A 60948-nucleotide genomic window follows, 5' to 3' on the forward strand; every position below is an offset into this window, starting at 1 on the left:
AGTTCAGTACCCGGACCCTTCTTCTACGCAGCCATGATGCTGTAATTGATGCAGTATGTGGTTTGGCATTGTCATGTTGGAAAATGCAAGGTCTTCCCTGAAAGAGACGTCGTCTGGATGGGAGCATATGTTGCTCTAGAACCTGGATATACCTTTCAGCATTGATGGTGTCTTTCCAGATGTGTAAGCTGCCCATGCCACACGCACTAATGCAACCTCATACCATCAGAGATGCAGGCTTCTGAACTGAGCGCTGATAACAACTTGGGTCGTCCTTCTCCTCTTTAGTTCAAATGACACAGCGTCCCTGATTTCCATAAAGAACTTCAAATTTTGATTCGTCTGACCACAGAACAGTTTTCCACTTTGCCACAGTCCATTTTAAATGAGCCTTGGCCCAGAGAAGACGTCTGCGCTTCTGGATCATGTTTAGATACGGCTTCTTCTTTGAACTATAGAGTTTTAGCTGGCAACGGCGGATGGCACGGTGAATTGTGTTCACAGATAATGTTCTCTGGAAATATTCCTGAGCCCATTTTGTGATTTCCAATACAGAAGCATGCCTGTATGTGATGCAGTGCCGTCTAAGGGCCCGAAGATCACGGGCACCCAGTATGGTTTTCCGGCCTCGACCCTTACGCACAGAGATTCTTCCAGATTCTCTGAATCTTTTGATGATATTATGCACTGTAGATGATGATATGTTCAAACTCTTTGCAATTTTACACTGTCGAACTCCTTTCTGATATTGCTCCACTATTTGTCGGCGCAGAATTAGGGGGATTGGTGATCCTCTTCCCATCTTTACTTCTGAGAGCTGCTGCCACTCCAAGATGCTCTTTTTATACCCAGTCATGTTAATGACCTATTGACAATTGGCCTAATGAGTTGCAATTTGGTCCTCCAGCTGTTCCTTTTTTGTACCTTTAACTTTTCCAGCCTCTTATTGCCCGTCCCAACTTTTTTGAGATGTGTTGCTGTCATGAAATTTCAAATGAGCCAATATTTGGCATGAAATTTCAAAATGTCTCACTTTCGACATTTGATATGTTGTCTATGTTCTATTGTGAATACAATATCAGTTTTTGAGATTTGTAAATTATTGCATTCCATTTTTATTTACAATTTGTACTTTGTCCCAACTTTTTTGGAATCGGGGTTGTAGGTCACACCAAGATGGCGACGCCACCAAGAAAACACCGTGACTCTGGAGAGTTTTGAGTCACAGGGATTTGTGTAATTTGTGGTTGACATTCGCGAATAGATCCATGAAACAAATATATAGATGAATACTTACTTATATCTTTTCTCTGTTACTACTTTTGTGCTCTCGTTTCTTTCTCTGTAAGATCAAAACAATAGGCGTGTAACTCCATACCCGTGACTGTGGAGCCGAGCCCATGCACTCTAAGGCTAAGATAGCTAAGCGCTAGCTAGAATGATTTAGTTATCTGTCCAGAAATATGACACGTCATCTAACCTTGCTCTATCTTGCAGTTGCACTCACTAGGCAGCTTTCCTTTTCTTTTCCGCTGGAGGGAGAGCCGAGTCCGGAGTCTCTCAATTTCTCCAGATTCTCTGAATCTTTTAATGATATTATGGACCATAGATGATGTGATCCACAAATTCTTTGCAATTTTACATTGAGGAACGTTATTCTTAAATTGTTGCATTGTTTGCCCACGCAGTCTTTCACAGAGCGGTGAACACCGCCCCATCTTTACTTCTGAGAGACTCCGCCTCTCTGGGATGCTCTTTTTATACCCGATCATGTTACTGACCTGTTGCCAATTAAACAAATTTGTGGGGGGTTTTAGCATTACACAATTTTTTCAGTCTTTTGTTGCCCTGTCCCAACTTTTTTGAAATGTGTTGTTGACCTCAAATTCAAAATGAACACATTTTTCAATAAACAATAAAAATTTCTCAGTTTCAACATTTCATATGTTGTCTTTGTACTATTTTCAATGAAATATAGAGCTTCCATGATTTGCAAATCTTCGCATTCTGTTTTTATTTATGTTTTACACAGCGTCCCAACTTTTTTGGAATTGGGGTTGTAGAATATTCTACCCAGAATTCAACTTTGCACTCAGAACCTTTAATATCTGTTGGGGATATTTACTCAGACGTGATGTGATGTTATTTTTAAAGATCTGAAGGACTTTAAAGTATTTCAGTGATTCAGAACATTATACTGAATCGAGTCACTGAATCGTAAATAAATGAATCAAACCAATTCATCATGGATTTGCTGCCAGACCAAAGATTCATAAAAACATGCTTTTGATTGGTGTTAGATTAGTGCACTGATATCACCCCATGTTAGTCTTAATCTCACAAATCACACGATTGCTAATTGCTAGCCATCTGAACGCCATTCCAACGGAAACTGAAATGATTTCTATTTTATTGATTCAGTACTGTTTATTTAATATTTCACTGCTTAGTGATAAGCACAGCTACGCAGAGTGTGTTTGGGTGAATGTGATTGACGTTAGCGTTAAAACCAAGAAACTGAGGAAAGTCTGCGATAAAACTGTCGTGCAGGATGGAAACTGTACGTTATAGTGTGTGTATATATGTGTGTGTGTGTCGTATAAAGAATATCACAATCCTTTATTCACACTAAAGAGCAACGACGAGGAACAAGTTCAGATTTGATCAACTCGACAGAAATGAGTTATGATGCTCTAATACAATCATCTCGAATGATTCCTTGGACTAATCCCATGGTGTCTGGGGTCCGCAGTTTCTTCAGTTCCCCCTTAACTTTAGTTCATGCAAAAATGTTTCCATCGTGTTGTGTCATATATGACTTCCTGTTACATGTGTGTAGAGAAATTATGATGAAAAATAAAGCTTGGAAGGAAGTAGATGGTCACACACACACACACACACACACACACACACACACACACGAACATTGGTGTCTTGGGTGAATATATGTAGCTAGTCCAGTTAGCTAGTTTTGCTAAATCTAATCTAAAAACAAAGCCGAAGGTGTAACGCATCAAGCACGCAGGAGTTTCTTCACTAACTAGTTTGCTGTAGATATAAAACCGGTGGACAGGCCACACCCAAAAACAACAATAACAATCACGACATGATCTCAGGAAACAAACACGCAGCGATGGGAGAGGATTCTCCTCGCTAATGTGAACAGAACAGAATCTCCCCAATCTGAGATTCTTAAACAGAACCCTACAACGATGAGTTTCTCATTTCCAAGAGCCTTAATTACACAAATTTTTCACATGTTAACAAGGAAAACTTTTCCCACCGTGATCTCAAATAACAAACGTAAAAGCAAACCTCTGTGCAAGTGCCGTGTTTCAGAAAGCCAAGTGATCCGATCTCTCGCCTGAACCGCTTCACTACTTCAGCTCCAATGTTCTCAGTAGATCAGACTAACGTCGGATGGCGGTGTGTATGAAACGATCCGGCGGTCACTCGGCCTGTCGGTGGTGGTGACGCCCTGCAGATGAGCTGAAGTGCAGCGATACGACGCATTCCCTGACTGAGACATAGCCAATACTTCAATTACACATACAGCAGCTTTACACACTGCTTAGCGTCTGCTCTTAGAGTTTACTGCAGGAAACAACACGCGCACGCACACACACACAGCGCAGCTTTCCTGGAGTGTTCTTAATGCATCATTTCTAATTCCTGACCACCTTAATCACGATGTATTAATAAAATAAACCTTTAAACAAATCCATTTCACACACAGACGAGCAGGACAATGTGATCCATCGCCCTCATCCTCAAACACTGCTCACAAACAAATCACTGCTTTACTTTTTTTTTAATTTGATTTGATTTATTTGGCAATAATACAGTACATAAAAATGATAAACGTATACAAAAAATGATCCAAAATAAACGAATATTTAAAAAAAAACATAAAATACATAATACTGTAGATATTGCTAGGGATAACACAAAAAAGTTAAAAACTTATTTCCATTGTGGTCCCCATAATATGTGACATAAAAGAGAGATATAAACCTAATACTAATAAAAATATACAAAAATTAATAAAAAAATAAAATCATTATTCTCAAAAGAAGTCATAACACATAAATAAATGTGATAAAATAATAACATTAAAGTTTAATATTTCGAGGCATGATAACGTTTCAGTGATTCAGTGAACTGAATCATTCTTGATTCACAAAAAAATATCTAATCGATTCTCTTTCAGTCTGAAGAGTCACAAAAATTGCTTTTGATTCAAAACAAAATTCAAAGAATCATAAATTGAAGTAATTCTCTCAGGCCATTGATTCTTTTTTTTTTTTTAAATCACTTTTGGTTCAAAATGAATCTGAATCCTGAATCGAATTAACTCATTTTCAGCTTAAAGGATTCACCAAAAAAAAATCACATTTGGTTCAAAATAAAAATCACATCAATGAAAGACAAACTGAATTGATTCACTGTCAGAAGAAAGATTCACAAAAGAAAAATCACTTTCAGTTCAAAACAAAACTCACTGAATCATTAACTGAATCAATTCACTGTCTGTCCAAATATTAACAAAAAAAAAAAAATCAGTGAACATGAAGATGAATCAATTCGCTGTTAGATCAATGATTTTTTTAAAGTGCTTTCAGTTAGAATAAAAAAAATAGTCAATCATGAATCAAATCAATTTTCTTTTAGGCCAAAGATTCATACTGAGAGAGGAAAAGAATCACGAGACTCAAATGACTTGTTTAATTAATAAGTGCGGGACGCATGAAGGTTGACACTGGACAGATGTGATTGGCTGAAAGGCAGAGGTTTACGATGTGGACTGCTGTGTTGTGCAGTAACACACGACTATAAGCAGGAGAGTAACACACACACCAGATTTTTAGAAAATTTCTATTCATTAATCTATGAAGTCGTATCCTTCTCTTAAAGGTGCAGTCTATCATGTTACACGTTAACCGACGCCCCTGTTGTTAACGATCCCTCCAAAGCCACACCCTCTAAAAAACAAAGGACTGTTAGCACAGGAGGCGGAGCTTTATGAATTGACTTGCAAGTAGAGACGCCTCTGTGTCCTGATTGGTTGGATGTTAGCGAGCCGTGTGTGTGTGTGTGTGTGTGTGTGTGTGTTTTGTTTCTCCTCAGTTGGGCCTCTGATGATCAGAAAGAGTCACAAAAAGAGTTTTTGGTTCAAACTGAAAAACAGTAAAATAGAAAAAGAATCAGTTTAAAAGAAAATCTTTAATTGAATCAATTTGTCGTCAGGACAAAGATTCAGAAACAAATCTTTTTTGATCTAATGAGTGATATATTTTATTAATGTGAGAAAGAACTTTAACACACACACACACACACACACACACACACGCACACAGAGTGTCCTAGATTTACTGATAGCAGATTTAAATCAGTGTTTTGAAAATGTATATAACTCTAATGATAATAAAATACTTCCTGTGCAAGATATTTGAGGTAATGGATTATTACACACGACAGAAAATCATCGAGGATTAACGTTCACCACATCATCATCATCATCCCTGAGCTACCTGAACCATCTTCATGCCCTACTTGTGCACGCCACACTCCGGTATTCCTCACACCCTTAAAGGTCAGAGGCAATGGTTGGAGGTGAAACGTAGAATATCAACTTTATTGTCTAGAAGAACGACCCAAAAAGCAATTTCAATCTTCCGAGTGTTTAATTTGCACCCTAAAATTGAATAAAACGGTTAAAATATACTGTTTTGCCCAATTTCCGAAGGTTTCTTTACATCTCACTGATGCGCACTTTCACCCCCAGGGGACCGTCGTCATGACATCATTTAAGCCAAACAGACCAGGAGCAGCTCTGTGTTTACCTGCGAACCGAGCACACGTGTACGGACTTTGGTCGTGAGAGGTTGTGTAAAATGTCTGAAAGCGAGAGCGATTTTGAAGTAGGAACTCTCCAAATTAAATATCGAGAGGTGAAAATCTGTATGACCCTATGGCCGTTGTGAAGCAATCGGTGAATGTGGCTCACTGGTTTGACCGTGCAGCCTCGGAATCGGACAGCGACTCGGCCGACTCTGATCGCGGCGACCCCGGACCTCAACAAGACTCGCGCCCAAACGATTTATCCTGGTAGTTATGATAAATTCCTACTTTCATCGTAATACTAAATAAGAGCCCTTTTGAAGAATAATTAAACCGCCCTCCCTAGTGGATATAAGGAACGATTACTGGACAGTGCGCCGGTAGCCCACATTAGCCTGCCATCCGCGGCATTATACTATTTATAGCCGACTCTAAGTGAGGAAATATCCCTTTGTCTCATTTCCACAGCGATTGTACAGGATCCCTCAGGATTCTTGACTTGTCAATTGTAAGCAAAAGTAAAAATGTTTACCTCCAATCTTCTCCTTTTTGCTTGAGCGTTGCTGCTCCGTTTCTTCTTTGACTGATTGATTTTGTTTCACATGCACAATCCACTCTCTCCGCCTCTTCTCCTCTTCCGGAAAAAGCCAATCCACTCTCTCCGCCTCTTCTCCTCTTCCGGAAAAAGCCAACCCTCTTTGCCTCTTCTCCTTTTTCAGAAAAAGCCAACCCTCTCGCTCCGCCTCTTCTCTTCTTTCGGAAAAAGCCAACCCTCTCGCTCCGCCTCTTCTCCTCTCTCAGTAAAAGGTAAAAGCTTCTTCCTGAACGGGTCCCGTTGTTACAGTTCACTGCACAACAATAAGGCATGGGGGTTTTCTTTGGAAATTCCTGAACGCACGTCTGCACTCAAGCTGAACGGCAATGTGAGTAAACGGAAGTGGACTCAACTCAAGCGGTTTGTTTGTCTTGAATGACGTTACGCGCCGAGTGGTCACGAAAATCGCCGAACAGAAATTCGCTGCGATCTGCGCTAACTTATTTTAATTATTACTTATAAACAATACTTCTTGGGACCAGAAGAAAATTACAGAGGATTTTTTAACATATAAAATTTCAAATGTGCATAAAATTAAAACCGTTGCCTATGAGCTTTCAACCCTGACTCTCTTGAGGCGCACTTGGTATCACTGAGGGATGCGACGATACCATACCAGTTCTGTGATAAATTACATCACAATCCACTTCTCCAATATATTGGGTATATTATTATCACGACATTTCCACACTATGGATGCAGCTGATGATGTTTCTCATTTAACTGAATTTGTTTTGCTGGCCACACACTCCCTCCATGTGATCTTGTGGACAGTGTGATAATGTTGTGGTCCAGCTGTAGCTCTGGGGGAGGGGGGTAAGTGAATTCTGGGGGAGTAAGTGGCCTCTGGGGGAGGGGCATAAGTGAGCTCTGTGGGAGGGGGGGGGTAAGTGAGCTCTGGGGGAGGGGGGGTAAGTGAGCTCTGGGGGAGGGAGGGTAAGTGAGCTCTGGGGGAGAGGGCATAAGTGAGCTCTGGGGGAGGGGGCATAAGTGAGCTCTGGGGGAGGGGGCATAAGTGAGCTCTGGGGGAGGGGGGGTGAGTGAGCTCTGGGAGAGTGAGCTCTGGGGGAGGGGGCATAAGTGAGCTCTGGGGAGGGGGGTAAGTGAGCTCTGGGGGAGGGGGCATAAGTGAGCTCTGGGGGAGGGGGGTAAGTGAGCTCTGGGGGAGGGGGGTATAAGTGAGCTCTGGGGGAGGGGGGTAAGTGAGTTCTGGGGGAGGGGGGTAAGTGAGCTCTGGGGGAGGGGGGTAAGTGAGCTCTGGGGGAGGGGGCATAAGTGAGCTCTGGGGGAGGGGGCATAAGTGAGCTCTGGGGGAGGGGGCATAAGTGAGCTCTGGGGGAGGGGGGTGAGTGAGCTCTGGGAGAGTAAGTGAGCTCTGGGGGAGGGGGCATAAGTGAGCTCTGGGGGAGGGGCATAAGTGAGCTCTGGGGGAGGGGGCATAAGTGAGCTCTGGGGGAGGGGGCATAAGTGAGCTCTGGGGGAGGGGGCATAAGTGAGCTCTGGGGGAGGGGGCATAAGTGAGCTCTGGGGGAGGGGGGTGAGTGAGCTCTGGGAGAGTAAGTGAGCTCTGGGGGAGGGGGCATAAGTGAGCTCTGGGGGAGGGGGCATAAGTGAGCTCTGGGGGAGGGGGCATAAGTGAGCTCTGGGGGAGGGGGCATAAGTGAGCTCTGGGGGAGGGGGCATAAGTGAGCTCTGGGGGAGGGGGCATAAGTGAGCTCTGGGGGAGGGGGGTAAGTGAGCTCTGGGGGAGGGGGGTGAGTGAGCTCTGGGAGAGGGGGGTGAGTGAGCTCTGGGAGAGTAAGTGAGCTCTGGGGGAGGGGGCATAAGTGAGCTCTGGGGGAGGGGGCATAAGTGAGCTCTGGGGGAGGGGGTAAGTAGGCTCTGGGGGGGTAAGTGAGCTCTGGGGGAGGGGGGGTAAGTGAGCTCTGGGGGAGGGGGGGTAAGTGAGCTCTGGGGGAGGGGGGGTAAGTGAGCTCTGGGGGAGGGGGCGTAAGTGAGCTCTGGGGGAGGGGGCGTAAGTGAGCTCTGGGGGAGGGGGCGTAAGTGAGCTCTGGGGGAGGGGGCATAAGTGAGCTCTGGGGGAGGGGGCATAAGTGAGCTCTGGGGGAGGGGGCGTAAGTGAGCTCTGGGGGAGGGGGCGTAAGTGAGCTCTGGGGGAGGGGGTGTAAGTGAGCTCTGGGGGAGGGGGGTAAGTGAGCTCTGGGGAGGGGGCGTAAGTGAGCTCTGGGGAGGGGGCGTAAGTGAGCTCTGTGGGAGGGGCATAAGTGAGCTCTGTGGGAGGGGCATAAGTGAGCTCTAGGGGAGGGGGGTAAGTGAGCTCTGGGGGAGGGGCATAAGTGAGCTCTGGGGGAGGGGGGTAAGTGAGCTCTGGGGAGGGGGTAAGTGAGCTCTGGGGGAGGGGGGTAAGTGAGCTCTGGGGAGGGGGTAAGTGAGCTCTGGGGGAGGGGGGTAAGTGAGCTCTGGGGGAGGGGGGTAAGTGAGCTCTGGGGGAGGGGGGTAAGTGAGCTCTGGGGGAGGGGGGTAAGTGAGCTCTGGGGGGGGCAGTGAGGCAGGTTGAGGATGAAGCAGGAGGAGGAAGAGGAGGCTGACATCCTCCCCAACCTCCAAACCAAGCAGCAGGCTGTAGTCAGAACAGGACAAAAATAAAACAGCAGCACAGCTCGAGCATGCTGATGAGAGGTTCTGGGGCAGGTGATGATCACGTGATGGGCTGAAGGCCTTTCTAACATTCCGGAAGTGCAGAGTGTACAGCGGCAGGGTCGGGTTACAAAACGCGAAGCCAACCTCTAAATCTCCTTCCTCAGGGTACAGTAACGGTACACACACACAAACGGATTTGTTTAAAGGAGCCGCCACTCAAGGTGATCCAGAAACCTTATGATACCCCACACACACACAGAGCATGATACACACAAGCCTTAATTTAGACTGGTAAATCTGTCACATGTAGAATTACTCTGCCTTTTATTTCTATTTACAGCAAGCGCATTGCGTGCATGTGCATCTCATCCATCCATCCATCCATCCATCCATCCTCCTTTAGCTGTTAAACCAAAGTGATGAAACAGATGTTTGGGAATAAGCGTGGTGCGGTAAGTTACTACTCACGTGCATGCGCCTGGATGTTTTAACGGTGCCGGGTGCACGAGCCTGCTGAAAATAATCCAGGAAAAGAAAACCAGGGGGATAAAAATATATATATTCCCAAAGTCTATCTGAAAATCCTCTAAGAGCTGTGAGTTTTATTGGAACACAGAGGAAGGAGCTGATGGAGAAGGGGTTTCTCACAGCTGCAGTGTTCCTGTTCCGCTCTGCATTTGTCCTCTATGAGACTGGAAAGCATGGCACACACACACACACACACACACAGAGAGAGAGAGAGAGAGAGAGTCTGACAGCCTGCTGCATGCATCCGAGTCTGAGTGCGCAAAGAAAAGTGCATGAAGGATGAAGAGAGAAGAAAAGAGAGAAAGAGGGATCGATGAGGAAGCAGCACCACTGCTGAGTGAGGAGGACATCATGAGGAGAAACTTCTCTCCACATCACCTTCTCCATCACTTCACCTTTACACCCCACAAACAGATTTGTGTAGTTTTTGCTTTCAGTGCAGCGAAAATAAAAGAGAATAATATGTGCGTCCTGCACGCACACACACATACATATATATATATATATATATATATATATATATGTGTATGTGTGTGTGTGCGATATATATATATATATATATATATATATATATATATATATATATATATATATATACCGTATATATAGACATAAGATGAGATGCACTGTTTCAAGATGCAAGAGCTCCTTGGGCTTGAACTCCAGTGTGTGTGTGTGCGCGCTCTCAAACACAAGGTTCCGCCAGTCTCTAGACTAAAATACTGCAGTGAAGCATCAAACTGATTCACACACACAGACTCCAAACCCTCTGCTCTCCTCACTGCGTGCTTTTCCTCCTTCAGTGTCCTGTTCATGAGGATTATTATTATTACTATTATTAAACACTCCAGGACCTGTGTGAGAGTCCTGTGCACTCCAGTACCACACCTTTCCCCTGCTCTCCTCCTGGAGGGTGAGTGAGTGGGTGTCGGGTGGCGCCCCGGATTCTACCGGCAATAAAAGTCGGGGGGGCAGTGAGCACATGACGCTTTTTGGTGCTGTTTCATTGCATAACGGTGCCATGAATCAGATGTAATGGGGTGAAGTGATGAGCCTTAAACCTCACGCGCCCTGCACCGGGTTCGTTCTTCCTCCGGAAGTGTGTGTTCTCATGTTTTCACGCGCCAAACTTTAGGTCCCGCACCAGCCTCTGCGTCTCTTCCACTGCCATTAATAAATACATTTATACAGAACATCTACACCAGGGGTGCACCCTCCTCATCCTCACACACACACACACACACACCTCCAGAGCCGCAGCGGGATGCAGTGTGTGTGTGTGTGTGTGTTCTGTTCTATCCGCGTCTCTGCGCGCAAACCCGCCGCATGACAACACACACACACACACACACACACACAGAGAGAGAGAGAGAGAGAGACTGCTCTGCGGCAGAGGCGTCCGGGCAACGCGTGCACGCACACACACACACACACCTACATGCATGCAGACACACACTCCAATCCCGTGACACACAAACACACACTCGCTGTGTGCTGAACAGCGCGCGCACTCACCTCTCTCTCTCCCGCAGATGCGCTCAGGTGTGTTGGTGCTAAAGCTGCCCAGAGAACCCGGGAGGAACTGCGGATGTCGCCATATTGGTGGTGCTGCTCTCCTCCTCCTCCTCCCCAGTGCGCGCGGACAACCTGCATAATTGATGACTCTCAGCAAAATTCTTAGGGATCGTCTGCAAATGACCACACACACTTCCACACGGACCCTCCTGCTCCCTCAGCTTCTCCCAGAGGTTCTGTAGAGAGCTCTTCTGGTTCTCCAGCACCTCTGTTAAGTCTGAAGCACCACAGGCTGGAGCCAGGACCCAGGTCTGACTGAGGGTCTGCACTGCAGAAATGTCTCATCACCGATCGGTTTTAACCTCCAGCATGTTCATGTTCTTCTTACCTTCTTCATGAAACTGCTCTGAAATTTATGAATATTAATGAACATTGGATTTCAGCCTCCAAAACATGTCTTATAATAACATAGTAATACCTTAGACAGGACCACTTCTGAACATTTCGGGGGGTTAGTAGCTCCACCCACTCATTCACCTGATTAATCAGATTCATGCATATGTCATAATGAACAGAATTAGTGCTTCATCATCACCAGGTTACTGTTTATCAAAGCTACTAGTAACAACTTTAACATGTGTTAGCTGAATTCCGCACTCAGAACTCGGGAAAAACACGACGTCTGAAAGCAGGGAAGTGCAACAGAACATTCCTTCATCTCCAGATCAGAACTGCAGGTCAGGAACTCGATCAGAACCCAACTTGACCTGAAGTCACGAGAACGTAGCGGTGCTCAGGCAGTCAGCGGTAAACACAATTTCCGCTGTATCATTTTCTGCTTGATGAAACTGGATTTGTTTTCTTTTCTGTTGCGAGAAGGTGTTTCAGCAACTTCGTAAGTTTACACTTGTAACATAATTCTGTTCGTTTCAGACCAAATTTACTCAAACTTAGATCAGACCATTGGAACAGAGTTTTATGAGCAAACATGAACACAACATTGTACACTGTTTCTCATCACTAATCACAAGTAATTCACATAAATGTTCATATGTTTATGTAAATAACTCTATAACCTGATCTGTGCATCCAAGTGTGGCAGCAGGGGCGTGGCCAAGTGTCAGTTTGTGAATGGAGGGCGGGGTCAGGGAAGGTGAGTGGCAAAGTCAGTACACCTGTTGTTGTCAATTAACATTGTGTCTGTGTGTTTTGCAGTGAGGATGGAAGGTAGAAAAGGAGGGAGAGAGCGACGAGGGAGGATCTCTCCCAACCAGAACACATGTGTGTGCACGCATGTGTCTCTGTGTGTGAGCAGCAAGCAAGTTTAGTGAAGCTGAAAAGCAACAAAATACAAAAAAAAAAGCTGTGCATGAACATCATCTCCCGTCTGCCACACTTCAGTATTCCACCCACATCAGGGACTTACTACAGTGGTGCCCAAACCCAGGATACTGAAGGAACCACACATGGAATCCTTCCCATTTAAGGACCTGATCCATGCCCTCGCTACCGCCCAACAGAACCAGCACCAAGCGCTGACCACCCTCCAAAAGGAGCAGGAACAACACTTCGAAGCCTTGCTGCTGGCCCAGCAGGAAGATCGCCAGGCATTCCGGCACCTGCTCGCATCGGCAGGATCCTCGACCGCCACTGCAGCAGACCCTCCCAACGTCACCCTCACTAAGATGGGATCACACAACAATCCAATCCGGAAGCCTTTATAGCACTCTTCAAGCAAGTATCCGAAGCATGGGGGTGGCCAGTCGAGCAGCACGCGGTGCGCCTACTACTGCTACTGACTGGAGAAGTGCAGCTCGCCACGCAGCAGCTCCCTGCCAACCGCCGGCTTGTCTATGCAGACCTGAAATGAGCCATCCTGCAGCATGTTGGCCGCTCCCCAGAACAACATCGCCAGAACTTCCAGACACTGACATTGGAGGAGGTCGGCTGGCTGTTTGCATTCGGCCAACAGCTCTGGGACACCTGCCGGTGGTGACTGAGGATGGGCGACCGCAACGCCGAGGGGATCATCGACCTAGTGACACTGGAGCAGTTTATCGCGCAACTTCCAGAAGAAACGGCAGAGTGGGTCCAGTGTCACCACCTGGCATCACTGGATCAAGCCATTGAGTTGGCGGAGGACCATTTGGCGGCGGTTCTGGTGGCAGGCACATATGCTGCTTCTTCTCTCTTTCTCTCTCCTTCTCCTCCCCCCCGCCTCTTCCCGTCCCTGCCCCATTCTTCCATCGTGGAGGCAGGGGCTGGCTCCCCCCTTCTGTGTCTGTGTCTTCTCCCCCCGAGGTGAGTGACGCCCATAACGCCAGTGCAGAGGTGAAGCCTGGGCCAGTATGCTGGTGCTGTGGGGAGCCCAGGTATCTCCAGAGTCAGTGTTCTGCGATGGAGGTGGGAGCTATGGTCTGGATCACTTATGCACCAGAGACCGCCCTCGATCGGGCTGGAGCATATCGTACACCAGTGAGTGTCCAAAGGGATACATATCGCATGTTGGTGGATTCTGGCTGTAATCAAATCTCAATCCACCAAAGCCTGGTGCAAGGTGAGGCACTGGGGAGAGCACAAGTGGTGAAGGTTGTGTGTGTGCATGGGGATGTTCACAAATTCTCCATTAGTGTCCATCCACATTCTATTTCAGGGAGAAAAGCATAGCATAAAGGTGGCAGTTAACCTGCGTCTCATCCACCCACTGATTCCGGGGACTGATTGGCAGGGGTTTAGAGGCTTAATGGAGCAGATAGTAGGGGGTGGGTCCTGCGATAATATGTCACAGGGGGATCCTGGTGTGGCATTGACTGGGGGAGCTGTCACAGAGCCACCTATGTCAGCACCATGTCAGGGTACTATGAGGAGTGAGGAGCAGCTCGCCCCTCCTCCTCTCGGGGATTCCCTTGAGGATTTCCCGTTAGAGCAGTCATGAGACGAAACTCTACATCATGTGTTTGACCAAGTGAGAGTAATCGATGGTCAATCTCTCCAGCCAAATGTGACACCCTCCTTCCCGTACTTCGCTATTATTAAGGATAGGCTATACTGAGTTACACAGGACACTCAAACCAGCAAACAGTTAACCCAATTGTTAATCCCAAAGAGCCACAGGGAACTCATATTCCACGCAGCTCACTTTAATCCGATGGCTGGACATTTAGGACAAGATAAAACACTAGCCCGAATAATGGCCCAGTTCTATTGGTCAAGGATTCGCGGGGATATCCATTGGTGGTGTGCAGCATGCCGTGAATGCCAACTAATAAATCCTGCGACCACCCCAAAAGCACCTTTGCACCCTCTCCCTCGAATCGAGACCCCCTTTGAAAGAATTGGCATGGATCTCATTGGACCATTAGATCGGTCAGCATGGGGATATTGCTTTATTTTAGTTCTGGTGGACTATGCAACGCAATATCCAGAAGTGGTGCCTCTCCACAATGTTTCAGCACGCAGTATTGCAGAGACCCTCTTCCGTGTTATCTCCCGAGTCGGGATTCCCAAAGAAATCCTGACTGACCAAGGCACTACATTTATGTCACATACACAGTGCGAACTGTATGGGTTATTAGGAATTAAATCCATCCGCACCACTGTTTATCACCCACAAACAGATGGCTTAGTGGTACAATTCAATCAAACACTTAAAAATTTAATTCAAAAGTTTGTAAGCAAGGATGCACGTAATTGGGACAAATGGCTCGAGCCCCTGTTATTTGCAGTATGAGAGGTCCCGCAAGCCTCCACGGGATTTTCACCATTTGAATTAATATATGGGAATAAGCCTCGTGGCATTTTGGATGTGCTGTGGGAAAATTAGGAGGAGGGACCTTCAATGAGTAAAAACAAAGTTCAGTATGTTCTCAATCTGCGTGCAAAGCTCCACACCTGGGAGGTAAAGTGTTCATATTATTGCCCACTTCGAGCTCCAAATTAATTGCCAAGTGGCAAGGGCCCTTTGAGGTCACACGGTGAATCGGGGAAGTCGACTATGAGTTGAAGCAGGGGAGGGGCACTGCAAATATACCACCTCAACCTGCAAAAACACTGGAACGAGGGGGTCCCTGTGGCATTGGTATTGATAGTTTTGGAGAAGGCAAAGCTGGGGCCAGAGGTAAAAAAAGTAACTATTCAAACCGCTCTGGTCCCCTGTGGAGACCACTTCTCACCGGCCCAACTCACAAAGGTTGCCAGGTTGCAAAAGGAATTTTCCGACATGTTCTCACCCCTTCCGGGCCACACCCACCTCATAGAACATCGCAATGAAATGCCCCCGGAGTGGTGGTGCATAGCCACCCCTACCGCTTGCCCGAACACAACAAAACAGTGGGTCAAGACGAACTCAAGGCCATGCTCGAAACGGGCATAATCGAGGAGTCCCACAGTGACTGGAGCAGCCCGGTGGTCCTGGTTCCCAAGACCGACAGGTCGGTCCGGTTCTGTGTGGACTACAGAAAAGTCAACGCGGTGTCTAAATTTGACGTGTACCCAATGCCTCGCATTGATGAGTTGCCCGATCGATGAGGTGCTGCTCACTTTTATTCGACACTGGATTTCACAAAGGGATATTGGCAGATCCCCTTGACTCCTCTATCCCAAGAGAAAATGGCCTTTTCCCACACTGTTTGGCTTACACCAATTTGTCACGCTTCCTTTTGGGTTATTTGGAGCTCCCACCACCTTCCAGCAGCTCATGGACAAGATCCTCCGCCCCCACGCTGCCTATGCGGTGGACTACCTTGACGACATCATCATATATAGCAATGATTGGCCATGGCAGCTAGAACACCTTAGAGCCATCCTAGAGTTGCTGAGGAGTGCGGGTCTCACAGCTAACCTGAAAAAGTGTGTGATTGGGTGGGTGGAAGTATGGTATCTGGGTTTCCACTTGGGTCACAGGCAGGTGCATCCCCAAATTGACAAGACTGCAGTGATTGCGGCCTGCGCAAGACCAAAACAGGGGTGAGACAGTTCCTGGGGCTGGCTGGCTATGATCGCAGGTTCATACCTATTATTTGGACGTCACCAGCCCGCTGACAGATCTCACTAAAAAGGGAGCACCAGATCCGGTCCAGTGGACAGAGCAGTGCCAACAGGCCTTCACTAAGGTAAAAACTGCACTGTGTGGGGCCCACTCTTACACTCCCCTGACTTCTCTCTCCCTTTTATTTTACGGACGGATGCATCAGACAGAGGGCTGGGGGCCGTTCTGTCCCAGAAGGTGGAGGGTGAGGAACGTCCAGTGCAGTACATCAGTCGCAAGCTCTCGATGCGTGAAAGTAAGTACAGCACCATCAAGAAGGAGTGCCTGGCCATCAAGTGGGCAGTCCTCACCCTCCAATACTACCTGCTGGGGCAGCCTTTCACCCTCTGTTCAGACTACACGCCCCTCCAGTGGCTCCACCGCATGAAGGATGCCAATGCATGGATCACCTGTTGGTATCTCACCCTCCAGCTGTTTAAATTCGAGATGGTCCACAGGCCGGGGGCGCAGATGGTGGTGGCGGACTTCCTGTCCCATCGGGGGGAGGGAGTCCACTGCAGGCTGGATGGCTCCCCGGCCTGAGTCAGGCGGTGGGGGTATGTGGCAGCAGGGACGTGGCTAAGCGTTGGTTTGTGAATGGAGGGCGGGTCAGGAAAGGTGAGTAGCAAAGTCAGTACACCCGTTGTTGTCAATTAATGTTGTGTCTGTGTGTTTTGCAGTGAGGATGGAAGGTAGAAAAGGAGGGAGAGAGCGACGAGAGAGGATCTCTCCCAACCAGAACACGTGTGTGTGTGTGTGTGTGTGTGTGTGTGTGTGTGTGTGTGTGTGTGTGAGCAACAAACAAGTTTAGTGAAGCTGAAAAGCGGCAAAATACAAAAAAATTAAGCTGTGCGTGAACATCATCTCCCGCCTGCCGTGCTGCAGTATTCCACCCACATCAGGGACTTACTACACCGAGTTTTTCCAACCTGAAGCTCTTTTAGATCAGAACGCTGGAAAATTGACTGGAAATTGTGTGACTTGTAAAGTAATGACTTACAGCATAAAACTTCATATGTTCAATACTAATAAGATAGCTAGTTAGCCACTAACTTTTTTACCATTTCAATAAGTGAGAATAAGAAAGCAGACAAATTGAGTCAATCCAATTCATTAGCATTAATTTATTACTTGTATTTTGGAGTTGGTTCTTCTCTGAAATTTTTCCACCTCAGGTTTCATTGTTGCTGTGTCTTTGGGATGTTTGCTAATTTACTTACGCAAATTGTACTTTCTGTTCTGTTGACACTACACAGGGGCGCCCTGAACTGCCTGAGACCTAAAACATTTTGCCACATGATAGAAAAGTGTGTTTTTAATTTGCGCTAGCAGCGCTGGTGGAAACTGTTACTCTCACTCATGATCTTTCTACTTTTATTATTATTATTATTATTATTATTATTATTATTATTATTATACTATTATTATTCAGTCTTCAACCAATCATCACCAAATTTCACATGAAGAATACCTCTGGGCTGAATTACGTTGCTATGATTTTTGGTGCTGATCCAGATCACAGAACAAGAATGATCCATAAAAAATAGGCTTTTTTTTTTAAAACACTTACAACTCTGTCAAATTTCATGATTTTTTTTTCAGATTTTTTAATTTTTTCAGCAAAAATGACCTTCACCTCGACCTTCAATTGATAAAGGTCAGCTAGCGCAAATTACTGTGACTTTAGTCACTGTATCTTTTACACATCAGTTTTTAAAAATCATGGCGCCCCCTGATGGTCTGGAGGCCCTAATCGACAGCTTATAGCAAGAAACTGCTCTGGTCTGAGAGCTTTTTCTGAAGTTTTATATTAAAACAAAACACAGAACACAAGGTTCGTTGAAAGAATAAATCATTATTACTGTTTTGTACAGAACGGTTCTGAAACTGTCACTGAACTGATTTCACATGAAAGAACAACAGAGTCGAGCTCTTACAATGAACACATCGCTGAGTTTAACATGATTGTAAATGAGAGAAAGTTGATTTAACTCATCAAATTTTAACACATAAATGGTGTTAAGCAGGAGAACAGGGCGGGGGGGGGGGGGGGGGGGGGGTCTCCAAAGAGTTCTCCAGGGGGTTCTCCAGGAATCTGTTCCTTTAGGATGTAATTTCCATTGACTTTAAATTTTCCTGTAGGTATTTTGATTTCAGAAACAGTTCCAAACTTTAAGAAAGTTTTAACCTTTATCACTGATGAACCTTTCTGAGTACAGCCTGGATTAGAACACTGTAACCGTTCACTAGGCATGGGTGGAGCACAGAGGACGGCAGGACAGAGATCAGAGTTTATTTGCAAAAGGCTTTATTGCCATACTTTTCAGTGAACAATTTTGTATTGGCTAGACACACACACACAGCCAGCGTCTAGTCCGGAGATGAGATCCCCTGCTCTCCGCTCTCCTTCCCTAAATAGGGCACGGTCACTGGGAAGACACACACAAACACAGGTTAATTGCCGTCAGGTGTAGTGATTCTGCCACTTACCTTCCCTGACTCCGCCCTCCTGTCACAGACCCGGCGCTTGACCACGCCCCCGCTGCCACATACCCCCACCGCCCGACTCAGGCCAGGCGGTCGTCCGGCCTGCAGCCAACTCCCCCCCCCCCCCCCCCCCCCCCCCCCCCCCGATGGGAGAGGAAGTCCGCCATGACCATCTGCGCCCCCGGCCTGTGGATCACCTTAAAATTGAAGGGTTGGAGTGCCAGATACTAACGGGTGATCCGCGCGTTGGCATCCTTCATGCGGTGGAGCCACTGGAGGGGCGTGTGTGGTCCGAACAGAGGGTGAAAGGGCGCCCCAGCAGGTAGTACCGGAGGGCGAGGACCGCCCACTTGATCGCCAGACACACTTTCTCGATAGTGCTGTAGCACCCCTCACGCACTGACAGCTTCCTGCTAATGTACAGGACGGGGCGGTCCTCCCCCTCCACCTCCTGGGACAAAACCGCCCCCAGCCCTCTGTCCGACGCATCGGTCTGCAACACAAAGGGAGAGAAAAGTCAGGGGAGTGTAAAAGTGGCCCCCCACACAGTGCAGCTTCACTTCAGAAAAAGCCGCTGGCATTGCTCCGTCCACTGGACCGGATCTGGTGCCCCCTTTTTAGTGAGATCAGTCAGCAGGCTGGTGACGTCCGAATAATTAGGTATAAATCTACGGTAATAGCCAGCCAGCCCCAGGAACTGTCTCACCCCCTTTTTGGTCTTGGGCCTCGGGCAGGCCGCAATCGCTGCTGTCTTATTAATTTGGTGACGCACCTGCCTGTTGCTCAAGTGGAAGCCCAGATACCGTACTTCACCCGCCCAATCGCACACTTCTTTGGGTTGGCTGTGAGCCCCGCTCGTCTCAGCGACCTAAGGACGGCCCTTAGATGTTCGAGGTGCCTCTGCCAGTCATTACTATAAATGATGATGTCATCTAGATAGGCGGCCGCGTAAGTGGCGTGAGGGTGGAGGACTCTGTCCATCAGCCGCTGAAACGTAGCGGGCGCCCCAAACAGCCCAAACAGAAGGGTGACGAATTGGTGTAAACCAAACGGTGTGGAAAAGGCCGTTTTTTCTCGGGATAGTGGAGTCAAGGGGATCTGCCAATATCCCTTCGTCAAATCCAGCGTCAAATAAAAGCGAGCAGTGCCGAGTCGATCGAGCAGCTCATCAATACGAGGCATCGGGTACGCATCAAATTTAGACACCGCGTTGACTTTTCTATAGTCCACACAGAACCGGACCGACCCGTCGGCCTTGGGTACCAAGACCACCGGGCTGCTCCAGTCATTGTGGGACTCCTCGACGATGCCCATTTCGAGCATGGTCTCAAGTTCTTCCCGAACCACTTTTTTTTGTGTTCGGGTAGCCTGTACAGGCGGCTACGCACTACTACCCCTGGGGGCGTCTCTATGTGGTGCTCTATGAGGTTCGTGTGACTGGGCAGGGGCGAGAACACATCCGAAAAACTCGGTCTGCAACTGGGCGACCTCCGTGAGTTGGGTCGGGGAGAGGTGGTCTCCACAGGGGACCGGAGAGGTGCGTGATGCCAATGCCCCCTTTTGAACCTCCGGCCCCAGCTCCGCCTTCTCCAGAACCACCGACACCAACGCCACGGGGACCTCCTCATTCCAGAGTTTAAGTAGGTTGAGGTGGTAAATTTGTAGTGCCCCACCCCTGTCCGTTCGCCTCACCTCATAGTCGATGTCCCCGACTCGCCGTGTGACCTCAAAGGGCCCTTGCCACTTGGCGATCAATTTGGAGCTCGATGTGGGCAACAGTACGACTACTTTATCTCCCGGTGTGAACTCCCTAAGGCGCGTACCCTTGTTGTACAGGCGGGCTTGCCGTTCTTGGGCCTGCCGCAAATTCTCCTGGGTTAGGTGGGTGAGCATGTGGAGTTTTGCGCGCAGGTCCATAACGTACTGAATTTTGTTCTTACTGTGTGAAGGTCCCTCCTCCCAATTTTCCTGCAGCACGTCTAGGATGCTGCGCGGCTTACGCCCATATAATAATTCGAACGGGGAGAACCCCGTGGAGGCTTGGGGGACCTCTCGCACTGAGAACAACAAGGGTTCGAGCCACTGATCCCAATTACGTGCGTCCTCACTTACGAATTTTTTAATTATATTTTTGAGGGTGCGATTGAACCGTTCCACTAAACCGTCCGTTTGTAGGTGATACACACTGGTGTGGATCGGCTTAATCCCCAATAACCCATACAGTTCGCACAGTGTCCGTGACATAAATGTAGTGCCTTGATCAGTCAGAATCTCTTTCGGGATTCCAACTTGGGAGATAACGCGGAAGAGTGCCTCTGCAATACTGCGTGCTGAGATATTGCGCAGAGGCACTGCTTCCGGGTATCGCATTGCATAGTCCACCAGAACTAATATAAAGAGGTACCCTCGTGCTGACCGATCTAATGGCCCGATGAGATCCATCCCAATTCTCTCAAACGGGGTCTCGATTAATGGGAGGGGGCGCAAAGGTGCTTTTGGAATGGCCGCCGGATTTACTAACTGGCATTCGCAGCATGCCGTACACCACCTACGAACATCGCTGCGAATCCCCGGCCAATAGAATCGGGCCATTATTCGGGCTAGTGTCTTATCCTGCCCTAAGTGTCCAGCCATGGGATTAAAGTGAGCCGCCTGGAATACCAATTCCCGGTGGCTCTTTGGAATTAAAAGCTGCGTGACTCGCTCTTTAGTCTGAGTGTCCTGCGTCACTCGGTATAACCTATCCTTCATAATCACGAAGTAGGGGAAGGACGGGGTGGCGTTTGGCTGGAGCGTTTGACCATCGATTACTCTCACTTGGTCAAACACATGTCGCAGAGTCTCGTCTCGCGACTGCTTTAATGGGAAATCAGCGAGGGATTCCCCAAGAGAGAGAGGAGGGGCTGGTGGCTCCTCACTCTGACGCGGAGATGACGTAGACGGCTCTGCGACAGCTGCTCCCGCCAAAGCGACACCGGGACCTCCCCCCGTTAAATGGCAGGACCCACTCTTGACTGTGTTATCAAATCCCGAAATCCCGGCCAATCAGTCCCCAAAATTAAAGAGTGGGTAAGGCGAGGATTAACCGCCGCCTTCACTATAACTTTTTCCCCTCTGAAAAAAATGTGGACTGACACCAAAGGGTAGCGGTGAACATCCCCATGCACACACAACACCTTCACCCCCTGTGCTCCCCCCAATGCCTCGTTTTGAACCAGGCTTTGGTGAACTGAGGTCTGATTACAACCAGAATCCACCAACGCCTGATATGTAGCCCCTTGGATACTCACCGGTATGCGATACGCTCCGGCCCGATCGAGGGCAGCCTCTGGCGCGTCGGGGATCCGAACCACCGTGCCCACTTCCATTGCCATGCACTGCTGTTGAAGGTGGCCCGGCTCCCCGCAGCGCCAGCAAACTGGCCCGGGCTTTCCCTCTGCACCGGTGTTCTGGGGCTCACTCACCTGAGGGGGGGAGAGACATACACAGAAGGGAGAAACGGGAGGGCACCGCGGGTGCGGCGGGCCGGCTGGGGTGGTGCCGGCCCCCGTCTCCGCGGTGGGGGAATGGGGTGAGGATGGGACACAGAAGGAGGGGGAGAGAGAGAAGAGGAGAGAAGAGAAGAGACTGTCTGTTGTCCTGCCGCCGGAACAGCCGCCAAATGATCCTCCGCCAGCTCGACTGCCTGATCCAGCGACGCTGGGCGGTGGCACTGGACCCAGTCCGCGGTTCCTGCTGGTAAGCGAGCGATGAATTGTTCCAGCACCACCTGGTCGATGATCCCCTCGGCGTCGCGGTTGTCGGTCCTCAACCACCGCCAGCAGGCGTCCCGGAACTGCTGGCCAAACGCGAACGGCCGGCCGACTTCCTCCAAGCGCAAAGCGCGGAAGTGCTGGCGCTGTTGCTCTGGAGTGCGCCCCACGCGCTGGAGGACAGCCCGGCGGAGGTCCGCGTAGGCCAGCCGGCGGTCGGCGGGGAGCTGTAGCGCGGCCAGCTGCGCCTCTCCCGTTAGGAGGGGGAGAAGGCGCGCTGCGCGCTGCTCCATCGGCCACCCAGAGGCTTCTGCGACTTGTTCGAATAGCGTGATGAAAGCCTCAGGGTCGTCCTGCGGACACATCTTGGTGACGGTGAGGGGAGACGGGCCCGCAGCCGGAGCACTGGTGGACCCCGCCGACGCGAGGAGGTGCCGGAATGCCTAGCGGTCTTCCTGCTGGGCCAGCACCAGGGCTTCGAAGCATCGCTCTTGTTCCTTCCGGAGGGTGACGAGCACCTGGTGCTGGCTTTGCTGGGCCGTGGCGAGGGCGTGGACCAGGTCGGCGAACGGGGAGGACTCCATGGGGCTGATCGGCTGGTGCTCCACTCTGAATCCCGGGTTTCGGCACCACTGTAACCGTTCACTAGGCGTGGGTGGAGCACAGAGGACGGCAGGACAGAGATCAGGTTTGCAAAAGGCTTTATTGCCACACTTTTCAGTGAACAATTTTGTATTGGCTAGACACACACACACAGCCAGCGTCTAGTCCGGAGATGAGATCCCCTGCTCTCCGCTCTCCTTCCCTAAATAGGGCACGGTCACTGGGAAGACGCACACAAACACAGGTTAATTGCCGTCAGGTGTAGTGATTCTGCCACTTACCTTCCCTGACTCCGCCCTCCTATCACAGACCGGCGCTTGACCACGCCCCCGCTGCCACAAACACGATTAGATTAATGTAATCAGAGTTAACTGAACTGCAAAGACCTCATGAGAGCCCAGGGAAAGGTTCCTGTGAAAGGAAAATAAACTACTCCAAAAGAAACATGAACTTTCTGGAGAGTTAAAGGTTCTTAGAGCCGTAATTACTCTACATGGATCTTTTTGATCCACTTCACTGGTTCTTTAAGAGTTTATTGGATAAGATTTCTATCACCTTCAAAAAGACTTGTAGTGGAAATCCTTCTAAGGGAAATACACTGATATAGGGTTCTACATAGAACCTTTCAGTGTTCTAGCTTCAGTTTATTTGCCGAGGAGTGTACAAACACCACACACAAAACCTCTAAGAATCAACTGATAAAGATTATCTCGAACCCTTAACCATTCCTCTGAAGGAACCCTGAAAGGTTTTGTGTTGATTCCTACATCACACTGATAACCCCGGAGGAAATGGGTTCTGTATACAGTCACAGTTAAGAGCTCTGAGCTTCATATAAAGGTTCTGATCGGAACACTGTGGGAACACAAAAGGTTCATGAGGTAATTAATGGTTCTATTGGAAATCTTTTTGATAGAGAACATCTCTCTCTCTCTCTCTCTCTCTCTCTCATGTATTTACATGATTACCTGACGTAGCTAATTACACGTACATCATATTTAAAGCTCTAATTAAAGCTACTTCCATTTTTATTGTCAGTAAGAGGAGTTTGATAAACCTGGTCTTTATCCTACTTCATCAAATTAATTTACACTTTAAAAAACAACATCCAGTAGCTTCATTTTTGCTGATTTTTCACAGGGATTCCTGTTACAGAAATACATGTTATGTTATGTGTGTGTTCTAGAACATATTGGTGTCACACACACTAAATATAAACACAAGTTAAAACTTGTTTAATTTTTATTTCTTAAAATAATAAGAGCTGGAGCTCAGCAGCGATATAAAACTGTAGTTTGGCTCCATCTAGTGGTTACGAACAGAACTACATGATGAAGTGTTTCGCTTTAAGTGGCCTCTCTCTTTCTCTCTCTCTCCAAAACAGTGGGAAATTATTTTTTATCTATTTTGATAAAACTATTTTGTTTATATTATTTAGTAGAAGAATTATTTGTATATCTTATTGTTTCACCTCATTCATGTAGTCAGGAATCTATTCCCATTTAAACGCCTCCATCATGAGCAGCTCATGAGCCTGTCTCTGAGCACAGTGATCAGTAAAAACTCCTCACTGCATAATACCACTAAAACATTCATTTATTATCACCTTAGAATTAAATTTAGTGCAGAGTTTTATCACCGTGTTTGTGAGCTTGATAAATGAGGCCCAGTGTGAGGAGGAAGTGAAACACTGTGGCCGTGTTTTGAGCGCCCTCTGCTGGTTCTGATGTGTAACACAACGAGTCCACAGTCTCCAGAGCTTCACTTTTCATTTCTCTAAGGTTCTAGATCTAGCACATCATCTGGGTTCTAACAGTGCTCTACATCTCACTGAGTTTCCACACTGCGAACACTTCTTTTAAACTTCAGAAATTCTGCAAAAATTCATAAATCTGGTCCACTGTGGACATGCCTGTTCTTACAGCCGGAAGGGACCTTTTGTTTAAAAAAAAGCAGCAATAAATTTACACAAAGAACTTAATTGTTGACTAACTGTGTGTGTAAATCAGAACAGGTCAAAGTCTTTCTGTAAATTGCTGAGTAATAATAAAAACTGTACATTTAAAGGGGCGGCTCACTTTTCCCAGAAGCCCCTGCGTCAGGTCGCAAGTCGCCATTTTCGCATCTGTGAATATTCCACTGACTGAAAAACCATCCGCAACAATCTGGTGGCGTTCTAAGCCATTGATCATACTGTGAAACTGAAGATATTTTTGTCAAAGTAGTTCTTTTTTTAATTCTTTCGACTGATCCATTCTGTTTTCGTACCATTATTCTGCTGAAATGGAGAACCGGCCGCCATCATCTCACTGCTGGCCACAAAGGAAAGAAAACATCGATCAGACTGTGTTCAAATCTTCCACGTGTTACACAGAGATGAAGAAAAGGTTGAAGATGGATTTTGAAGGGATCATTAACAGTGAATAATAGTCACATGATTTCAAAATAAAAACAATGAACTGGATTGTGGGAAGGATGAGTTGCCCCTTTGCACACACACACATACACATTATATATATATATATATATATATATATATATATATATACACACAGTACCAGTCAAAAGTTTGGAAACACCTTCAAATTCGATGTTTTTATTTTTTTTATTTTTTTTCTTACATTGTAAATGAATACTGAAGTCATCCAGACTATGCAGCAACACGTAAGGAATCATTTAGTAAACTTTAAAATGTTAATCAAACCAAAATATCTCATCTCATTATCTCTAGCTGCTTTATCCTGTTCTACAGGGTCGCAGGCGAGCTGGATCCTATCCCAGCTGACTACGGGCGAAAGGCGGGGTTCACCCTGGACAAGTCGCCAGGTCATCACAGGGCTGACACATAGACACAGACAACCATTCACACTCACATTCACACCTACGCTCAATTTAGAGTCACCAGTTAACCTAACCTGCATGTCTTTGGACTGTGGGGGAAACCGGAGCACCCGGAGGAAACCCACGCGGACACGGGGAGAACATGCAAACTCCACACAGAAAGGCCCTCGCCGGCCCCGGGGCTCGAACCCGGACCTTCTTGCTGTGAGGTGACAGCGCTAACCACTACACCACCGTGCCGCCCCCAAACCAAAATATGTTTTAGATTTTAGATTCTTAAAGTCGGCACCTTTTGCTTTGATTACAGCTTTGCACACTCTTGACATTCTCTCAGTCAGCTTCATGAGGTCATCACTCGAAATGGTTTTCCAACAGTCTTGAAGGAGTTCCCAGAGGTGCTGAGCACTCGTCGGCTGCTTTGCCTTCACTCTGCCGTCCAACTCATCCCAAACTTTTTCGGACTGACTGACCTTCATTTCTTAAAGTAATGATGGACTGTCGTTTTTCTTTACTTAGTTGAGTAGTTCTTGGCATAATATGGATTAGAGCAGGACTCAAATAGGGCCATTCACTGTATACCAACTCTACCTCTTCACAACACAACTGATGGTCTCAAACACATTCAGAGGTCAAGAAATTAAAGAAATTAACTCTTGACAAGGCACAGCTGTAAACTGAAAGCCATTCCAGGTGACTACCTCGTAAAGCTGACTAAGAAAATGCCAAGATGTGCAAAGCTGTCATCTAAGCAAAAGGTGCCACTTTGAAGAATCTAAAATATAAAACATATTCTGGTTTGATTAACACTTTTTTGTTTACCAAATAATTCCATATATCTCATCTCATCTCATTATCTGTAGCTGCTTTATCCTGTTCTACAGGGTCGCAGGCGAGCTGGAGCCTATCCCAGCTGACTACGGGCGAAAGGCGGGGTTCACCCTGGACAAGTCGTCAGGTCATCACAGGGCTGACACATAGACACAGACAACCATTCACACTCACATTCACACCTATGCTCAATTTAGAGTCACCAGTTAACCTAACCTGCATGTCTTTGGACTGTGGGGGAAACCGGAGCACCCGGAGGAAACCCACGCGGACACGGGGAGAACATGCAAACTCCGCACAGAAAGGCCCTCGCCGGCCACGGGGCTCGAACCCGGACCTTCTTGCTGTGAGGTGACAGCGCTAACCACTACACCACCGTGCTGCCTCAGATTATATTATATTATATTATATTATATTATATTATATTATATTATATTATATTATACTGTCCAGCTGAAGGAGGGAAAACATTATACTGTACGTATTAAAGAAATGAATTATTTAACTAAAAATTACAATATGAAGATTTTTATATCTGTATTTATCATTTAACCTTTATGAAATGAAGGAGTTTCCTCTGTTTTATCTGGTTCAGGATCATGCTAGCTGAATGGGATGGATCTGATAACCACTCAGCTCAGATTGTTGAAGGCTCTCACTGCAGTGCACGCGCCCGCTGAGGGGCGGGGTTTATTTGGGGTTGTGGAAGTTGATGTGCCGGAAGCAGGAAGAATGGGCAGGTGTAAAAGGATCTGAGCGACTCCAAAGTGCCACGTGGTGTGGGGTGTTCCCGGTGTGCAGTGCTCAGGACCTACTGGACCAAAAGTGGGCTGAGGAAGGAGAACCGGTGGCAGGGTCATGGGAGTCGAACGCTCGCCCATGTGGTCCAATCCCACAGAAGCACAAACTGCTGAAAACGTTCATACTGGCTGAAACAGAAAGGAGTCCGACCCCCATGCTGACCTCTGACCTCCGCTGAGAGCGCCTACAATGAGTGTGCACGTGAGCATCAAGAACGTGGCTGGATGACCAGAATGAGCAGGTGTTCCTAATAAAGTGGCCACTGGGAGTGCCGCTCCCGGATGAACAGGGCTCAGTGGGGGCGGGGTTTCACTCTCACAGGGTGTTTTCACACTTGGTCCCTTTCAGCCATCTAACAGAACTCAGATCGATGACTCAGCATTTTTTGCGCATATGTGAACACTCCAACCGTACCCAGACCCCTTTAAAGCGAACCGAACTGAGACCACCTCAGGAGGTGGTCTCAGTACGGTTCGCTAAAAATCAATGGTATGGTTCGCCTAATCTGTGCATTGTGAACAAAAAGCGCACCGGGTTCACTTCGCCTTTTTCACTGGAGTTTAACCTTCTTCGTTTGCCGTAGTTGGTCATGTGACTGTAGCAGGGAAACTCAACTTTCTTTTGTAACTTACCACAGCCGCTTTACAGTTCTCTGAACTTACTGACTGACGAGTCGGCCACAATAATATAACTATATTATATATATAGATATATAAATAATTTATTTTCCTTAATCCGCACTATTTTGATCAAAGAATACAGCAGGGCAAGCATGGCAGCAGACATTTTGATTCAAGAGAAAATTACCCAGAATTCCGTGCACTGGGGGTCTGAGGGCTCTAGAGGACCTGGTGTGAACAGAAAGAGGACTGAGGCCCCATCAAAGCTTAACTGGACCAGAAAGAGAACCCAGTCCTCTTTTGGCCCTTTTCCACTACCCTTTTTCAGCTCGCTTCAGCTCACTTCAGCCCGACACGGCTCGCGTTTCGACTATCTAAGAACAGCACGACTCAGCTCGCTTCAGCCCTGCTCAGCCCCCAAAACTCGCACGGTTTTGGAGTGGGGCTGAAGCGAGCCAAACCGAGCTGAGTGAGGCTGGGGGCGTGAGCAGACACTCCCCTGTGCACTGATTGGTGAGGAGGAGTGTCCTCACATGCCCACACACGCCCCGCGAGCATGCTGGGATCTGTAAACACCGTAAACCCGGAAGAAGGAGAATTATGAATTACGAGAATTTCTGAAGCCTTATGCGCCTCACCTCATCTATACGCTCTTGCCAGTATCTGTTGGCGTTGTCGGTGACAACAAGCCACAGCACCAAGACCAGCAACACTAACGACTCCATGTCCTCCATGTTTATTGTTTACTATCCGGGTCGTGAGACTACCGCTTAAAAGATCACTGATGTCACTGTTTGCGCTGCTTAACGACATCACGTGACGTCCACCCACTTTCACCAACTCCACCCAATGTGTCCACCCACTTCCAGCCAGCACGGTTCAGCGCGGTTGTAGTCGAAATGCAACTCCAACAGCCCCACTCAGCTCGACTCAGCCCGACTCAGCACCGCACGGCTCAGCCCGACTCAGCCGCGTTTGTAGTGGAAAAGCGGCATTTGTAATAAATTGACAGTGTGAACACAAAGAACTGAGTTCTTTTTCTGTTGGTCCACTTTTTGGTCCACTTAAAGAGGACTGGGTCTGGTTCCTTTAAAGGGGACTAGGTGTGAAAACACCCCCAGACACGGGAGCGAGCGGGGAACAAGCGTGACTAGTCAGTGACGTCACTCACACTTCAGCCAATCACAGGCCGCGTTTCTGCGCCGAACCTGAATATTTAGAGCTCACGTGTCCCGTGTCCTCGCGTGCACTTTGGAGTTGGGTGGGTGTTTATCCCCCTGGCCCCGCCCCCTGGCCTCGCCCCCGGTTTCTGTTCCTCCCCGAGTGCTGGGCTGTGCGCGCGGGCTGTGCGGTCGCAGCTCAGACGGAAGCGCAGCGGAAAGCGGCAGCCGGACTCGCGGAGACTCCTGAAGTCGCGTCGCTTCTCCCCGCAGACAGACAGACAGACAGACTCCCGCACGCACAGACAGACAGGCAGGCTCCAACATGGCGCTGTTGCTGCGCGCGTGCAGGCTGCTGGTGCAGCTGGTGTCGCTCCCGCTGGTGCTGGCGGAGGCGCTCGGACTCTACGCGCACTACAAGCGCTTCTTCCCGCTGCTCATGTACAGGATGTCCGCGAGCTACAACAAGAAGATGGAGGAGCAGAAGCGCGAGCTGTTCCGCAGCATGACCCGGTTCGGCCCCTCGCGCGGGCCCCTGCGCGTGCTGGAGATCGGCTGCGGGAGCGGAGCCAACTTCGAGCACTACCCCGCGGGCTGCAGGGTCACGTGCACCGACCAGAACCCGCACTTCGATAAGTACCTGCAGAAGAGCATGCAGCGCAACGCGCACGTGCAGTACGAGAAGTTCGTGGTGGCTCCTGCTGAGGATCTGCGGCAGGTTCAGGACGGGGCCGTGGACGTGGTGGTGTGCACACTGTTACTGTGTTCCGTTACAGACCCGGCCCGGGTTCTGCAGGAGGCCAAGAGGGTCCTCAGAGAGGTAACCACCATCACCACCATCATCATCACCACCACCACCATCACCATCACCACCATTGTTACAATTAAGACTATAATTACAGACATGGGGCGGCACGGTGGTGTAGTGGTTAGCGCTGTCGCCTCACAGCAAGAAGGTCCTGGGTTCGAGCCCCGTGGCCGGCGAGGGCCTTTCTGTGTGGAGTTTGCATGTTCTCCCCGTGTCCGCGTGGGTTTCCTCCGGGTGCTCCGGTTTCCCCCACAGTCCAAAGACATGCAGGTTAGGTTAACTGGTGACTCTAAATTGAGCGTAGGTGTGAATGTGAGTGTGAATGGTTGTCTGTGTCTATGTGTCAGCCCTGTGATGACCTGGCGACTTGTCCAGGGTGAACCCCGCCTTTCACCCGTAGTCAGCTGGGATAGGCTCCAGCTCGCCTGCGACCCTGTAGAACAGGATAAAGCGGCTAGAGATGATGAGATGAGATTACAGACATGCTCTCAAGAAAAAGCAAGTTTGGGGTCCAGAGGAGAACAGGCTGAGTTTTATCATCTCCTCAGATGATGAGAGGGACAACCAGAAAGAGAACATTAATTTATTATATTTTATCCAGGTGGGGGTTCGGCGCCTTACTCAAGGGCACTTCAGCCATTCCTGCTAGTCCAGGAAATCAAACCGGCAACCTTTTGGTCCCAAAGCTGCTTCTCTAACCTTTCAGCTGTAGCTTTCCTGAAGCAGAGCTCATAGCGTTTTGTATTCACAGGTGAAATAATGTGGAGTTTGATTCCTGTCTTTAGTCAGGAGCACGGTCTTTCAGTTAGAGAGCAGCGTTTGTTCCTTTCACATTCATGTTCTGAAATGTTCTCTCTTCTTTCTCTCTCTAAAATCTCCTACTGGCTCGCAGACTGTTTTTGGGCACTTGTGAATCTTCTGCTCACAGATTTCTGTGCTCTCTCTGTCTCGGATTTTGGTGGCGAAACGACCCTATTAAATTCACCAACCAATAGAATTGAGGGTGTGGTGTTGTATAATGAACTCGTCACTGTGTCCTTGGGTGCTTTTGCTTTACTTCCAGGTGGGTTACTGTTTAACAAGGTTCATCCATCCAGGGCTTTATTACAGTAGTGAAGTACAGTTAGGTCCATAAATATTTGGACAGAGGCAACATTTTTCTAATTTTGGTTCTGTACATTACCACAATGAATTTTGAACAAAACAATTCAGATGCAGTTGAAGTTCAGACTTTCAGCTTTAATTCAGTGGGTTGAACAAAATGATTGCATACAAATGTGAGGAACTAAAGCATTTTTTAAACACAATCCCTTCATTTCAGGGGCTCAAAAGTAATTGGACAAATTAAATAATTGTAAATAAAATGTTCATTTCTAATACTTGGTTGAAAACCCTTTGTTGGCAATGACTGCCTGAAGTCTTGAACTCATGGACATCACCAGACGCTGTGTTTCCTCCTTTTTAATGCTCTGCTAGGCCTTTACTGCAGCGGTTTTCAGTTGCTGTTTGTTTGTGGGCCTTTCTGTCTGAAGTTTAGTCTTTAACAAGTGAAATGCTGCTCAATTGGGTTGAGATCAGGTGACTGACTTGGCCATTCAAGAATATTCCACTTCTTTGCTTTAATAAACTCCTGGGTTGCTTTGGCTTTATGTTTTGGGTCATTGTCCATCTGTATGGACAATGTGGGTTTCCTCCGGGTGCTCCGGTTTCCCCCACAATCCAAAGACATGCAGTTAGGTTAACGTGGGGCGGCCTTGGGCTGAGGTGCCCTTGAGCGAGGTACCGAACCCCTGACTGCTCCCCGGGCGCTCTGGTGTGGCTGCCCACTGCTCTGAGTGTGTGTGCATGTGTTCACTGCTTCAGATGGGTTAAATGCAGAGGATGAATTTCACTGTAAAGTGACGAATAAAGGTTTCTTCTTCTTTCTTCTTCTGTATTATGAAACGCCGACCAATCAGTTTGGCTGCATTTGGCTGGATTTGAGCACACAGTATGTCTCTGAATACCTCAGAATTCATCCGGCTGCTTCTGTCCTGTGTCACATCATCAATAAACACTAATGACCCAGTGCCACTGGCAGCCATGCATGCCCAAGCCATCACACTGCCTCCGCTGTGTTTTACAGATGATGTGGTATGCTTTGGATCATGAGCTGTACCACGCCTTCGCCATACTTTTTTCTTTCCATCATTCTGGTAGAGGTTGATCTTGGTTTCATCTGTCCAAAGAATGTTCTTCCAGAACTGTGCTGGCTTTTTTAGATGTTTTTTTTTAGCAAAGTCCAATCTAGCCTTTTTATTCTTGAGGCTTATGAGTGGCTTGCACCGTGCAGTGAACCCTCTGTATTCACTTTCATGCAGTCTTCTCTTTATGGTAGATTTGGATATTGATACGCCTACCTCCTGGAGAGTGTTGTTCACTTGGTTGGCTGTTGTGAAGGGGTTTCTCTTCACCATGGAAATTATTCTGCGATCATCCACCACTGTTGTCTTCTGTGGGCGTCCAGGTCTTTTTGCATTGATGAGTTCACCAGTGCTTTCTTTCTTTCTCAGGATGTACCAAACTGTAGAGTTTGCCACTCCTAATATTGTAGCAATTTCTCGGATGGGTTTTTTCTGTTTTCGCAGCTTAAGGATGGCTTGTTTCACCTGCATGGAGAGCTCCTTTGACTGCATGTTTTCTTCACAGCAAAATGTTCCAAATGCAAGCACCACACCTCAAATCAACTCCAGGCCTTTTATCTGCTTAATTGAGAATGACATAACGAAGGAATTGCCCACACCTGCCCATGAAATGGCCTTTGAGTCAATTGTCCAATTACTTTTGGTCCCTTTAAAAACAGGGTGGCACATGTTAAGGAGCTGACACTCCTAAACCCTTCATCCAGTTTTAATGTGGATCCCCTCAAATGAAAGCTGAAAGTCTGGACTTTATGTCCATGTCCATTATATAACTATAACATGTTTCAGTAAACAGGTAAAAAAAGAAAATTTGTCAGTGTCCAAATATATATGGACCTAACTGTACATGTGTGTACACACACACACACACACACACACACACCTCATGAGTTCTCCTGCTGGACTTTTGGAGTTAATACATGTGCATTTGTAGATAAGAACAGTATCACAGTCTATTGGCTTCTGGTTAAACACTAACCTGAACACACACACATTAGAAACAGATATTACTCACTTTATTAATGCACATAATCTAACCGCGTGTTCAAAGACGTGGTTAGGTTAATATAGGACGGCCTTGAGCTCAGGTGCCCTTGAGTGAGACACCAAACTCCCTGCTCCCTGGGCGTAACGCTCGAAAAACCTCCTGTCTGATCGTCCCAGACAACTAAAGTCTGTGCCAGGACGACTAAAACTTTAATGGTAATCGTCCGATCGGACAACAAAAGTTTGTCCTGGCAACCTAAACAACAGGCACGCAGGCGCTGAGAGAGCAGGGAACCAGTCTAAAGTAGCTCGTCTCATTTCACAGGAAATGCATTCAGAGGTTTTATTCAACAACACAATAGTACAAAAATATTTTGAGGAAGCCATTTAAATTTCCGGGGCGGCACGGTGGTGTAGTGGTTAGCGCTGTCGCCTCACAGCAAGAAGGTCTTGGGTTCGAGCCCCGGGGCCGGCGAGGGCCTTTCTGTGTGGAGTTTGCATGTTCTCCCCGTGTCCGCGTGGGTTTCCTCCGGGTGCTCCGGTTTCCCCCACAGTCCAAAGACATGCAGGTTAGGTTAACTGGTGACTCTAAATTGAGCGTAGGTGTGAATGGTTGTCTGTGTCTATGTGTCAGCCCTGTGATGACCTGGCGACTTGTCCAGGGTGAACCCCGCCTTTCGCCCGTAGTCAGCTGGGATAGGCTCCAGCTCGCCTGCGACCCTGTAGAACAGGATAAAGCGGCTACAGATAATGAGATGAGATTTAAATTTCCTTGTTTTTGGTTATAATTCACTGAAGTATGCGTGTGTTCGAGTGTACTGGAAAAGCTTGGCTCAGAGGGGTCCACGTAATGATAGGGTATTAGGCAGAAAAAGAAATTTACCAGTCAAAAATAATATTTTATATAATCCTGATAAGCGCCGCAGGTGCGAAGATGAGCGCCGCAGGCGCGAAGTCCCTCTAGGGGGGTCTGGGGGCATGCCCCCCCATAAAATTTTTGAAATTTAGACTTCATTTCCTGCATTCTAGGACATTTTCAGGGTGAAATGGCGTGTAATTTTTGATCAGAAATATTGCATATTTTTACTTTGTATTTTTTTCAGTTTCACTCCTGAATGTATCAGATGTATGTATGGTGTTTGATTTGGTAACAAAAGTGAAAAGAAAATAAACAACAATGAATTGTATATAATCTTTTGATCTAGTTACAGTATTTAATAAAAAAAAAAAACCAACAGTATTCTATTTTACCATACCCCAATGAACCCCCCTTGTTAATCAATGTATCACACATACCTTTTCTGTCTTTTTGTGGAAAAACGAATCAGTTTTTGTCACATTCAATTTGGGGCGTTTGTTGGGATTCATCTTGATCCAGAAGAGTGAGTCAGCAAAAAAAAATGCGGTTCTCCCGCCAAGAAAGAGGAAACTACAACGCAGGGTGTTTGGCAATTTTCGACCAATCAGAATTCGCGATTTATTCAGTCCGCATGTTACAAGATTCAGTGCGGGCCAAAATGGCGGAAACGATGAAATATTCTGATTTTTCATTTCAAGTTTTCAGTATTTTTCGTATTAAACTGTGTTTCTTACGATTTGTAAATGATGGCGGAACCACACACGGACTGGCCATCGGGAGTAGCGGGAGTTTTCCCAGTGGGCCGGTGGTTCAGTGTGGGCCAGCGGAGAAAAAAAAAAAAAAAACAGTTGCGCGCTGGCCTTTAATATGATAAGCAATGTTAACAGTTTCTTTAACAAACTGTTAACATTGCTTATCATATTAAAGGCCAGCGCGCAACTGTAATAAGCAATGTTAACAGTTTGTTAAAGAAACTGTTAACATTGCTTATCATATTAAAGGCCAGCGCGCAACTGTTTTTTTTTTTTTTTTCTCCGCCGGCCCACGCTGAACCACCAGCCCACCGGGAAAACTCCCGCTACTCCCGATGGCCAGTCCGTGTGTGGGCGGAACATAACTGGATTTATCGGATGACATGTGGGAGTATTCATGTGCGAAAATTTTCGGCATTATCGTCCGTTTCAGTATCCGTCTGTGTGTATACTTGCCCGTTGAAATCGGCAATTGCCCGTCAAATTTACGGGTGGACGGGTCTCTGCCTAATACCTTACGTAATGATGTAATTACACCGATTGGCTAAGGGTGATGAGGGTCAAGGACATCGCGTGCCAGCAGCGCGGTTGAAGCGGGCAGGCGTCAAACTTGGAACTTTTATATTATGATTGGAGTTAATAATGTTCCTTACCTCTAACCAGTATATATATATTACCATTGTTAAATTGTTTTTGATGGTTTCATATATTTCGCAATGAAATCATTTTTATTTTCTAAATATTTATCAACATACCACCATTGTGTCACGGGAACCTGTGATTGGTGGACAGCTGACAAAGGGTGTCTCCCATTGGTTGTAAATCATGACATAAAAATCGTAAACACATCCGGGACTCTCTAATTGGCTGTTCACATACTGAAACCAAGTGGAGATGTCGGGCGTCTGTTGCTGTTGTCTGAAGAAAACTACAGCTAAAAAAGCTCTACTACCGGATTACTTAGACAATCTTGGTCAGAAAGAAGTGAAGGATAGATATACATGGAAATTAGTTTATTAGCGGTTATGATCTGTACAAAATTCCTCAAAACAACTGGAGTGACGGTGCAGATTTGTGGCCTAGCCTTAGCATTAGCTACATGTTGTAATATACATTCTTTTTCCCAAAGAGTCCTGACACGGAAGAACAGTTTAAAAAAAAAAAAAAACCACAGAAGCAAGAAAACAATATTAATATCAATTGCAAACCATAAGTTTGAAAAATATTTACAAATGTACAAATAAAAATCTTGTTACTCTATAAAAATATAATAATTAAAAAAATCGAATCCTATAAATCATTATCCCATATCCTAACACAGCTAGGTACAAAGCTACTTTGAAATCGGTTAGTCCTGCACTTGATCGTCTGATAGTTGCGAGGGTTCCGGAGATGGTATGAATTTTTTTTTTTTTTTGTATCTGATAGCAGATCCCTCAGTTTGTTAGATTCTTGAAGAATGACTTCTTTATAGAGTCTTTGGCATTGAGCCAGTCTTCGTTGGCTGAGGGTGGATAACTTGGTATGGTAGAGAGCATCATTGTAAGATAAGCTTGGTAGAGCGATCTTTAGTGCTCGACGTTGAATGGATTCTAGTTCTTCAGCAAGGAATTGCGGCAGAGCAAAGTGTAAACCTTTGTGTAAATAATTTTTCCCCGACATCAGCTTTTGGGAACAGAATGTTGTGAAAGCCAAAGCGTTTACTCTCAAAGGGCTTTGACTTGAACTGTGGGCTAGAGCTTATTCCCTCCCCTCCATGTCTCAGCAACCCCAAGGACATGGAGTTACACAGCTGTCTGCACTCTGTCATTGATACAGTGATGCTTATTATTGTTAAAACAATATCTGAAGTGTTATTTGTAAAATAATATCTTGCTCCAGACTTTCAAACAATATTGTAAGATTTTATTTTAATTTTATCTAATAGTGGTCGGTACAGTAATTACAAATGCTAACAATCAGCACATTCCAGTTGTAGCTGTAGTCATACAGTAACTATAATGTCAATAAACAGTTAGTGTTCAGTTCCCTTTTCATTTATTCTTGATTCAAAGGCACAGCTGAGTCACACAGGTTGATCAGTGTGTAACGGACAGTAACTATTTTATCCAAAATAGTTTTTCCTGCCTGAGTCGATTTATTTCTGTTTCACATGCGTGCAGCTGTTGTAAAGTTCAGAGAGAGAGTGTGTGTGTGTGTGTGTGTGTGTGTGTAGAACTCTCTTGAACTGTAGGTTCATTTCTACACTCTGGTTCCACGGTGACATTTTGCACAGGACTCTGTTCTTCTGATAACTATTATACTCATTCAAAACTCTCCACTGCTTAATATACCCTAAATTATTCATTCCTCTGCTACTAGAACTTCTTTCTGAACGTGTCTGCATCTATTGGTGTTATGGTTTTGTGGATTTATCATAATTATGTTTCACCTATAAAAAATTTAATAATTTTGGCAAGTGGAATTGTTTTTCGGGCGAGTATGTTTTGGGTGCTGCTCGCCCATTGGGCAGGGGAGACTGGGAGATTTTTTTCGAGGACTGGGGCGCTGTTCGCATGGCTGCCCACTGCTCTGTGCGCGTTCACTGCTTCAGATGGGTTAAATGCAGAGAGGAATTTCACAAGCATGTGATGAATAAAGTTGTTGTTCTACACTAATCAGGGTTTGTTTTTTAAACAGGGTGGAGCGTTTTTCTTCCTGGAGCATGTGGTGGCTGAGGAATCAAGCTGGACCTACTTTTTTCAGCATGTTTTACAGCCCTTCTGGTATTAAACACACACACACACACACAGGTGCCAATATTTTTAGCACAAGTTCAAATTTCAGTACTGATGTATGGAAGCAACGCGCTCCTGAGCCGTACGACTCTCCCGTGTGTTCCAGGTACTACTTCGGTGACAGCTGTGAGACGACCCGCGCGACCTGGCAGTACGTGGAACAGGCGGGGTTCTCCGAGGTGCAGCTCCGCCACATCCAGGCTCCGCTGTTTTTCCTCATTAAACCACACATCATTGGTTACGCTGTGAAATAAACACACACACAGTAAAACTGCAGTGTGGTGTTTAAAGGTGCCACAGGATTCATTTATTCAGTCATTTAAATTTGTCCTCTGATGTCTGTAGAAGGTGTGTGACTCTCATCGGAGTGAAAAACGCCCAGATGTGGTTTTACACGCCCGTTTAACACCCGAAGATTTCGCCCCAGGATGTAACAAGCTGTATTTTCTTTTTTGGCAGGCTCATTAATATGCTAATGAGCTCTACTCTGATTGGCTGGTTTGCAGCACAATGGTCAGAGTTGCCAGATATTTTCTAATATCTCAATCAAATAGAGCGGCAGCTACAATTATCGACAGTCCATAATTATTGACACCTTTTCAGATTTACCAATAAACAATTTTACAAAGGTGCGTTTGTTAAATAGTTATTATTGGTTAATCAAATCAACTGGAAGACCCCCACCGTCCTTTGATGTTGTCGTCTGATGACACAGCTCGTTACCAGAGATGGAATTTTTTCAGAAAACCCAGACGTTCTGATCGCAGGTGAGCGTGGTGGAAAGATCATGGCCATGTTTTTACTGATCAAATTCACCGATATTTCATGATCTCCTCGTCAAAACCTACTTTGTTTCTTTCTCTTTCATTTGATAGACGCCATTTTGTATCTAAACGCACGTTTGAGAAGTCACGTGAGGTGTCGATAATAGTGATCACTTTCACCGGTGTCCACCATTATCGACACCCTGTGGGATTAAGGGACGTTTACAACTGTTATGGATCGTTCTGTGTGTAACGGTGCTGAAGTCGATGAAGTACTTTAAAAAATAAAAGTGCTGTGATTTATAATAATTTTTTTTTCTGATTCATAACAACAAGGTACCTACAGTTTGGGTTCGAGGAATGACGTACGACCTTTGACCTGGATTTCCACGTGGTTACAATCTCAGCAGCCTGTTGCCATGTATTGATAAACTACAAAACTAGGAATTAATACAAACAACGGATGATTAACAAAATGTGATCTACGAAAGTACTTCAAGTGGAACAAAAAGATTTAGCAGGTTAAACATTATCAGATCGTTTGTTTACAAACATGTAAATAAGGAAGTAATTCTAAACACTGACATCCATGTTTTTATATAAAATATATTTTGTACTAAATGCAAATCTATGTAAAACAATGTTAAATAAGAACCGTTTTGTTAGATTAATCCCACCTACCGATTTGTTTTTTAAAAACGTGGGTGTCGATAATTGTGGAACGGTGTCACATGACCTGATACGCTAAGTAATCGGGCATCAACTTTTTTTTTCCCCAGTGGAAGTTTGAGTAATTATTCATGCACAATTTACGTATTGAAAGTCTTTTCTACTTTTGCAACGGCCAAAAGACTGTTAAGGTGTCGATAATTGTAGCCGCCGCTCTAGTGATTTAAATGTTCAGCATAAAGCGATCTTAAAATGGTCAGTTTCCAACAAACTCAAGGTTAAAAAGGAAATTTCCACACTTTAAAGGGATCCCAGCGGATTAATTCTCAAACTTATTTTCAGCAAAAGTAGTTCCAGATTTTAAAAATCAAACTTTCATTTCTGGAGACCAAATAGTGTTCGAGAAAAATGAATTTTCTTTAAAATGTCAGATGAGCTTCCTGCGGTGATGACGTATGCAATGACAACATGAAGCAGTTGCTTGGAGCAACTCAGCTGTTTATATTCTCTGTCGTAGTTTTACAAGTATTTTACTGTATTTATCAGATAAATGCCACAACGATGCTAAAAAGAAAGCACAAGCTGGAACAAGACTGACCACTACATGCCATCATTGCATACGTCACCACCGCAGGAACCCCATCTGACATTTTAAAGAAAATTTTTTTTTTTTTTTTTAACACTATTTGGTCTCTGAAAATGAAAGTTTGATTTTTGAAATCTGCAACTACTTTTACTTAATCAGTTTGAGAATAAATCTGCTGGAGGATCCCTTTAATATCATCAATCTGGCAACCCTGGTGATGGTTCACACAGAAGCAAAACATTGAAATGGTGAGTTCGAGTGGACCTTTCTCGAAATGACTGACCCAGGGTGAGTTTCCCGAAAGCATCGTAGCACAAAGATCATCGTTAAATGGTAGAGCGAGCATCACAATGACCGCTCTCTCTCCTAGTCAAGATGCTCTTAGCGTTAAGAGGCTTTTGGGAAACCCAGCCCTGGTTAGTTCCTGAGTTCTGTCTTGTTGATGAACTATAAGTTAGAGAGTGACTTGATGAAGGGACTGACAGTGATGCAGCTGATACCGTAGATTTATATGAAAAACGCAGGATGTTTCTTTGTCTGGCGTCAACAGTCAAAAAGTGGATAAAATCACAGCAGGGTGATGGCTACAGGTTCCGGTTGTGGTGATCAAGTTGGAGCAGCTTTCTTTTCAGTGTCGAACACGGAGTGAAGCCTGCTCGATATCATCCGAGGTTTGAGGAACAGTCCGGAGTGAAACCACCTTCTGATGGTTCAGTTCTGGTTTGGGCATTTCTGTTTACTTGATCTTTATCATTGTAATGCTCAGTTTGGTTATAATGTGGATCGTTCTTCTAGTTGGGAGAAACTGTTTAACATCAGGTGAAGTTGTGAATAAGAAGGTTTGGTTTTTTTTTTTTTTTAGTGATTTCAGTAGCATCCTGAAAAGTGAGAGAGAGCACAAGCAGCTCCATGGATCACCATGCTGGTTAGAAGGAGATGAAGGCAGTAGCGGCGGTGTCCGTGGACAGTGCGCCAGCGTGTAGGCCAGGTTACAAACTTCTCCACACAGACCTTCCTTGCCAGATGTTTTCCTAACAAATGTCCAGTCACTCAATAGCCAGATGGATGAAGAAAGGCTGTGGCTCAGCCTACGGTGATCTCGGAGGGACTGCTGTGTGACGGTTACAGAAATGTTGCTCAGTGTGCTGGTTCCTGATGTGGCTGTGGAGCTAACGAAATGAACAAAGGGCTCCAGTAAAAGCAGGAGTCCAGCTGATACTCCAGTATCAGTAATAACTGGTACACCAAGCACACAATCTCTCAGTCCTTGTTTCATTCTTCATAAATACCTGCAGGTTCAGCCGTACAGGTCCACGGTAAAGTCCTGAACATGGGCTGGTGTATGCAAATTTTGGGGGTGTAAATATTAATGAGTCTGGACTGTTGGGAAACATGCCAGGATTTGGAACTGGCCCGTTTTACTGCCCTCTTTTGCGTATGCAGGATTTACATCTGAAAGCGTAGACAGGTGTTTGAGCTTCACGTCCCCGCTCCATGAACTCTGTGGTGGTGTTTTTTTTTTTTTCCCCCAGCTCTCCCCAGATAAACCCAGATTTTCATTCTGTGGCACCTTTAAAACTATACGTCAAATCATTTTAAATTTACTTTAAAAACTATGAACCACAATATGATTAGCGTTAGCTTCTCGGCTTGATTTACCTGACCTCAGGCTCCACCCATTTTGCTGATGTTGGATCAGAGCGGGTGGGTTCTGTTCCAATAGTTATGAAGTAGCACTAATTCTGATTTTTGTTGATCTAACCTGCACCTTCCAACTCACTTTAATATGAATAATAAATATTTTACACATTTTCCTAACACTAGTGTTTGTTATACAGGACTGCCTATTACTAACAAGTGACACGTTAACATTTCCAAAGTTACCTTTTGTGAAAATGTTTAACAGAAGTTTAGCTCTTGTATAAAATTTCATATGAAGATAGAAAATTGCTGATGTGTCTGTGGTGATTAAAGAGCCGTACTGCCCTCGACTGGCCGGAGGTGTCATTGTCAGCTTTTGTTTTTTTTAAACAGATTATTACAACCCCGATTCCAAAAAAGTTGGGACAAAGTACAAATTGTAAATAAAAACGGAATGCAATAATGTGGAAGTTTGAAAATTCCATATTTTATTCAGAATAGAACATAGATGACATATCAAATGTTTAAACTGAGAAAATGTATCATTTAAAGAGAAAAATTAGGTGATTTTAAATTTCATGACAACACATCTCAAAGTTGGGACAAGGCCATGTTTCCCACTGTGAGTCATCCCCTTTTCTCTTTACAACAGTCTGTAAACGTCTGGGGACTGAGGAGACAAGTTGCTCAAGTTTAGGGATAGGAATGTTAACCCATTCTTGTCTAATGTAGGATTCTAGTTGCTCAACTGTCTTAGGTCTTTTTTGTCGTTTCTTCCGTTTTATGATGCGCCAAATGTTTTCTATGGGTGAAAGATCTGGACTGCAGGCTGGTCAGCTCAGTACCCGGACCCTTCTTCTACGCAGCCATGATGCTGTAATTAATGCACTATGTGGTTTGGCATTGTCATGTTGGAAAATGCAAGGTCTTCCCTGAAAGAGACGTCGTCTGGACGGGAGCATATGTTGCTCTAGAACCTGGATATACCTTTCAGCACTGATGGTGTCTTTCCAGATGTGTAAGCTGCCCATGCCACACGCACTAATGCAACCCCATACCATCAGAGATGCAGGCTTCTGAACTGAGCGCTGATAACAACTCGGGTCGTCCTTCTCCTCTTTAGTCCGAATGGCACGGCGTCCCTGATTTCCATAAAGAACTTCAAATTTTGATTCGTCTGACCACAGAACAGTTTTCCACTTTGCCACAGTCCATTTTAAATGAGCCTTGGCCCAGAGAAGACGTCTGCGCTTCTGGATCGTGTTTAGATACGGCTTCTTCTTTGAACTATAGAGTTTTAGCTGGCAACGGCGGATGGCACGGTGAATTGTGTTCACAGATAATGTTCTCTGGAAATATTCCTGAGCCCATTTTGTGATTTCCAATACAGAAGCATGCCTGTATGTGATGCAGTGCCGTCTAAGGGCCCGAAGATCACGGGCACCCAGTATGGTTTTCCGGCCTTGACCCTTACGCACAGAGATTCTTCCAGATTCTCTGAATCTTTTGATGATATTATGCACTGTAGATGATGATATGTTCAAACTCTCTGCAATTTAACACTGTCGAACTCCTTTCTGATATTGCTCCACTATTTGTCGGCGCAGAATTAGGGGGATTGGTGATCCTCTTCCCATCTTTACTTCTGAGAGCCGCTGCCACTCCAAGATGCTCTTTTTATACCCAGTCATGTTAATGACCTATTGCCAATTGACCTAATGAGTTGCAATTTGCTCCTCCAGCTGTTCCTTTTTTGTACCTTTAACTTTTCCAGCCTCTTATTGCCCCTGTCCCAACTTTTTTGAGATGTGTTGCTGTCATGAAATTTCAAATGAGCCAATATTTGGCATGAAATTTCAAAATGTCTCACTTTCGACATTTGATATGTTGTCTATGTTCTGTTGTGAATACAATATCAGTTTTTGAGATTTGTAAATTATTGCATTCCGTTTTTATTTACAATTTGTACTTTGTCCCAACTTTTTTGGAATCGGGGTTGTACATCACAACACATTGATGTTCATTTTGATCTTGTAAAAGACAGACTGGAGCTACGAAAATCTCAATGTTGCTGTGTACAAGTGTAAATGAGCCTGTAAGTAAACATTTAAAGGTGTGGATTGTAATGTTTAAATTTTTTTCTAGACATAGAACACTCATTTCAGACATCTCAGAAAAAACCCACCTGTGATCAGAAGTAATAAATACCATCAGGTGATTGATATGGCTAGCGTACTCACACCAAGCTTTGTTTCAGTCTGTACATTAGCTCCTCCCACAGCTTCAACAGTGCTGCTTAGCTCCACCTCTTTTTCCTTAAAAGGAACTTTATTAGCTTTTGTCCTGTGATAAATCGAGATCAACCATTATTGTACGTTCTGGAGCCGATGACTCACCCTGTCGTAGAGACGTAATCAGCTTCTGCGTAAACGATTTCAATTTTCTTTCAGTTCACCATTCAAGCAAAGATAACTGGGGGGACTTGACCAGAGGAAGTTAACTACAGATAAAATAATAGCTACATAAAGAGTCATTAAATGATCCATGCAACTCTGGTGATGCACAAAATTCTTTTATAATCAAACAGCTCAATAACTGATTCAGAGAAGAAATCTATAATTAAAAAAAAAAGCTTAAACCGCTTTAACATCCATAAAAGTATTTTTAAAAAGCCACGTGTTCTAATAAAAATCCCAGTTTTATTCCTTATACAATTTTAGAGTTGCATTTAATGTTATGGATGCGGAACTCCCACAAAACAACTCATCACTGACGTTATAGCAGCGATAAACGTTCGTTCCCAAGATAAAATCGCAGCTTGTTCCATCATGTTCCTGAGAAACTATAAAGAAGTGTAAACTCCTCTGTGCTTACAGTTCCAGCTTCACCTCTGACACTGGAGACTCCTTCCATATTCCAGAGAACCTCCCCATGTAAACAAGCATCTGCTACAGATGAACTGTTACTATAGAAACGATACCGTATTAGACCCTGTGCGTTCACATAAACCTGGGATTCGCAGCTGCACTGCTGTCAGGAATTCAGTCGACCAATCACAATCCAACATCAGAGTGATGTAATAAAGAATAAAAGTGGATATTTAACAGTTATTCCACGAAATAGAGTCATACATGAGCTGATAGCGGGCGAGGCGCGTAGCACTGAGATGTACGACGAGACTGAATGGAATAACTTTTATTCTCTCCACAGTCACTGGATTTTGAGAAACATTTGTTTTTTGCAAATTCAATAAATAAAAACTTTATAAAAAACGTCCAACAAAATCATTTCTGCTTAGAATGTAAACAAACTGGTGACAGGAGCAATCTGTGAAAAATGCAATAATTCTTGAAAAAATAAATAACACAAAAAACCCGCTCTTATGATCAAGTGCTTTTATTCCATATTTTGTTGCTTTTTTGTGGTTTTGTTTTCGAGTAGAGTTTTTATTTCATCCTCGGTTGGTTCAGTAACGCGCTCCGCCATTTTGTTTTTCTCTACTCACGGTATATGAGCTGATATCCTAGTAGTAGAGTAGCCAATCAGAGTGCACAATTGCTCATATCCAGTGAATGTGGAGAGAATAATAATAATAATAATAGACTATAAAATGTGGTGTACAGTAAATCAGTAAATATTATTATAAACACTAAAATTGTATCAAAAAAAATCACACCCCTTGTAAAAGTATATAAAAATGTCAGCACTACACACAGAGCGCTACTTTAATTTTCAAATACAAACTTTTTTCCCCCCTCCACTGTTATTTGTTGCTTCATAATTATTCATTAGTTAAAAATAAATTTAAAAAACAAAACCATGGTATAAAGAGGATGGAAACGTTTTTTATTTCAGTTCACTTAAAAAAAAAAACCCACAGGTTCTCTCTTTTTATATTCTGTATTTTATTAATAAACGTCACCTGCATGTCGAAGTGCAAGCGAGCTCCCTGATTGAAGTGAACTGTAACAGCTTCAGCCACACAGTTATTCAGGAAATCCAGCTGTTTAGGCGTTTAGTCTGCTGCACCTCAAAGCATGGCATGATTGTAGACACAGATTTGGCTCAAGGACCGTTCCCTCAGACACGAAGAACAAAAAAATAAGATTCTTCATTAAAAAAAGGAACCAAAAAAAAAAAAAGGTGTGTAAGAAATGCGCTTAGAGTTAAAAAAAAAAAAAACAACACCTCTGGAAGTGACATTTGGTCAAAAAAGGGATTAAAAAACAATATTCAAGAAAACATGAGGTGTGTGTCTGTGAGAGAGAGAGAGAGAGATCTCACTCACTTCTACCTGCTCTAGTCTGAACTATTCTCACCTTTTATTTTATTTCAGCACTTCTGGGGAAAAAGCTGCACACACTCCCTAATAAACACACGGCTGGCTGATAAAGAGGATCTTCTTCCCCACCTGGGACACGTACACAAATATATACACATCTGCTCTTCTCTTATTAAAAATAGCTGAAGGAAAATATCATCATTACTCTCCATAAACTCTGCGTGTGTCCGTCTGTCCTGCGCTTCCTAAGCTGTTAGTTAAAAAGGAGTATAAAAAAAGGAACTGACATTCCCTGTGTGTGTGTGTGTGTGTGTAGGCAGAGCTGCAAGTACTGTCCATCGGGCCTGGCGCTGCCCATTAGCCCGTTTTGACGCAGTACAGGTCCTTTAATGTCTTGAGCTCTTCGATCAGCGTTTTGTTTTGGTTCTCCAGCACAGCCACGCGGTTCTCCAGGCACTTCACATACTCCTTCTTCTTCCTGCGACACTCACGAGCCGCCTCCCTGCACACACACACACACACGTGTAAGCAGTTCCTGAAATACGTAAACAGATGTGATCAGAGGTGTGCAGGCCATGTGGTGCAGGTGAAGGACGACATGGAAACACCAAAAAATAAGCACGGCATGTCAGTTAGTCACAGTGTACACGCAGGGGCTGTGACCTCATCACTCACTTCACAAACACAGATTAAACCCTTTTTCATTTTCAGCTTATAATAAGATATTTAATGGAAAAAAAGTCACTCTCTAAAAAAAATAAATAAATAAGACGACGCTCCAGGAAGCACTCGTGATGTTCAGTCCTCCCCAACACCGAACGCTGAACCAGGGATGTGATTTGGGGCTGGTGAAATAATCTGAAAATTTTAGGCAGGGGTCTGGGGGCCGCAGGCCCCCAGCTGGTCCAGGGCAGCGCCCTGGTGGGGGGACAAGGGGGGAAGCCCCCCCGAAGCTCCTGGGTTTTGGGGTTTTCTGACTTAAAAATTGTACTAAAATGGCAAGCAAACACACAAGAAAAAACTTGTCATGATTAACAAATTCAAGCCAATTTAATGGTCAACATGCAACTCTGACACACACACACACACACTCTCTCACTCGTGCGCACACACTCGCTCGCGCGCGCACTCTCACTCTCTCACTCACTCACGCGCACTCTCACTCTCGCGCTCTCTCACTCACTCGCGCACTCTCTCTCTCGCTCTCTCTCACTCGCTCTCTCTCTCTCTCACTCGCTCGCTCTCTCTCGCTCTCTCTCTCTCTCTCGCTCTCTCTCTCTCTTTCTCTCACTCTCTCTCTCTCTCTTTCACTCTCTCGCTCGCTCTCTCTCGCGCGCGCACTTTACGCTCGATCACGGAGGCTGCCATCTTTCAACTCTGAAGCGAGCTTACGTACAGCTATCTAACAAGCGCGTTCATTGGTTGTTACAGAGCGATGGGCCAATCATGTACCTCGTTTCATCTCAATGACGTAATTGCGTAAATGACGTAATTACGTCAATGGGATGAAACGAGGTACGTGATTGGCCCATCGCTCTGTAACAACCAATGAATGCGCTCGCTTCAAACAAAGAGTTGAAAGATGGCAGCCTCCGTGATCGAGGCGTAAAGATGCAAATCCGAGGTTGCCATCTTTCAAACAAAGTCGAAACGAATAGGATACGAATGTAGATTTGAGGGAAAAATCGGAAACATTTTTTTTTTTTAAGTTTTGAGGTGAAAAAAGCGGAATTCCGCGAATTCGCGGAAAAATCACATCCCTGCGCTGAACACACACCAGGTGTAAAAGGGGCGTGGCGTGGTAGAGAAATGACACTTCCAAGGGTTTTAGGGAAGTTACTGAGTTTTCAGCACAGACACACACGACAGACGTGACAGTCATGTGACCTACTAATGATCAAGTGTAGCCACGCCCCTAAAACAAAGATCAGAAATGAGTGTATTAAAAATGTTTAGTACACATGGAGAAGACACACCCCGCGTGTGAGTTATACACTTCACCACAATTACTGTACGTGCACGCACACACCCAGAAGAGAGAGAAACTAATCCCCTCAGTTAAAGGATTTGATCTTTATGTGAATCCCCTTCATAATAATTTCCTTTCATTTTCACAACAGGTGTGTGTGTGTGTGTGTACACAATTCTGTGATATTTTTAGAAGACAGACAGGCAAAGAGAGAGAGAGAGAGAGAGAGAGAGACAGACAGACACCTGTTTTTGGCGAGGCGAATCTCTCTCTTCAGCTGAGGGTCATCACTCTTTCCCTGAGAGCTGATAACCGGTGACGTCATGACGACAGTCTGCGGCAACGCTGACGATGACGAGCGAATCTGATACGCCTGCATCTCACCGCCTGTCCCTGTCAACACCACAGTACACTCATCATATTACACTAGCACACACACCACAACACACTCCCCACTCCCACACATCACCAGCTGTGCACGTGAACACCAACCTTGCAGCACCACCTGGTTGCTGGGGAGGAGGATCTGCTGCCCGTCTGCGGTCTGAGCGTACTGTAGGATGGTGGGCTGGCTGGGGTTCGAGTTGCTCATGGTGAGCGTCTGCAGACCCTGAACGCCCTCAGAGCCTGCACCCGCTAACTGCAGAGAGCCGTTTGACGCTATTGCAACTGTTAACAACAACAACAAGGCCAATCAGAGAATTCCACACACATCTGTAACACCTGGACCAGCAGCTTCACACTGATATCCAAAGCAAACAGCCACAAACACTCCATTAACTCAACCTGTTAGCGTACATGCTAATAACTGAACTCAAAGAGTTTCAGTGATCAGAGACGTACTGTACTGTCCACTGCTGGTCTGATAGATGGGCGTGGACAGGGACACCGTGGTCATGGCAGATGACGCAGAGGTCTCCTCCTCTCCTTCATTACGCGTTGCTACTTCCTCCGCTGAGAGGTCGTTTAAAATCTTCCTGTAACACAAGGACACAAAAATCTGTAATTCACAACTTGACTTTTACCACAAATATCCTGAGGGTCTCTCAGCGGACACTTTTCAGATGCTGTGTCAAATAACAGTAAAGAAACTGCGAGGCTAAACTTTAGTGCGACATTAATTAATACTAAAAAGCTGCTCCGTTTTGCTTCAGTGATCTCCCCCCGCCCCCCCCATGCCTTCTTACTGTCTATTGGCTCACAAGACAGGAAAAAAAAAGTCAGCATAACAAAGACCTTACATTACAGGCATTTAGCAGACGCTTTTATTCAGAGCGATGTACAACACACCCAGAGCAGCCTGGGGGGCAGCTGGGGGTTCGGTGCCTTGCTCAAGTGCACTTCAGCCATTCCTGTTGGTCCAGGGAATCGAACCAGCAACCTTTTGGTCCAAAACCTGCTTCTCTAACCATTAGACCACGGCTTCCCCCACAGCAGTAAAACCGGACGGCCTCTCCCTCAAGCTTTGGAGACTTCCTAATATCAGAAAGATTCTTTACATATTCCGCAATGATACCTTGTAAGGAAACTGGCCAAAAGAGTGGGGTCCATCTGGCATTATAGCAACCCCCAAAAAGGGTAACCGGACATCACTGGATAACGACAGAGGCATTTCCCTCACACAAGCGTCCTCTAAAGTCTATAACAGGCTTCTGCTTAATCGAGCGAGGCCTGTAATGGACACCTTCCTACACCCAAACCAGAACGCCTTCTGTCAACTGCCTCACAAATCCTCGCTCTCTGACGCAGCATCGAAGGACTTTTGAATCACCAAAAGGAGGGCGTGGCAGTCTTCTTAGACTTCCAAAAGTCATTTGATTCCATCCGGCGTGACACTATGTTCTCCATCCTTTGTGCATTCGGAATCCCTCAGACTATTGTAGACGCTATCAAGACAACGTACGTTAACCCTCTGGGGTCGAGAGATTCTCCAGCGAAGCTCGGCAGGTTTAGAATGAGTAGCTCATGGATTTAGATAAATATCTTTGCGAGTGTTTATCATACAAGCAAGGTAAACATACTGACAGAAACTTTATATTTTCCTATGTGCCCACTGACAAATAATATTATAATTAAAATACCTAAATTAGATGAAACATAAAACTTGTCCCCTTCCTCAGTCACACCAGAGTCGGAGCGCTGAGAGCCCACTTATGCATTCATAAAAGACTGTTTCCATGGTAACGCCATGATCACTTTCACTCTTTCGGTTTCTCTTTCGTGGTGGGAACGCCCACCGTAAACGGGATAAAATCTGTCATAGTTTAGGCTCCTTGTTTAGAGGTAAAACTTCTGATGGCACGGGGATTGTGTGCGCTTTGGATAATTCAGGACAGTGATTCAATTCAATCTTAAAAACTGACACTGATGAACGGTGCCTTTTTTTCTTTTACTTCGACTTAATCCAGCTGAAGACTGGCTCGAGTAAGTGTAAATATTTCTTCTATTCCTGATGAGCGTATCGGTTGATGTGTGCGCTGTCGTGCAGACACAGGAAAAATGACTGAGCAATTTTTCCAGAGTTAAAAGTATTTTCCTCAAAAATAGTTAATTTTGCTCTGTTTTGAGTTTAGAGAGTAAAATTTGGAGTTGGAGCAAAATTAGAGTAATTGTGTAACAGAGTTGATTGTGGCTCTGAACTGAGTAAAACAGTACAAGAGTTAATTTCAAGACTCTCTGAATCGAGTCAAATCCCAAAATAAAGTCAAATAGCAAATAAATGAAGGTGCTGTAAAAATCAGTTTTAGAACCGTGTTGGAATGTGTGAAAAACACGACCGTACCCATTGGGACTTGACCTGATGGGATAAAGAGTTGGCAGTGGGAGGGGTTTTCACTCTTCTCATTGAATGGAAGTTTTTGTGGCTACGACCTCATATAAAGGCTGCAACCACCATGTCATCGTGTTGTAAGAACGAGTGTAACAATCACGCACTGTACAGACAGGTGTTCCTATTAAAATGGCCGGTGAGTGTACACAATTTGTTCACCGTTCGAAATAAATGGACTAGACGAAAGAAATCGCTTTCAGACATGTTTATGCTGATTACCGAGGGAAAGTGCGTTCGTATTTTAAAACATACTCCAGGTCGTCCCCCTTTCCTCGCCTTCTTCAGCCAGTGGGCCCATGTGTGATGGAGATGTGACGCACTTCCGAGTTGTTACAGGAAAGTTGTTGAAAAGAGTATTGAGACCACTGAGCTCTAGCGCCGGGCCATTTCCGGGAAATAAGAGTTTGGGTCGTGGCGACAGCGTGTGTGTGTCAGCCTCGGTTCGGAGGGTTCAGTTTGGAAGACTGTAAGAGGGAAGAGTAGAATAATATAAAGTACAGACACTTGGTATATTTTACTTCTGTGATTTTTAAATTGTTCATTTTTGGATTACGCTTCATTTTTGTAGCTACTGCCTCATAGAGTAAATATATATGCTGTATTTACTGTATGGACACGGGATCAGAAAACTCTTATTTATAATCAGGAGCCGCACGGACCCATTTTTCACTCTTCTCATTGAATACCCCTCCCACTGCCAACCCTTTATCCCAAAACAATAGGATATAAATTTTTCTGATGGCCAGTTAATTGTCCAAATCAGTGGAGCAGATTTAAGTTTTTGTGTTTGATCCATTCCTCAGACTGAACAGAATCACCTCAAGTGACCAAAACAGTTCGTCACAATGGGTACGGTCAGGTTTCTTCACACATTCCAACACAGTTCTAAAACTGCTTAACATTTTTTTTTAAGTACAGTCATGACATACAGACTGCATAGATATTATTGCAGCTGAAATTGTGCTGAATACAAAAATCATACAACTTTGGAAAAACTGCTTAAATTTGTTGAAATTGACAATCAGAGCATACCAAAATCATTAGAGTGCCAGAAAATACCCTCAGACCCCAGAGGGTTAACAGCTCAGCTGCTGTTGTCACCCCAGATGGTGAAACTTGACTTTTCCATCAACTCCAGCATGCTACAAGGGAATCCACTAGCTCCCTTGCTCTTCATCATTGTCTTGGATGATGTCCTACGTGTAGCCCTCGGTCTTCACCACGGCCTAACCCTAAGGCACAGATGAAGCTCCCATCACCCTGCAGTCCATCTTGCTGACCTTGACTTCGCCAATGATCTTACACTCCGCTAGGACACCATCAGTTCTGCCGAGGTTCTTCATCATGTTGATGTAGCTTCTCAGGCTTTTATCCTCCAGCTAATTGTGCAAAGTGATGCACCTGAACCACTCGGCTGATGACCTCCTTCATGCTCTCGGCAACTCAAGTATAGAGAAAGTCGATGAACTTCAAGAACCCGGGCAGTTGGACAAGTATGCACCATGACCTCGAATGCTGAAAAGCCAAAGCATGGGGTGCCCTGAATGCTCTAAACAAAGTCTGGGTTGCACCTCTGACCAGGGAAACTAAGATTGGGTTTTTAAAACATCAGTCGAGTCTATATGGTTATAGAGCTCAGAATCTTGGTCACTGACCAAAGCTCAGGAGAAGTCCCTGGATGGCGTCTATACTTGTATGCTGCAAAGAGTCGTAAGCGTATCCTGGCGTGATCACTACCAATCAGCTCTATGGCAACATACCCTGCCTCTCTTACATCAGAAAATGACACCTGACTCTTTCCGGTCACATTATGCGGCACAACCAACCTGCGGCGCAAGTGTTGCTCTGGGAGCCTGACACAAAGTGCGAAGTTGGCCACCCGCATCGTCAGAGGCTGTCCATTGCTGGCGATGACGACTGCTTTATTAGGATTTGCAGAAACGCAGATGAACCATGAGGCCCGCACCAGAGCAACAGAGTTGCCTGCAGTGGCGGCACGAATGGCCCAGCCAAGCCGCCACAGACTGCCTGGCTTCGTGAGCTCTTGCATACTATTCTCATCTCCTAATGAAATGCCTTGCACAGTAAGGTAAGACAAACTATGTTGTGTCCCCATCATGTTGTGTCTCTGGACCTCCAAACCTGATGCCAAGTGGTGCACAAAAGTGCCACAGACCTGAAAGGTATGGAAGTTGCCCCACATTGACAACTGACTTGCCGAGTGATGCCATCCATTGGCCATTTGAGTGGCTCTTCCACATGCCATCTGGTGGTGTGGCATTGGCCCTGTTGGGTTCATCTGCCACACTGCACCGAAAAGCGCCCTGCTGCCAGTACCTTATTGGTGATGTACTATTTAACCCATAGCGGGAATGCAGGCAGGTGCTACCACTCCAGGTCAGAGTGGACCTGGGAGTAATGGTGATTAAAGGGCAACTCCACTTTCCCCAATACTCAAGTCCTCCTGGACCTGAGACTCACCACCGGTTACAGTTTAAAGTCACACCCAGGACTATTAGAATAGAATACAACCCCGATTCCAAAAAAGTTGGGACAAAGTACAAATTGTAAATAAAAACGGAATGCAATAATTTACAAATCTCAAAAACCGATATTGTATTCACAGTAGAACATAGACAACATATCAAATGTCGAAAGTGAGACATTTTGAAATTTCATGCCAAATATTGGCTCATTTGAAATTTCATGACAGCAACACATCTCAAAAAAGTTGGGACAGGGGCAATAAGAGGCTGAAAAAGTTAAAGGTACAAAAAAGGAACAGCTGGAGGACCAAATTGCAACTCATTAGGCCAATTGTCAATAGGTCATTAACATGACTGGGTATAAAAAGAGCATCTTGGCGTGGCAGCGGCTCTCAGAAGTAAAGATGGGAAGAGGATCACCAATCCCCCTAATTCTGCGCCGACAAATAGTGGAGCAATATCAGAAAGGAGTTTGACAGTGTAAAATTGCAAAGAGTTTGAACATATCATCATCTACAGTGCGTAATATCATCAAAAGATTCAGAGAATCTGGAAGAATCTCTGTGCGTAAGGGTCAAGGCCGGAAAACCATACCGGGTGCCCGTGATCTTCGGGCCCTTAGACGGCACTGCATCACATACAGGCATGCTTCTGTATTGGAAATCACAAAATGGGCTCAGGAATATTTCCAGAGAACATTATCTGTGAACACAATTCACCGTGCCATCCGCCGTTGCCAGCTAAAACTCTATAGTTCAAAGAAGAAGCCGTATCTAAACACGATCCAGAAGCGCAGACGTCTTCTCTGGGCCAAGGCTCATTTAAAATGGACTGTGGCAAAGTGGAAAACTGTTCTGTGGTCAGACGAATCAAAATTTGAAGTTATTTATGGAAATCAGGGACGCCGTGTTATTCGGACTAAAGAGGAGAAGGACGACCCAAGTTGTTATCAGCGCTCAGTTCAGAAGCCTGCATCTCTGATGGTATGGGGTTGCATTAGTGCGTGTGGCATGGGCAGCTTACACATCTGGAAAGACACCATCAATGCTGAAAGGTATATCCAGGTTCTAGAGCAACATATGCTCCCATCCAGATGACGTCTCTTTCAGGGAAGACCTTGCATTTTCCAACATGACAATGCCAAACCACATACTGCATCAATTACAGCATCATGGCTGTGTAGAAGAAGGGTCCGGGTACTGAACTGGCCAGCCTGCAGTCCAGATCTTTCACCCATAGAAAACATTTGGCGCATCATAAAACGGAAGAAACGACAAAAAAGACCTAAGACAGTTGAGCAACTAGAATCCTACATTAGACAAGAATGGGTTAACATTCCTATCCCTAAACTTGAGCAACTTGTCTCCTCAGCCCCCAGACGTTTACAGACTGTTGTAAAGAGAAAAGGGGATGTCTCACAGTGGGAAACATGGCCTTGTCCCAACTTTTTTGAGATGTGTTGTTGTCATGAAATTTAAAATCACCTAATTTTTCTCTTTAAATGATACATTTTCTCAGTTTAAACATTTGATATGTCATCTATGTTCTATTCTGAATAAAATATGGAATTTTGAAACTTCCACATCATTGCATTCCGTTTTTATTTACAATTTGTACTTTGTCCCAACATTTTTGGAATCAGGGTTGTAGAATAGAATAGAATAGAATAGAATAGAATAGAATGGCTGGCCGCATACTGCTGTGACCACCTTAAAGCAGATACACAGAGCCATGGCCTCACTTTTCATTTATAAACGCCTTGAGACCTCAAGAATGGCACAGGAATAGTTTTAAGTGTTAACAATAAATCTAATACAGTAATTTTTATGATTAAAGTGATGTATATAGGTAGCGGTCTGAGTGAATGACTTTGACATCTGTGATGTCACAGCAGGAAGTCTATCGGTCTCGTCGCCATTTCCGCTATACTAAAACACAGAGCTGACTGCAACTCTGATCCTCCATTTTGAGCTAATTTATCGCCATGCCACATAGATGTGTTTTTGGCCGGTGCAGCAACACGACAGAAGGTGGATTTATGTTGCATTCACAGCCCAAGAATGTTCAAACTGCAAAGATTTGGACGCAATAAGCGCTCCACCTGTTTTTTGGCTGAGTGCGACATTTCCTCTTGACCAGAGTTCGGTCAGTGTTCTACGCTATCCTACATGGTGGCGCCCTGAAGCGAGGAGTTGTTTGCTTGTGTAGCTTCTTGAGCACAAATAACTTTTGCAAATGGTGGTTGTGAAAACTTTTGATGGTTCTGAAGAACCTGTGAGACCTACACCAGGTGGTAGAAGACGTTGTTTAAACAAACATCACCATGAACGAGAGCAAACGAAGAAAATTTGCTATTCTGGTGGCGGGCTGATTATTATTTAATTAGTGGTTTTGTCATGCTGTTTAAGGTGACACTCTGAATGGATTGCATTTAAAAAATTGAACTAACTGGCCATTTGTTATTTAGTTAGTTGTTTTCTGTGGTGGGCAGTCTTAAAACGTAAGATTAAACATGAATGAATGTTATTTAAGTGTTTATATAATTTATTTGATTTTATTATTAATTGTATGATGAAAGTTCCTGATATTATATATTTACAGCATGTTCTCTTGTTTTCAAAAACAGAAAGACAGAAAAAATGAATGGATTTATAGCGTTTTGAAAAAAATATATAATAAACTTTGGATTTATAATCAATAACGTTGTTAGATTTGTCAATTATTGTTGAAAATGTTCAGACTGAACCAACTATCTATTATAACAGGATAAATTAAATATTTGCAAAATTTATGGGTCTGGGTAAATAAATGTCATTTTTCTGAAAACAATCGAAATGGATTTATAGCATTTTGGAAAAGAGCTCTACACATATTTTTTTTATTCCCATTTATGCAGCATACAAGAGTCAAGGATGGAGATACTGCCCACTCAGAAATTTATTTAAAAATAAAAGTTCTGCGTATGTCCTTTAAGGTGGCTATGGCTGACAGGCCTGGGCAAAGATCTCTCTGCAAGCTGCCAGGCTGCTGAAGGTCAGATGATGAACATTAGATACAGTGGTGCTTGAAAGTTTGTGAACCCTTTAGAATTTTCTACATTTCTGCATAAATTCAGATTCATGTGTCAACTGGTTTATCTGATGGGAGTTAGAAGACTCTTTTGGTGTGTTTTTGAGTGAAATCTCATAGCAGCATACTCCAGGGTTAACGTGTTACTGGTGTGCGTGTGTGTACCTGTAAGACGGGCGTCTGGCCAGCAGCTCTCGTGTCTTCTGGTTTGATGCTCCACTGTCTGTTGAATCCTGAGAATCTTCACTGTCTGACCCCTGACCCTGCGCACAGACCCCAATATTATTTAACACTTCTGCACCATTACCAGAAAGAGTGTGAATAATGACTCATTTAGCTCATCATCATGCTGGCTAACACACACATTGTAGATAACCAAACAGCAAGCAACTGTTTCTACAATAATCTTGATTATTTTCCAATACCAGCATGTCCCTGCATGTTTCACTCAATATACAACAGCAATTTGCCAGACTTTAACATGGTGTGTGTGTGTGTTACCTGTACTTGTGCTGGTGGAGACTGGATCACTGAAGACTGAGCCGACTGGATGACCCCCTGCACCTGAATCTGACCTCCAGGGAGCTGCACCACAGCCACAGGAGATCCTCCTAGAGTCATCTACACCACACACACACGATACTCACATTACACACTAATATCTATCTATCTATCTATCTATCTATCTATCTATCTATCTATCTATCTATCTATCTCACACACACAGGATCATTGTGTACCTGAGTGATCTGTGATAACTGAGATGCTGTGATGGTGGTTGGGATGGTGGCAGGTTGTGACTCGGTGCCGTTGCTGCCACTCTGGTGAACCTCCTCCATTTCCACTGCATGGGCGCGCACACACACACACACACTCCCCTCAGTACGTAAAATGTGATTTTATTTTAAAGTGAAATTGTTTTTCTCCTTCAAAGTCAACACAAACATTAACATACTGTGTATCTCAATATTCAAATTCATGTAAATTCATTGATGAATAATTAAAACACGAATTAATTATTTTAATAAGAATTTGTATGCAGTGCACACAAGTGTCAACATGTTCCATAAGCTGCAATAATTAGTGCAAGTGTGTGTTTGAGACACAGCTGTTCAATCTAGTCAGTGTTTCCACTTCACCCCTGCAGCACTGAATCATCTCCCCACACACACACACAGTTTTGAGTCATGCAGTAAGCAACACACACACACACACACAGTCATGACTGCTACACTGTGGTGTTTAAACACTGATTCTATACATTTTAGTGTTTAATTAGAATTTATTTTCACAAATACTTGAGCAAGTCACAATCCAGGGGGCGGGGCATAGACATCCTAGAGAACATTTAATGAATTGGACGAACACAATCTGAGCGCATCAAAATGTAAAATTAAAATAATACCACCGCCAGTAATGTTTTTGTATTTTCTTCTAGATATATCGCCAGATTGTTGAACACAATGTGAAGAAACAGGAACAAAAATCTCCCCAATAACTTCTGAATCCAGCTGCATTTTAAATGATTGATTTGATTTAAATTAGAAAATTATTTTATTCCCCAAATAGTGAGCATGCATACATGTACAGTGTACTAAATGGATCTCATTAAAGATTCAGATATACTTAAATTTATTAATCTAGCTTTTAAATAATTAAAACATAAAAAGAAAAGGATCAGACAGGTTAAAGTGTAATGGTTAAATGTGATACAGGAAAGTTTTTGGATGAACAGTTTGGGTGGAAATTTCAAGAAATAATGAAATTAAAATGCCTTCAAAAAAATGGCCTATACGAGATTTTTTTATTCAAGTTTATAAATATGTACATGTAGCCTATACACACACACACACGTGTATATTAGTCATTAAAGTAATACATAAAAAAAAGAAATATTCAATTAAAATATTTTACTGTTAAGTTCGAAAGTTTATTTGACTAAAAACAAAATGATGACAAAAGTTATTTGAAGAAACTTGAAAAAAATCGTGTAATGTGAGTGAAATGCGGTCAGGAGGAAGCGCTCGCGCGGGGGGATGATGTGCGGGAGGAAGCGCTCGCGCGGGGCGGATGATGAACAGGAATCCGCGGTGTTCAATAAGCAGCGCAGCAAGTTTACAGAAAGAATAAGAATTAATGACTTAAATAATGCAGGAAGTGTAAATGACAGACATGTTTAGACTGCGGTGAATTCTAATCAGTGCGAGTGTAGTGGTGATGTGAGCGCTGAGCTGTACAGAAGCCGCTAAACGCTGCGCTGCACTAAAGCCGAGGCGCTCGAGTTTCCAGCCGGGCTCGATCCCCAACCGCTCACTGATCCCGACAAAGTGCACTACATACAGTATTCTGTAACTATGAGGCAGGAGTTAGAATAGTGTATCCGCCCTATACAGGGTGAGACGGGGAGTGAGTGATTAGGAACACCGCCGATTATTAACGCTTCAATAAAAGCTGATTCAGCGAGCTGCACACAAACACTCGGTTCAGCGGCTCCGGTCAGCTGTGTGACTCAGTTTAAACATATTTCAGCAAGTAAAGAGAACATCAGGTCAGAGTTAGCGGACTAACTTTAATAAAACCCAATCGCTTTCACTGTGAAACGGAAAAATCGCAGCATTAGCACTCAATGCTAATGCTAACCACTAATGTTAACATGCTAGCTGAGGAGTGTTTCCAGCTCGGTGTGAGAGAGAGAGTACAAGTGTGTGTGTGTGTGAGAGAGAGAGAGAGAGAGAGTGTATGTGTGTAAACTGTGTGAGTGTGTGTAAAGTGTGAGTGTGTGAGAGAGAGTATGTGTGTGTAAACTGTGAGAGTGTGTGTGTGAGAGAGAGTATATGTGTGTGTGAGAGAGTGAGTGTGTGTGAGAGTGAGTGTGAGAGAGTACAAGTGTGTGACTGTGTGAGCGAGTATGTGTGTGACAATGTGTGAAAGAGAGTATAAGTGCGAGTGTGTATGTGTGTAAACTGTGTGTGTGAGTGTGTGTGAGCGAGTATAAGTGTGTGTAAAGTGTGTGTGTGAGAGAGCTTGTGTGTGTAAAGTGTGTGTGTGAGTGTGTAAAGAGCGCGTGTGAGTACAAGTGTGTGTGTATGAGTGTGTGTGAGTATAAGTGTGTGTGCGAGTGTGTGTGAGAGAGTGTGTAGAGTGTGTGTAAAGAGTGCATGTGTGAGTAAAGTGTGTGTGGAGTGTGAGAGTGAGTATAAGTGTGTGTGTGTGAGTACAAGTGTGTGTGTGTGTAGTGTGTGTGAGTACAAGTGTGTGTGTGTGTGTGTAGTGTGTGTGAGTACAAGTGTGTGTGTAGTGTGAGTATAAGTGTGTGTGAGAGTATAAGTGTGTGTGAGTATAAGTGTGTGAGTATGTGTAGTGTGTGAGAGCGTGTGTGGAGAGTGTGAGCGTGTGTGAGTAAAGAGTGTGTGTGTAAAGTGTGAGAGTATGTGTGTGTGTAGTGTGTGAGTATAAGTGTGTGTGTAGTGTGTGAGTATAAGTGTGTGTGTAGAGTATGTGTGTGTAGTGTGTGTGTGTGAGTATAAGTGTGTGTGTGTGAGTATGTGTGAGTATAAGTGTGTGTGTGTGAGTATAAGTGTGTGTATGAGAGTATAAGTGTGTGTGTGAGAGTATGTGTGTGTAGTGTGAGTATAAGTATGTGTGAGAGTATAAGTGTGTGCGAGTGTGAGTGAGTATAAGTGTGTGTGAGAGCGTGTGTGTGGAGAGTGTGTGTAAAGAGTGTGTGTGTGTGTGTAAAGTGTGTGAGTATAAGTGTGTGTGTGTGTGTGAGTACAAGTGTGTGAGTATGTGTGTGTAGAGTGTGAGTATAAGTGTGTGTGTAGAGTATGTGTGTGTGTAGAGTGTGTGAGTATAAGTGTGTGTGTGAGTATAAGTGTGTGTGTGAGTGAGTATAAGAGTGTGTGTAGTGTGAGTGAGTATGTGTGTAGAGTGTGTGTGTAGAGTGTGTGTGAGTGAGTATAAGAGTGTGTGTAGTGTGTGAGTGAGTATGTGTGTAGAGTGTGTGTGAGTATAAGAGTGTGTGTAGTGTGAGTGAGTATGTGTATGAGTGTGTGTAGTGTGTGAGTGAGTGTGTGTAGAGTGTGTGTGAGTATAAGAGTGTGTAGTGTGAGTGAGTATGTGTGTAGAGTGTGTGTGTAGAGTGTGTGTGAGTGAGTATAAGAGTGTGTGTAGTGTGTGAGTGAGTATGTGTGTAGAGTGTGTGTGAGTATAAGAGTGTGTGTAGTGTGAGTGAGTATGTGTATGAGTGTGTGTAGTGTGTGAGTGAGTATGTGTATAAGAGTGTGTGTGTGTAGTGTGTGAGTGAGTATGTGTGTAGAGTGTGTGTGAGTGTAAAGTGATGCGGGAGCCTGAACGCGTCGCTCGACGCTGAGAAACTTTCACACCGAGTCACTGGCACGCAACTACCGCGTCAACACACGTCAGCGAGCCGGAGAGCCACAAACACTCCGCCATCTCCGAGCGCCGCGCTCTCTCCCTCCCTCTCCGCCACAAACACTCCGCCATCTCCGCGCTCTCTCCCTCAGCCACAAACACTCGGCCATCTCTCTCCCTCTCTCTCTCTCAGCCCGGAACCGCCGCCATGACACCGCCTGAGCTTCCCCCGAGAGGAAGCGCGCGCCCCACTCTCCCCTACCTTCAGCAGCTCCGTTAATCCGCCCGGCCGCTCCTCAGGTGTCCCTTAACGAACCGTGACGTCACAAGGGCACTTATAAACGGTATCCGGTAGTTTCTGTGTACATGTATATATATATATATATATTTAAAAAAAAAAAAAGCTAACTAACTAGCCGACTTGTTTTTGTCACACAAGGCTGTTTTTAGCACCCCGCCCACTAGAATGATGTGTGACGTCACTCCTTAACCGCATTCTGATTGGTCGGGCGGCACAGTAACTCTACAGTAATGAGGAAAAAGAAAGAAAGGAGAGAGAGAGAGAGAGAGAGAGAGCGAGCGCCTGTGCTGAGGAAAAGCTCCTGATTTTCCTCCAGCAGCGTCCGCGGGTGTGTTATTCCCCTGACTGGCTCCTCTCCGGCTCCTCACCACCGTTAC

General features: G+C 45.1%; 2 protein-coding genes across 2 annotated transcripts; one reads left to right on the plus strand and one right to left on the minus strand.

The window, feature by feature from the left end:
• The first annotated feature begins 29390 nt into the window (after positions 1-29390).
• Positions 29391-41611, plus strand: LOC132885544 (N6-adenosine-methyltransferase TMT1A-like). The gene is made up of 3 exons (XM_060920305.1): positions 29391-30057; positions 37503-37588; positions 37707-41611. The coding sequence occupies exons 1-3, from the start codon at positions 29563-29565 to the stop codon at positions 37852-37854; spliced, it is 729 nt and encodes a 242-aa protein (XP_060776288.1). The 5' UTR covers positions 29391-29562; the 3' UTR covers positions 37855-41611.
• Positions 41612-45085: 3474 nt separating this feature from the next.
• On the minus strand, positions 45086-60740 carry atf1 (activating transcription factor 1). The gene is made up of 8 exons (XM_060920301.1): positions 60533-60740; positions 56637-56740; positions 56398-56517; positions 56062-56159; positions 48355-48488; positions 48004-48180; positions 47757-47904; positions 45086-46044 (listed from the first exon to the last, which is right to left on the minus strand). The coding sequence occupies exons 2-8, from the start codon at positions 56733-56735 to the stop codon at positions 45900-45902; spliced, it is 921 nt and encodes a 306-aa protein (XP_060776284.1). The 5' UTR covers positions 56736-56740; positions 60533-60740; the 3' UTR covers positions 45086-45899.
• Positions 60741-60948: the final 208 nt, after the last annotated feature.

This window comes from Neoarius graeffei, chromosome 4 (genome assembly GCF_027579695.1).
Source record: "Neoarius graeffei isolate fNeoGra1 chromosome 4, fNeoGra1.pri, whole genome shotgun sequence".
Lineage (NCBI taxonomy): Eukaryota > Metazoa > Chordata > Actinopteri > Siluriformes > Ariidae > Neoarius > Neoarius graeffei.

Coding starts and splice junctions, on each gene's coding strand:
- atf1 (XM_060920301.1), bottom strand. CDS start 56,735: ATGGAGGAGGTTCACCAGAGTGGCAGCAACGGCACCGAGTCACAACCT. Junction 56,160..56,397: donor CTCCACCAGCACAAGTACAG/GTAACACACACA, acceptor GTCTGTGCGCAG/GGTCAGGGGTCAGACAGTGA. Junction 47,905..48,003: donor CAACCAGGTGGTGCTGCAAG/GTTGGTGTTCAC, acceptor TGGTGTTGACAG/GGACAGGCGGTGAGATGCAG.
- LOC132885544 (XM_060920305.1), top strand. CDS start 29,563: ATGGCGCTGTTGCTGCGCGCGTGCAGGCTGCTGGTGCAGCTGGTGTCG. Junction 30,058..37,502: donor CCAAGAGGGTCCTCAGAGAG/GTAACCACCATC, acceptor TTTTTTAAACAG/GGTGGAGCGTTTTTCTTCCT. Junction 37,589..37,706: donor CATGTTTTACAGCCCTTCTG/GTATTAAACACA, acceptor CGTGTGTTCCAG/GTACTACTTCGGTGACAGCT.